Consider the following 55,598-nt stretch of genomic DNA (forward strand, 5'->3'; position numbering starts at 1 on the left):
GATAAACATTTTAACCAATTGTTGTGTGGACAGTATGTTGCTCAACATTTTAAGAGTGTAGAATATGACAGGAAATGGGGTTCTCACGCATATGGTACCAACCCCCTTTTAAAATGTTACGAGGGAATGTGTTGATCGGTCAGAAAATTTTCGAAGTAAAACCTCCATTAAATTCAAGTTTGGAGCATTTTGTTAGAACAAAATATATAATGTAATATGCAACATATTCAAATTCCAAAATGGGATACTCGACCCCTACTCGACATGCAGAAAGGCAACTAAAGAACATGACCTGGGAACATTACACAACTTACAACTTACACAACAAAGTATTGTAGAGATCAGAGTCAAGTCACTCTAAACATGACAAAAAGAAACTTGGATCCGGGGGAGGGGTGATTACCACCCATGAAATTATTCGTGGACAGACATATCGATTAATTTACTCCCCAAATAATTTTGACAACTTAAATTTTTTTAATTATTCAATGCAAAAATATGATTTAAAAAAATTGGAAGGCACTATAAGCCGCTCTCCTTAACGATAAAATAACACTATAAACGTGAAAATAAATTGTCAAGTTTTCGGCGTTCTTCATGTGCAAAGTTTTGTGTTAGAATTTGGCGCGCAATAAATTTCTGATATATTTTCACTTTTTGTCTTTTTGAAGCAGAGTGAGACTATAGGCGCCGCTTTTCCGACGGCGGCGGCGACGGCGGCGGCGTCAACATCAAATCTTAACCTGAGGTTAAGTTTTTGAAATGACATCATAACTTAGAAAGTATATGGACCTAGTTCATGAAACTTGGCCATAAGGTTAATCAAGTATTACTGAACATTCTATTAGAGTTTCATGTCACATGACCAAGGTCAAAGGTCATTTAGGGTCAATGAACTTAGACCATGTTGGAGGAATCAACATCGAAATCTTAACCTGAGGTTAAGTTTGTGAAATGTCATCATAACTTAGAAAATATATAGACCTAGTTCATGAAACTTGGACATAAGGTTAATCAAGTATCACTGAACATCCTGCATGAGTTTCACGTCACATGACCAAGGTCAAAGGTCATTTAGGGTCAATGAACTTTGGCCGAATTGGGGATATCTGTTGAATTCCCATCATAACTTTGAAAGTTTATGGATCTGATTCATGAAACTTGGACATAATAGTAATCAAGCATCACTGAATATTTTGTGCAAGTTTCAGGTCTCATGATTAAGGTCAAAGGTCATTTAGGGTCAATGAACTTTGGCCGAATCGGGGGTATCTGTTGAATTACCATCATAACTTTGAAAGTTTATTAGTCTAGTTCATTAAACTTGGACATATGAGTAATCAAACATCACTGAACATCCTGTGCGCGTTTCAGGTCACATGACCAAGGTCAAAGGTCAATGAACTTTGGCCGAATTGGGTGTATCTGTTGAATTACCATCATAAATTTGAAAGTTTATGGATCTGATTCATGAAACTTGTACATAAGAGTAATCAAGTATCACTTAACATCCTGTGCGAGTTTCAGGTCACATGATCAAGGTCAAAGGTCATGTAAGGTCAATGAACTTTGGCTATGTTGGGTTTTTTTGTTGAATAACCATCATATCTCTGTAAGTTTATTGGTCTCGTTCATAAAAAGTGGACATAAGAGTAACCATGTATCACTGAACATCTTGTGTGAGTTAGAGTAGTATTCAAAGTCAGCACTGCTGCTATATTGAACCGCGTGATGCAGGTGAGACGGCCAGAGGCATTCCACTTGTTTTCTATTTAAGCTCATGATGATCGTAGGATATTTACCGTTATTTTTATCATACCTTATTGATTTTCCATACCAATGTCTTGTTTAGAAAATAATGTAGGGAAATTGGCATTTTTTAACGGAAATTCATCGCTGATTTTGCCCTTTACGAAACAAAACAAAGGAAATAATCCTACAGTGAAAATGAATAGTAGATGATAAAAAATCGACATAAATTACAGTATTGTGTATTCCTAGTTTTCAAGACTGAGAGTAAGATTTATGCAATCTTTGACCAATAGCAGCGGTAACAAATGTTGAGCTTTCAAAGATGCTGTAAGTTTGTAAGAGGTTTTGAAAGGAAAAAATAATTCTTGCGAACGGACAGAGCTCTTGAGAATTATGGTATGTTAAATCCTGAGCTTCTATAACTTGTGCGCATTTTGGTGCCTTGTGCGAGACAAAGATTCCACCCCTCAAATTGCCTCCCTCAGAGCCAGGGCCTGGCTCAGAGCTTAAATTTATTTCAAATCAATGTTTAATCTTTCTAATTTAGGGGTAATCTGAAAGGAACCCATAGAGAAATATTTAACGAACATTTGCCCTTTAAAAATTCAAAAAGTTTAGTTTTGATCATTCTCTCCGAAATGGGTGGTGCAAAATTTTAAAATACAGTATTTTCTCTATTTCCTTATTTTTAGAGGACTTTTTCTCGGTGTTTGTTTGGGTTTTTTATTTTGGAACCCCCTCAACGCACCTCTCCGGGCAACCCCCTCCTTCCCCAGATACGCCATTGGTCGAATCTGCGGTTTGTGTACGATTTTTTCCTCTTTTTATTTATATTTTCATTGTCTGCTAATGTGTTCGTAAAAAAAACTCTTAAACGACAAAACGGAAATGACACAGCAGTCTGCCGCCCAACCGGGCACTCTCACAAATCCTTTTATTCATTGCACAGTATTGTTCACGGATCCAGATCGCCATGATCATGATGATGATACAACGAACGTGAAGATGGTGAATGAGAAACAAAGTTCATGTTGCTTTGCTTCAAATTTGAATATTTTTGACAGGTTTCAAAACATCACGTCAGTGGATGATGGCGTGCCAACTCAAGGAATCCAGGGGTGTGAGTACATTACAGGTTAAAAATGAGCAATGAGTAAGATCAAAGGAAATATAAATAATTTTTATGTACCTCACTTATCTTATCTTTAGTAAGGTAGTTAAATTCACATAAGAAATCAGCCGTATGGGAATTCGTTTATTGTCCTTGCAATAATGAAACCAGCATCTGCACTTCTATGAATACGGAAGCAATTTATTTCCCATTGGTAGTGTCCTAGCTGTCCCATTGGTTTAGAGTCAAGTATTTTTTTTTCTATTATTTTATGGAAGCTGAATGGGATATTATTTAATTGGAGCACGTTTCTTTACTTGAAAGGTTTAAGAAGCAAAACTATCAAAATGCCATTATGCCAAAAGGGAATACCTGTTTGAGGTGCGTATCCGAGGATTTTGCACGGGGGGGGGGCTAATTTGAGACCGCCTGTGAACATTTCGGAAAGTGGCGCCCTCCCCCGCCAGGCAAACATAGGTGTCTTAATATCCATTAATATGCTGTAATACCACTTTTTTAGAAGAATAAATAGGACTAGATGGGTGAATCATAAAGTTGTTCGTAAATTTAACAGCAACTTTAAGAATGACTGATGAACCTTTCTTACGGGCTAAGTAATCACCACTGAACATATCATTTACCATAAGAAAGAATCACCAGTCGATCTTAACTTACGAACAGCTTTATGAAACGGCCCCCAGGTGGGTGTTTCAAAAAGCTGTTCGTAAAGTTACGAACAACTTTACACACGACTGGAACATCATAACTCAATCATAGGGATGTCACATAGCACAAGGATCACCAGTCGTGCGTAAAGTCATTCGTATCATACGAACAGCTTTATGTTGTGGTTTTATGAAGCTGTTCGTAAGTTAAGAGCGACTTTAAGAACGACTGGTGAACCTTTCTTACGCTCTAAATAATTACAAATGAACATTTATTGGTCAATACCATTCACCGAAAGAAATGATCACCAGTCGTTCTTAAAGTCGCTCTTAAGTTCTTACGATTATTGTTATTTTTTTTATACTGTTCTGTTGGAAGAGAAAAAAATAAAACTGAAACATACGATCAGCTTTATGAAACGGTCCCTGAAAGCATAATGGTTCAAATTAATAGTTTAACTTCTCATAAGAGTAGGCCCAACTTAAATAGCGGGAGCTGACATTTCATTACAAGGGGCGGATCAAGCTTTCACTAGGGGGTGGAAGAATATTTTCATCTATAATTCAATGTTTCACGAATTGGATATTCTAAGCACCTTTTTTAAACCGTGAACACAATGAGGCACATAATCAGGCACAAAAAATAGTGGTTTTTCATGCAGGACAACTTATCTGATATAAAAACAGGCACCTATGAGAAGGCAAATGGACACTCGTTATCACATAAAACAGGTCCTTCTCATGTGAAAGGGGCACAGAACACGTTCGTTGGCGCACTTTTCTTAAGTAAAAGGGTACCTATAAGAAGGCAATGGGACACTTGCTTACGGCATAAAACGGATCCTTCTGCATGCAGGTGAAAGGTGCACAGGGCATGTTCGTGAGGGGCACTGTTCTTGGGGAAAAGGGGGAACTGGTTCTAGAAGAGGCAACTAGAATGCAAAGGAGCAATTGCTTAGACAGAAAACGGGCCCTTCTCATGTAAAGGGGTACAGAACACGTTTGTGAGGGGCACTTTTCTTGGATAATAAGGGGCACTGATACAAGAAAGGGCACTTGGTATCACCTACAACAGGTTCTCTCCCGATGAAAGGGGCACAGTGCACGTTCGCGAGGGTATTTTTTTTCTTTAAAAATTGGCACTGATACAAGATATGGCACTTGCTATACCATAAAACGGGTCCTTCTCAGGTGATAAGGCACATAACACGTCCGTGAGTGGGTTTTTTTTTGGGGGGGTGGCACTTATACAAGAAAGGGCACTTAGCTTGGTAACACCTAAAACGGGTCCTCTTCCGATGAAAGGTACAGTACGCATTTTTCTTGCGTAAAAAGTGCACTATGATTTATAGTGCTTCAAAAAGTGGGGGTGCACTGAGCCCCCCCCCCCGGGATCGCCGCCGCCCGTGGGAATGGTGCATGAAATGTTTATGGGATGGACACGTTTCATATCTAAACAGTGAATAACTTTGGTATACAGGGGGTTTAAGACTAAATTTGGTCTAATTTTAAAGCTTGAGGTAAGTAGTACATTTAATCCAACAGCATTCACAAATTCTTTCGATTACTTATGTAATTTACTATGATTAAGAAACCCCAAAATTCCTTACACACAATAACCAAATTTCTCGCACAAGAAAATTATGATGTAATTTTTAGGCCATTTTATAGGCCATGGAAACGGATTGTCATGAAAATGGTGTCATTTGAAACCGGAATACAAGCTGTATTGGTCCCACATTTCCTCCGGAGATATTCGCTCCACTCCAACGCGACTTGGCTGTGACTCGTTTCAAGTGTTATACCGTCACGAACGTTGGTGGCAGACTTGCATTCTTGAAGAAGACCTTCATCGAGTTGCCTTAACCTGTAACTAGGCAGTTATCGAAGTTATTGTAACAAGGGCTGTAGGAGACCCAACGTAAGTTAGTCAAAATGAGTCATGCAGCATGCGAGGCGCTTTCGTGAGACCATGCTCCCTCTGTAGTTCCCATTATAGGCTGCTGAAGAACACGCCCCTCATACCCCCCCCAGGGGCGGATCCAGGATTTTGAAATAGGGGGGCGCCAGCGGCGAGGGAGCGAAGCGACCGAGCGGGGGGAGGGTGTGGGAGGGGGGATACCCCCCTCCCACGGCAAGGACTTTTTCAAAAAATCATGTCCAAAAGTCGTATTTTGAGAGCACCTTTAGAAGAAAAATGCACATTTAAATCACTGTAACTTCATGAATAAAAGACACATACTGACTCATTTAGGAGCTGGTTTCCAGTCACAAACCGTATAAGTGGTCATTCAAAATATACATTTGGCAAAGGCTTTTCACTTGCTTGCATCGTGTGATTGAAACGTCAAATTTAAATGATACGAAACTGAGACTTGTAATCGATAAGTTCCGAATAATCCATTCTGTTTATTGTCATTTGTGTATTTACATTGTGTGTTTCAAACGAGAATTGTTTAGTCGTATGGCAACATGCATAAAATTTGGTTCTTTTTCCCCAAAATGCACAGTAAATTGTTACAAACTACAGAAAAAAACGACATCATCTTCTGGTAATCAACCTTTTCCCTCGTATTATTTTCAAATCATCTTCAATAATCCAGTCATTCTGCACAACCTCAAAGTAATATAATGCTTCTTAAGGGGATTCTCATCATTTTTATTGTTTACGTTCAAAGTCTCTCATCGCGTTGCCATCTTAACTTATGACCAGCCAGGATGAAATTGTATTTATATTTATTTTAACATAAGATAATCAATTTTTACGAAGCACTTGTTAAAACTATACCACAAATAATTAAATAAGGTCAATGATAAAATGCTAGAAAATACATGTAAGGAGCTTTGATATCCAGTCCATAATTGTATAAGTTATAACTATCAGTGGCAGAAAATGTAAAATAAACCGAGGCTCGTCTTCGGTATACAGAGTTCAGAAGGCATTTTGTAAGCTTTTCATTTATGAAATTACAACTTGTTTAGACCATGAATTCATATAGGCTTCCAATTTGATGTTTTTTCTACATGTTGAATCAATGTATACTAGCTTTCCAACCAACAAAGTAAATGTTGTAAACTGTATTGATTGCCTTCTGTTGGGCAAAGCTATTCCTGCCAAGTTTGAGCTCAATCATGACTTTTATTTTTTAAGATGAAAATATGGAAAGTTTATTTATGCAAGACAAACGAAGAACAGACGAAATAGTGGAATTTAATTACTCACACTATAATATATAAGGGATATACTTTTAAAGCTCTGCACTATATCCGTTTGCTGCCTGTGCAAGTCTCGAGGTTCTGTGGGCATAGCCACAAAATATTATATACGTTTTTCGTAAGTGAAATACTTCAGTAAATAATTTGATAACGAATATCACACCCAAATGTATTTCTATGACATGCATGATTAATTCAAGGAAGTTTTGCCGTACAATGCATTATCACCTAAGCGCGATTGGAGGAATGTTATGAGAATGTCCCGCTTTAGATTTAATACCTATAGATTATCAAACATTAAAAATGGGGTAGGGGGGGGGTTAATGTCACAATTTCTACTTTTTAACAATACACAATGTGTCCTCGGGACGTTTTTCCCCAGCACGAAAGTATTTTTATTCTACCCCCAACCCCCACACCCCCCCCCCCCCCGTCACATAAAATCTGCGCTCCTAATTACGCTGACATAATAGCTGCCTATACACAGCAAACGCGGAGTGGGGTCGACTGGTGATTGAGAATATACAATTTTGCTCCTTGATAATTCGTTGGAATGATTGCTTCGGCGAAACTTAGTTGGGGCGCCCTGGATAATATGCCTCTGAATCTACCAGAAAGTGTAAAAGTTAGTTTACATTAAATACAAATATGTCTGACCTATACATTTCAGTGAAAACGTACATGACCAAGGCAGAATGATAATACTGCGCACGTGGCGCCCGATATAAGGCTTCATCTTTGAGTGAAGAATAATCTCGGGGATAGACATTATCATTCGCATCGTTGACACTTTCTCTCGCGATCTGTTACTTACAATTTACATGTATTTGTCATAAAGACGGACAAACGCATGTTACAAAAAACACAAAATTTCGGGAAAAAATGATATCCAATCCAACATCTTCACACTGGTCACTGCACTGCAACTCCCGATTACAAGTGGTGCAACTTTCCAACCAATCGACTTGCGCGCCCTGGAATTCCGGAATTTACATATTGCAATACAGTATGACAGAGGTGCATTTGTGCGAACACAAAGGCCATGAGCGTAAGTTAAAATATAGTTTTGACTAGATCTAGCCCTTGAAATTGACTACATTGTACCAATCCAGTAAATATAACCATCAAAAAAAAAAAAAAAAAAAAAATCCGTCGAAAATAGGGGGGGCGCGCGCCCGGGGCGCCCCCCTCTGGATCCGCCACTGCCCCCCCCCCCTCCTCGATTCACCATCCACGTCTGTACGTATATGTGAGAATAAATGAAACACACAAAATAATCATTTTAACTCTAAAAATAGAGACTTTGTTTAATCAAGTGTAATGATAGTGTATTCATAACAAATTACTAGTTGATTACGAAGGGCGCTAACCATTTCTTTTGGCTTTCACCCAAATATTGAGAGGAAGAACAAGTACATCCTGTAATCAATGTAATACAATATAATCCATTCAGAAAAGGTGCACTCTCATACATCGATTGAGTAAGAAGTGAGAATTATAAAGCGCCCTGTGAATATGCATAATCTTACACTGCAAGAGTAAAAAATATCACGTGTTGGAAAACAAATCTAGTAGGGCCTAATAGCTCCATAATATAACGTTTAAAAGTATCTGTTCTGACTCCCGATAAAGTACCTTGTAAAGAAATCGGAGACGAGACTTGCATCATTCAGCAATGAATATTTGCGCCAAACTTATCATTCTCCTTTCAGCTTGAAACAACCCCCGCGCCGTCACAACATCACATTATATCGCCAAGTGCGCTAACATATGTCACAAATCGTAGAATTTGAAGCTTTTTATTTGAACTTTGAGAAAGTTGGTCATAAGTTTCATGACTACATGGCTGTGAATAAAGAAATCATAGCATTAAAAATTGTTTGCTTCTGATACTTGTCCAGGAGCCCGACCGTAATTGTCAACTTAAACGGATTAGTCGGAAAATCTGTTTAACCCACGATTTGCCGAGGGTTTGCAGCGAAACTTGGGGCACTTTCCCAGTGCAGGAACACTTGTCATCGAGTGTACTTCAAGTTTTGGTGAGCATTTCATAAAACAAATGGTCGGTAATTTTCACCAACGATGCCTTGATGAGAGCTACTGCAAATCTGTGCGTCTGGATTGGCTAAGAGGGCAAATTATTCTGTGCAAAATCACTGACAAAAGTTCCATGCTCCAAGGTCAAAGAAAGCTTGGATACCTAGAAGTATTCTCGCCCGCAAACTCTGTAAGGGTCAGCAGCTAAGCCTTTCTGCATGAAAGGATGCAGGTAGAACGTGGCTCCATTGTATGTAGCTATCATCACCATCAGACAGACAAAGAGTATATGAGCGACATGGAACTGAAACCATAACCACGTCCCAACTAACGTTAAGGCGGCGTAGGTACCGTTCAAACTGAGAAAGACTACCGGTCGAAATCTGGAAAAGAGAAAAAAGACACAAGAAGAAGCATGATAAAAAAAAACCTCTCGGAAGGTCTGCGATTCAAATGAAGTAAAATCATGACCAAAAGTCCTCTGGATAATGAATAAATGAACCGTAATTTCAATCAGACGAATAAGATGAACAACATTTGATTGTGTATAAACATTCTTTGGGAACATTTGGTGCATGGAGCGGTATGTAAATAAAGAGGTGCAATCAATAATCACAATGGACTCACTGTTGATAATAATAATACTATAAAGATATTGTAAAGCACTTTATAGCTATTAGCAAAGAAAATAAAAGAAGCAATAATTCATAATTATCTAGGGAAAATAACAAGATAGGATACGAAAGTGACAATATCATTACGACAATGAATTGGACATACAAACAAACACAATCGGAAAAACTGGTTTTGCCATAACTTACATTAACGATTTATTGAACCATTCATTAATTGGGAAATTCATAAAAACTTTTGGTGAATGATCCTAACTTAAACCATCAACATGAGAGTGAAGTATATAGGAAGAATGAAATGCTATGCCTCAAACTAAATTGCTCAAGTAAACTCTTCCAAAATATTTGCAAATGCCCTAGCTGAACAAGAGCCGACCTCGAATCCGGGTCCTGGTAGCATCGTTACGGGTCAAAATGATCCGGATTAAAGTTCGCTGTAACACAGAAGGGGTCAGTTGTGACATAGAAGTAGTCACACTTGGACTTGTTCCTAGCCATATTTTTTACCCAGGTGGCACCAGAAGTTTCCTGAACAAATTAAACCAGTTTTTAAAGAGTGAAACACGTGTTCCAACTGACCTTTCACCTGCACAACTGGTTACTTTTGCCAACGATCCCGGAGGCTCAGACATGTATCTGTATATGTTGCTGTATTCTTCTGCAGGCCTGCAAATACGTGTAAAAACAAAATGAAGCACTTTTTGAGATCACATTGTGGGCTTTTTAGACGCGATTTATGATGCATTGGAGGGGTGGACTCTGCAATGAGAATGTAATTCACGTGAAGATGTAATCAGCCGACAATTACCAAAGTATAACTATCAAAAAACCTTCTGAACCCATTCAAACCCCGGTTCAAACCACGGAAAATGTTTTTAAAAAATAATAAAACACAAATACATGTACGTCTAGTCACGATCGACTGATGGTTTGCTGGTAGGTCCATGGTTTGAGGTATAAGCGGGGACCTATATATGATAGGGTTCTCTCTCAGTATACGTTTCAGATCCATGGGCATGATGGGCTAGGGACAGAAGGATAAGCCCCCCCCCCCCCTTCCCTGGATCTGTGATTATTTGTAATCTAATTAAAATATTTATTAATTAGATTCTTTCTGAAAGGTAAATAAATACCTTTATGCTGATAACCCACTCTCCTTCATTTTCATTTTGCTTGCATTTGTTTTTCTACACAAATATTGGCACATAAAATAAACATTCCTCCCCCCGTCCCCCTATACACACGCCCTGCACAACGTCATACTTACTTTACAACTCCCGTGATCAGAACCACGTACAAAATCTGGAAATAGAAGATAAAAACTTATTTAAAATAAAACAACCATACTGTGATCCCCCTGTTAGCCCCTCGATGTGGCATGTTCTGTAATCACAGATAAATAAACAACTATCAATGCACATTTGTCACAAGAATGTCAACAAAGAATGGCAACATAGCAATTTCTACTGAAAGCAGTGAATGCCTGACATGAGCCTAGTCGACGTTAGCGTTGTTGGGTAAATTGATTGACAATTGAGATAAAGTGCCACATGATTTGCCGACAATTTATGCATTTGTATTTCCAAACATTTGAATCAAAATGTGCCAAAATAGAATTTGGATGAAGCAGGAACTTGGTTAAATAAAATCATAAATGATATCAAAATGTATTCAGAGTCATCTGTAATACAGTTATCACAAAATCACTTCTTATAATCATTAACTGGTTCCATGACATTTACTGCAGCGACAATTGCTCCGCTCTAACTTCTACAAAATAATCGAATGACCAACTTCAACCCTGGATTTAATATCCTACCCTAAACCTAACGCAACCCTAACCCTAAATCTTACACCTGCATGGAACAAAAATATTGTCGCAGGAGCAAATGACGTGTCACACATTAGCTTCTACGAATACTATCATGTTAAACTGACCGAATGGGTCATGTAAACTCCAAGGGGTAGCACCATTAACCATACAAGACTCTCTTCGGATCGTAGTTCCTCAGTGGTCAGTATCATCGGCGTCTGAGAGAAACTCCTAACCCATAAACTCCCCGTTTGGACCGGATACCATTTGATAGAGTATGTGACAAGCATGGGTAAGATATGGATGATGAGGTTGGTCATGCGTTCCACACTGTGCAGTACCAAGCAGTTACGGAAGGTCAGGATGGCCCAGGCTACAGGACCGTTGGACAACCCGAAGACGACGGTGAAGAAGGTACCGTTCTCTGGAAAACCTCTGTGTGTTGTCCAGTCGTTGAGGGTATGAAAGTGAAAGTGAAATAAAACATTAGCTTGCTTCACTATTAGGCTTAATTCTCTTTAACATTTACAAACGTAAGTAGATCTGCCCGGGTCAAATCTCCCGGGACAACTATTCGACCTAAAGAATCTCAAATAAGATATACTTAACGCTTTGCACATTATTTTGGGTCAGAATTTCTTTCCAACTTGGAAGGTTATCAACCTAGAAATGGTCAATGTACGAAGACTTAAATGAATCGGTAAAATGGTCAGACCTACATCCAGCACATTGCAAGAATTCTAATATTAAATGTATACAAATTTGAATATTGTCATTGGACGAACGTAGGCCTACTGTAAAGGGATTCATATTGTATTGTAACGTTAACTTATTCAAGAATAAAGCATTGAAAATACATGCCAGTGGTTCATGTTCTTTCTTAAAGAAACCTAAATTCTCCAATCGATAACTGTTCAAGGAATTGAAGAAGAAAAAAAAAAATTTTAATTACTTTCACATTCCCTGTACGCATGTAAGTTTTAGTTTTGTAAATGACCTGTTTGCAAATCACTTCTAAAAACCAACTGAATAACGTTAACGTACATGATATATATCAGGAGAAGAAAATTGGACACATAGCACCAATCCAGGAGAAAGAACTGCTGTTTCATTTGCCAATATCTATAGACTCTCATAGGCATTGTGACTGTGAGGAGGATCAGATAGATGTAGGGGATATTCCACTGGAAAGCAGTCAGCGAACAGGTTAATACGAGAACACTTGTCACTGAGAGAACATATACGAGTTTCTCACCGAAGAAAGAGCGCTCCATCTGGAAACAGACGAATCAGAAGCAAGAACTATGAATTATGGACATTTAAACAACAGGTAACATCTTATTTGTTCAATATATTTGATCGCGTGTGCCTGGAGAATTTGAATCTATTAGTCAAAATTAAAGGGTGAATGCATGGATCAACATTTTAAATTTTCTAGTATAAGGTTTCGATCTATACGAACGAACTTCATCATCGTGATCATAACTCATGATCCACAAGAATATATCATAAACATCGATGGTTATATTTTTGTATTCAGTGGGGATGCACCGCCCTGCAAAGTTTCCAAGGTGGGGATGCTGTATCATCCACCCCCCCCCAAACAAAAATAAATAAATAAATAAGATATGGTAGGCATATTGTGTATAATTTATCATTTGTAATATATTAATATTCGATCAAATTCATCATTAAAGGATCAGGAGTATAGATTTTTGTCCCTGCTCACTTCCCTCACAAATATTCTTTGATAAACAAAATATGTGGAAGGGTATAGATTGAGAATCGAACATAAACAAAATGCATACGCATATGAAAGAACACAGTGTCCCACAGTGTGAAACACGGTGTGAAATCATCTTCACACTGTTAAATTGGAGCGTTTTAACATTGTGAATCACATCTTCACATTGTGAACAAGTAAATTCGCACTGTGAAATCAAACATCACTAAGTGAACACTCTGTGGTAAACCACACAGTGGAGGTGTCCACAATGTGAAATCATCTTCACACTGTTAAATTGGAGCGTTTTAACATTGTGAATCACATCTTCACAGAGTCGACTATGTGAACACACTGTGGGACACTGTGTTCTTTCCAGCAGGGATAACTGTGTTTGATTGAATTCGGTTAGAAATTATAATCAACCAATAGACGCAATGACTGCCGTACCTTTTCATAGATGGAACATCTTTCATTTATCATCTTCTCCTCCATCTCACCAGAGGCAGAGAAGAGGACTGTCGTTGATACATCGTCTTCTTGTGCTGTTAATTTTATTTTATCTTCATCAAGACACACCGTATACTGTTCAGAATTTTCCATGATTCACTTCCAAAGAATACTGAAAAGGGAGAAAATGTCGACAATCACACATTTTGTTCTGTAATACAGATACTTTTATTGATAAACCAATATCAAAACACCAATTCAGTAATAAACTCTGAAACATATTCATGCCGGATCCGCAAATCACTGCAGCGTCAGCCAGCTTGGTCGGGGTTGATGATCTGATACAGGGAATTTCGGTTTTAGTTTTAGCGCCGTATGGGCTAAAATAACAACTAACGATTGGAGATTCTCCCCAAACTCAAAAAGGGAAGATTCTAAGAAGTTTGATGCTGAAAATTTCTTCAAAATGTGAAATAAGAAAGTTAATTTTCAAAGTTTCAATTATTTTCCACAAAACAGTTGAGTTTCATTTTATCAATTATACAATTTTTTATAGATTTAACAAGGAAAATTTAATTGAATCACAATATCCTACAAAATAGACAATCATAATTTATGATCAAATGCAAAATAAATGTAGGCCCAGGCGCGGATCCATGGGGGGGCCGAGGGGGCCTCGGCCCCCCCCCCTCTTCGGCTAAAAAAAGAGAGAAGGAAAGAAAGAGAAAAAGAGGGGAAGAGGGGAAAGAAAAGAAGAACGGAAGAAAAAAAAGAGAGGAAAAGGGGGGAAAGAAAAGAGGAAAGGAGAGAGAGGAGAGGGGAAAAGAGCGAGGAAGAGGGGAAGGAGGAAGAGGGAAAAAAAGAGAGAGGAAAGGGGGAAGAAAAGAAGAAAAAGGAAAGAGGGGGAAGGAAGGGAAGGAGAGAAAAAGGGAAAGAAAGAGAAGGAAAAAGAGAGGGAAAGGAAAAGGAGACAAAAAAGAGAGGAAAAAGAGGAAAGAAAAGGAGGAAGAGAAGAAAAGAAAGGGAGAGGGAGGAAAGAAGAGAAGAAAAAAGAGAGGGAAAAGAAGAAGGAAAAAAAAAGGAGAAGAAGAGGGGAAAGAAAGAGAAAAAAGAGGAAGAGGGGGAAGGAAGAGAAGAAAAAGGGAAGGGGAGGGAGAAGAAAAAAGAGGAAGAGGGGGAAAGAGAGAGGAAGAGGGGAAAAGGAAAAGGAGAAAAAAGGAAAGCGAGGAAGAGGGAAGAAAAAAGAGGAAAAAGAGAGAGAAGGGGAAAAAGGGGGAAAGGAAGAGAAGAAAAGGGGAAAGGAAGAGAAGAAAAGGGGAAAGAAAGAGAAGAAAAGGGAGGGGGAGAGGGGGAAGAAAAAAGAGGAAGAGGGGAAAAAAGGAGAAAGGGGAAGAGGGAGGAAAAAAAAAAAGAGAGAAAGAAAAAAGGGAAAAAAAGAAAGAAAGAGGAAGAGGGGAAGGAAGAGAAGAAAAGGGAGGGGAGGGGGAGAAAAAAAGAGGAAGAGAGAGAAGAGGAAAAAAAAAAAAGAAAGAGGGAAGAAGAGGGAAGAAAAGAGGGATGAAAAAAGAAAGAGAGAAAGGGGGAAAGAAGAGAAGAAAAGGGGAGAGGAAGACGGGGAAAGAAAATGATGTTCGAACCAAAAGGGCGCTGAAATAATGTTCGACGAAATGTCAAAATGCTGTTCGAACTGGGGGCAGAATTGATGTTTGAACGGGGGGGGGGGGCGTATTGATGTTCGACGTAGGGGCGCCAAATTGATGTTGGAACTAGGGGCGCCAGATTGATACTCGAGCTAGGGGGGGGGGGTGGCGAAATGGTATTCGAACTAGGGGCGCCAAATTGATGTTGGACCTACATGTAGGGGCGCCGAATCGATATTCGAACTAGAAGGGCGCCAAAGTGATGTTCGAAGGGATGCCAAAATGATGTTCGAACTGGGGGCCAAATTGATGTTCGAACGGGGGGGGGCCGAAGTGATGATCGACCTACATGTAGGGGCGCCGAATTGATATTCGAACTAGGGGCGCCAAATTGATATAGGACCTACATGTAGGGGCGCCGACTTGATATTCGAACTAGGATGGCGCCGAAATAAAGTTCGAAGGGATGTTAAAATAATGTTCGAACTGGGGGCGCAAAATTAATACTCGAACTGGGGAGGGGGGCCGAATCGATGTTCGAGCTAGGGGAGCGCCAATTGATACTCAAACTAGGGGGTCGCCGAATTGATGTTCGAACTAGGGGGGCGCAAAATTGATACTCGAGCTAGGGGGAATGATATTCGAACTAGGGAAGGCAAATTGAGTTCGAAGGGATGCCAAAATGATGTTCGAACTGAGGGCCTAATTTATGTTCGAACTGAGGGCCTAATTTATGTTCGAACGGGGGGGGGGGCGAATTGATGATCGTCCTAATTTAGGGGCGCCGAATTGATATTTGAACTAGAAGGGCGCCAAAATGATGTTCGAAGGGATGCCAAAATGATGTTCGAACTTGGGGCCAAATTGATGTTCGAACGGGGGGGGGGGGGCCGAAGTGATGATCGACCTACATGTAGGGGCGCCGAATTTATATTCGAACTAGGGGCGCCAAATTGATATTAGACCTACATGTAGGGGCGCCGACTTGATATTCAAACTAGGATGGCGCCGAAATAAAGTTCGAAGGGATGTTAAAATAATGTTCGAACTGGGGGCGCAGAATTAATACTCGAACTGGGGAGGGGGGCCGAATCGATGTTCGAGCTAGGGGAGCGCCAATTGATACTCAAACTAGGGGGTCGCCGAATTGATGTTCGAACTAGGGGGGCGCAAAATTGATACTCGAGCTAGGGGGGGGAATGATATTCGAACTAGGGAAGGCAAATTGAGTTCAAAGGGATGCCAAAATGATGTTCGAACTGGGGGCCTAATTTATGTTCGAACGGGGGGGGGGCCGAATTGATGATCGACCTATATTTAGGGGCGCCGAATTGATATTCGAACTAGGAGGGCGCCGAATTGATATTCGAACTAGGAGGGCGCCGAAATGATGTTCGAAGTGGGGACACCAAATTGATACTCGAACTAGGGAGGGGGCCGAATTGATGTTCGACGTAGGGGCGCCAAGTTGATGTAGGGGGCGCCAAATTGATACTCGAGCTGGGGGGGGGGTGGCGAAATGGTATTCGAACTTAGGGCGCCAAATTGATGTTGGACCTACATGTAGGGGCGCCGAATCGATATTCGAACTAGGAGAGCGCCAAAATGATGTTCGAATGGATGCGGCCAAATTGATGTTCGAACGGGGGGGGGGCGAAGTGATGATCGACCTACATGTAGGGGCGCCGAATTGATATTCGAACTAGGAGGGCGCCGAAATAAAGTTCGAAGGGATGTTAAAATAATGTTCGAACTGGGGGCGCAAAAATAATACTCGAACTGGGAAGGGGGGCCGAATCGATGTTCGAACTAGGGGGGCGCTGAAATGATGTTCGAAGTGGGGGCGCCAAATTGATACTCAAACTAGGGGGCGCCGAATTGATGTTCAAACTAGGGGGGGCGCAAAATTGATACTCGAGCTAAGGGGGCGAAATGATATTCGAACTAGGGAAGGTAAATTGAGTTCGAAGGGATGTCAAAATGATGTTCGAACTGGGTGCCGAATTAATGTTCGAACGGGGGGGGGCACATTGATGATCGACTTACATGTAGGGGCGCCGCGCCGTACTGATATTTGAACTGCCGCCTTGTTGTTGGCTCATTGTTCCATATATTGAAAGTTTTTAAATGCCTTGGCCTTGAGGTTTTTAGGCCTTGGGGTCATTGGCGGCGGAAGCCAAAAATTTTAGGAGGGGACAACCAAAAATTTTTTGACAAGGCAAAAAAAAAAAAGGTTCTTAACCCCAAAATTTTAGGGGTAACGTAGGAAAATAAATTGACAAGCAAAAAAAAAAAAAAAAAAGGTCATCAACAACAAAGGGGGGACCGTCCCCCCCTCCTCAAATTTAGGGGGGGGGACACGTCCCCCTGTCCCCCCGCTTCCGCCGCCTATGCTTGGGAATTGAAGCCTTGGTCTTGGGTATTAAAGCCTTGGCCTTGGAGGTTTTAGCCTTGTCTACAACACTGATGGATATATTGATAGATATTATTTACAGAAATTTTGAAGTTTACTTGCACACAATAAGAAATAAAGGTTTAGAATTGAACCCCAAAAGGCTGATGCAAAATCAGCACCCTATGGGTTCAAAAATTGAACCCCTGATTTGGGGTTCAAAAATTGAACCCTGCGGTTGGGGTTCATTTTTGCACCCTGCGGGTTCAAAACTGCACCCCTAGGGTTTCAATTTGAAATTTAGGGGTGCAGTTTTGAACCCGCAGGGTGCAACAATGAACCCCAACCGCAGGGTTCAATTTTGGAACCCCAAATCAGGGGTTCAAATTTTTAACCCATAGGGTGCTGATTTTGCATCAACCTTTCGGGGTTCAATTTTGAACCTTTATTTCTTGGTGTGCAATATGTAAAAGAATAAATGAAACATTCATTGTAAAGGTGAAAGTTTCGGATGCGTGTTTTATTTTTTGACGAATCGTCAAATACTCAAATAACTGAAATAACTGTATGGTTTTTATCGTTCCTATATTGTTGTTTCATGTAGTAATGCGTAAAAGACAGCTATATACAGTTCATGATACGACACCTTTTCGTTTCCAACCTACAGTGGGAAATCACGTTTTATTATTTTTTAACGAATTCCACTGAAACTATACACAACAAAAAAGTAAGTCCCCCTTAAACAAACATCAATAATTTCCGAACCAATGCGAGTTTTTAATATATTTTTACATGAGCGTGTAAGTAATTTTATAAGCTTTCCTCTGAGTAAATGCTATGGACGTATTTTACGTCATGCTTTAGTGAGCACCGTCAGAAGGCAAAAATGTCACTTTTCAAAAGTCACAAGCCAAATATCATTACTTTGATTCCATTTTATTGGAGCTAATTCCACATTCTCATCATGAAAAATGGTTAGAAGGCTTGTAAAAGGTACTTTCTAAAAGATGATACAACTTTTTTGACTAAATTTTATGGTTGAATAAACACAAGTCCAAAATTACTATAATTGAATTTTGTACACATTTCTATCAATAAAAATGATAGAATATGATGACAGTTATTTTGGGGGAGAGCATCTTCAACAATAACCATCGTTTCACGGTTCAATGAATATTTATTGAAAACAAAAATACGATTTTATAAATATCATAGGCATGTAGTTTCATTTTGGTAACTGAAAATTATCTTTTCTCAACTTTTTCGTTATGTTCATGACCAATTAACATGCTTCAATGATTCAAAGGCGTTTAATTACACATTCACGCTTGAATGAACATGTGGAATGTGATCAGCTCGTTTTTACGTTATTAGAAAAATGCAATTTGTAACTATGTATATCTTTCACAAACCTCCTTGCATAGTTCATTTGATTTGATTCTTATGAAAATCCCGATGTTTAATGCATCAGTGAGCACACACTATTCGAAAATTATGCAAATGAGAAGAAAGTTCTAGGCCTTAGCCCCACTCTGTGCCGTATCGAATGATTCTTTTGGTGTGCGCGGCTTTTAGATAGTGTTACCTTGAAGCCATGTGCGAAGTTTCATGAAATATTTGTTGGCAGAAGTAACAAAAACCGTCCATGACACAAACCCTCATTTCATATTTGTTAAAATTTTGACTTCCTCTCTCATAGACTTGTGTACATTAAAGGTGCATATATTTAAGAATAAGTAAGCCCTTATTCAATATGGTGGAACTTTTTTTCACGGCTGTCTTTAGCAATGTCACTTGGCAGTAATGTTTATCAACCTATGGGCAATCTTTCTGTGCAAAAATGAAATCGATTTGTATATTCATGGATGAGCGAGCACGCATCAAAGTGGGAAAATTTGTATTTTCAATGCCAAAGACTCATTTTAAAGGGTAATAAAGTGAATATTGGGGGCAAATTCGGTTTCAAATGTGACTTTAATTGCTGTTGTTTTTATCATCCATCATTTCTATCACTACACACGTTCCGAACTTTAAATATTTTCATGGTTGAGCGAGCACATTCGAAAACTTAGGTATGAATACTCTTTATACTGCATAAATGCATACTTCCCTAACAATTTCTCATGATCAGTTTAATTTATCATGTTTATGGACAAATCAGTCTGTCAGTGGTGGATCCAGAATTTCGAAATGGGGGAGGGGCCTATAATCGGGGAAGACATCAACATTTCCAAATTTTAACATGATCTAACAAGTTTTAGAGGATACTACCATAAACCCCTATGATGATACGTCACAATACAGGGGCCGCGGAACGGTTTTGAAAGTGGGAAGGGGGCTGACCATCCAGAAAATCACAATCGTATGATCATTTTTACATTTGTGTACAAGCTTTTGGAAAAAAAGTGAGGGGCTGAAGCCCCCAGCACCCCCCGCGGCCCCTGCAATACACTGTGCTCACTCAACCATGAACATACAATATCAAAATTGTGTGTGGAGTGGCTAAATGGATAGTAAAACAGCATAACACCATGAAATTCACGTAAAAACATTTTTTGCCCAACTTTGCATATGCACAATCTGAAAATCGATTCTTGTGACTTTCAAAAATAGTCATTTTCAATTCAATCTTTAATCACTCATGCATGACACAACCGATCAATCTCATTTTTCACCAGGAGTTGCTTAATGAGTGTAGAAAACCACCTACGAAATATCATATCTCAAAATAATTCTGTTCAAAAGTTACAGCAATTTGATTTAGGGGGACTTACTTTTTTTGTTGTGTATTTACTCAGGCCTAAACTGCATTGCTATCATTTACATTTATTGTTACATCTTGAACTAGTTGATGTATACAAGATACATGGGACCTTGGAATTCATGTTTCGCTAGTATCGTATGAAAGAGAGAGATTAGAACTTATCGTCCAAAATGATGCGAACTTAAGAGCATTGTTTTCATATTTATAAAGACACTGATAATAAAGAATATTTTTACAGTATATTTATCTTTAGTATCTTATTTTCTATTTATATACACCGTTTACACGCATTCTGTTTCTTTTGAAAATCTATTTGGAGTATATAAAATTTGAGCAAGATTATAAGATACATAACCTTTTGATACTTTATATGATTTTTGCAAGAGCGGAAGAGCCAATGTTTGTTGATTAGGATTGACAAGACAACTCACTGTTTTGAATGGATTTCAAGCGAATAATGTATAATAAATCCAAACACAGATCTAAGTAGGCAGTGCACTCCCAATTAGTAAATGCTGAGTGCTGACTACGGAGTCTACCTCAACTATATAATAAAAAGCATGTTAATTTATATCTTTTGAAGAATATCTTACCCAAAATAAAATATTAATTTTCTTTCATGCAGAATATGCAATTTAGTTATTGCACAACCAGTTTTCATACGTGGCGATACAGGGGTGTCATCCCCCTAAGATTTTTCAACCCTGAAACAAAAAGTAGAAAAAAATGGGAGTACCCACAGGAACGAAGAATGCCTACAATGCAAGAGAGGTTTCTGTGAGAATTAACTGAACTAGACATTACCCATTCGGCAATGGGAGTCAATATTTCGGCACGATTATTACTTGACTTGAAATTAGGGCCCCCTAAGAAATCCTGGATCCGCGCCTGGCTCCCGCTCACATAATTCTAGCAGGGCCTACTCTGATGAGAAATTTAACGAAATTGAAAGCATCAAATGGTTAAAATACAAATCGCTCGAGTTTCCCGCTCGCATTGATTATTTTTATAAGTGATATTACATTTATTCATGAACACATCATTATAAATCCATTATTCATTTGCCTCTTCTTAATGCATAGGCGGATCCAGGTGGGGGCCCGAGGCGCCCGCGCCCCCCTATTGGTAGAGCAAAAAAAAGGGAAGGAAAGAAAAAGGAAGGAAAAGAAAAGAGAGAGAAAAAAAGGAGGAAGACGAATGAATAAAATAAGATGAGAGGAAGGCTTGGAAAAAATATTTCATGTCACTATATAAAATTTTCGCTCGCGCTTCGCGCTCGCATTGCCTGTTAAATGATCCACATATCTTGTTCAACGTGGAGCTTAAATATCAAGTTTGGAAGTCAGTATACAAAACATATTTCTCCTTGGAAATCGAACTTTCATTAATTTTTGTGATTTACATATTGAATTTTAAAACGTGCTCTGTAAAAATGTCAGTTTTATGGTCTGAATATTAACATTTTCCAATTGCGCTGTGCGTTCGCGAATTTGATTTATCAGGTACCTATTATTTTCATGTATTCCATAAAGTTTTCAAAATATCCCTTTTCAGGTCTGATTATCAAAACGCATCAGCTAGCGCCGCTATGCTTGCATTTTTGATTGGCGGGTTATGTATGTCTCAATATTGATTGTATAACAAACTACCTAAAATCCCCTTTTCATGACAGTTTATCAAAAATTTCGGCTTGCGATTTGCGCTCGCATTAATGGTTAAAAATATATCAACTAATTAATGATGCATCCTATTCATAATAAAAAGGTGCTTGAATGTACAGTGTTCAGGCCATAATATCATCAGATTCCGCGCCCTCATTATGCATGTATAATAAGATATCAATTTAATAATTAAATTGTCCCTTTTTTAATCTCGCGCTTAGCAAGATGAATAGGAAGATATATAGTCATCATATTCATATGATAACATGTCCTATAAGGATGGCAAGGTCCTATGTCTCAAAATTAAAGTAATAACTTTATCAAGTGCAATTTATATCCACCTTACAAGTTTCCTATAAAGTGTTTGAAATATCAGATCGGAATATCAAATATTTTAAGCTCGCGCTTCGCGCTCGCTTTTATTTTCATGATAAAAGATTATGTAGAATGCCTAGATCATAGGTCTAAATCTGAAACACGCGCGTGCATTTTCATTCACTTATCCAGTTTCAGATCACAATATAAAAAAATTCCGCTCGCCCTTTGTGCTCGAATTATTAATGTAGGAAGATCCCCTTTCTCATCCCTTTCATGATTTAAACATGAATAGAGTATCCCGTACAAGGTCGAAATCACGATTTTTTTTTACGCTCGCAATTTGCGCTCGCATTATTAATATACATGTAGGAAGATTCCATTTTATTCATCTTTTTCATGGTTTAGGAAACAAATCTAGAATTTTTCCGCTCGCACTTCGCGCTCGCATCAATTGATTTGATTTGATTTATTGTTTTCTTCTGCATCCATAACATTCGTATAATACATTTTTCATAACATAATAAACATAATATTAGCATTTTTGGCATGAATCATAAATAAAGAGTACTAAAAAAATAATTCCAGACAAAATTATTAACTATATGATATTCACAATTTGCAGGAGAAGGTTTGTCATCATAAGCAGATTTCTTGAAAAAATGACAATCCCAAACTTATACTAATTGAATTAATACATTTATAAAGCAGAATGGGCATATATTTTCAAATACGAAACATGAATTCATGCAATATCATAGTGTGAAGATGAAGATGATAAAGCTGAGGGTGACGGTGATATGATGATGTTGTTGTTGTTGATGATGATGATGATGATGAAGGCCATGGAGATGATCGTGGTCATGATGAAGATATTGGTGATGACTAAATCGAAGGAGGAATAAATTCACGATAAAAAGGATACGACACAGAAATTTTACTTCAAAAATTCTGACATAGATTTAACGTTAGCCTTAAATGAGTGAAGAGACGAAGATTGTTTTACAGACTCTGCTGGTAGAGAGTTCCACAAATCTGGACCATGGTGTCTGATGGATCTCTGCGCAATAAGCAGTTTGGGGTTGATTAAATGGAAATTTGAAGAGTAACGGGTAGGGTATGAATGAATAGATGTATTAAGAGTATAAAAGTTGTGGAATGAAGGTGGGAGCATGTTATTTACGTACTTAAACATAAGTAGTAAACTTTGAAGTGTATTATGTCAAATACTGTTAGAGTCTTTAGTTTATGGGATAATGGATTTGTGTGTGATAAATATTGGGAATCAGTACAGATTCGAATTGCTTTTTTCTGTAATAAGTATATTGTATTAAAGTTTTCCATTCTTTATGTAGAAATGTCAAAAATTTTCAGCTCGCGCTTCGCGCTCGCATTATTTGATTGATGAAATATGTAATGTCTTCATGGCTAAATGCAAGCAGTCCTTAAAAGGCACCTTTCGATCAGTTCAAAACGTATACAAACATTTTCTGCTCGCGCTTTGCGCTCGCATTCTAGAATTCTCGCAAATCTAGAATTTTTCCGCCCGGACTTAGCTCTCGCATCAATTGTTAAGTAATACTGTATAGCTATCCTGTTCATGATTACAAAAAAAAATTAACATTTTTTATGTAGAAATGTCAAAAATTTTCAGCTCGCGTTTCGCCATCGCATTATTTGATTGTTGAAATATATCACGTTTTCGTGGCTAACTATATGCAGTCTTTAACAGGACTGGTAGGCCTACCTTTCCGATCAGTTCAAAACGTTTATCACAAATTTCTACTCGCGCTTCGCGTTCGCAGTAATTATTGCAGGCACATCTTTTTTTCAGAAAGTTCAAATTTTAGGAAAAAAATTCATGCAATTTAAAAAAAATTGCTCGCGCTTCGCACAGGCATTATAAAATAAGGATTATGATATTATACATTTATGTTGATTTAAAGAATAAAGCTAAGATGTGACTTGTAAGACTACCCCCTTCAAAGAAACAAACCCAAAAAAAATCTTCGAGCGGCCGATCGGGGAAAATATGGCTGAAAAAAAAAAATTGGGGCCCCTTTATTGGCGAAAGCTGGATCCGCCCCTGATTCATGTGCCTATGAAATAATATAATTTAACATGCATTTAAGGCACTTATGATTGCCTGGGGAGGGAGGGCCGCCATTTTTCCGAAAAGTACACAGGGGCGCCAAAATCAGGTCGAATTTGGGCCCCCCCTCCCTACGAAATCCTGGATCCGCGCCTGAAAATGGTGACATGTGTAAAAATTAACAGAATGTTCAAATATCACTTTGGTTATTTGTATTTTCGTCTGAAATTGTTACTTTTGTATGTTTCATTTTTGAAGTTTTGTTTGAACAGGAGCAGAAGAAATAATATAAAACAACCAAAAATCCAATAAAGATGACGCTATCGAAATTCAAAAATGACATTTGGCGCCATAAGTATTTACTTCTAAAAAAAGTGCCTATATATAAACAGCGTTTTTACATTGCAAACTTTATGGTATTTTTAATTAACTTATAAGACAAAAAGAAAAGAGAGGAATATTGACTATAGACCAATTTCACAACGTGAGAGGGCAGCAGACTGGTCGCCATGCTGCGGTGGGCGAATCAACTTTTATACTACACAAGTCAATAGGGTATTTGGTACATTCGTTCGATTTTTTTTTTATTTTGAACCAATTGAGCAGATTTCTTGTAAGATTCACAATGAGCATTAATCGGAGAAGTTCAGGTCGCAGCTGTGCTGTGTTCAATTGCCACAACAAGTGGAGAAAGCTTCAGGATTGGAAGCAAAGTGAATGTGAAATTCGCCTTGGACTCATGAAGCCTGTTTGTGTGTGAAGCCGTACTCCCTGCATAGGTTTCCAGGCCGTGATGAAGGAATGCGTCGCCAGTGGATCTCTCTTCCCCTTCCTCCTTTATCCTTCCTCTCAGTTTTATTCTCTTGCCTTGCCCCTCCTTTTGGATACTTTTGGCCTGCATAAAATGTGGTGGTGGTGGTTTTTGTGGGGGGGGGGAGGGAGGGGGGATTTGTTTGATCATGCTTAGGCGGAAATATCAGTCCCTCTCTCTCTCTCTCTCTCTCCTCTACACACACACACACACTATCCCTCTCTCCCTCTCACTATCCCCTAGCTTCTCTTTATTTCACTATCCCTCTCTCTCCCTCTTTCACACACTCTCTCGCTAGCCCCCCCCCCCCCTCTCTCTCTCACTATACCCCCCCCCCCTTTCTCACTATTCCCCTCTTCCCTCTCACTATCCCCCTCCTCTCACACATACTCTCTCCCCCTTCTCCCCTCTCTCATCCCCTCTCTTATCCTCTCTCTCTCTCACTCTGTCTCGTTCATCTCCCGCTACTCTAACACAATACTAGCAACAAAAAGTGAGCTCCCTGATGAAAACCAACAGCGATTCTTGGTCATCATCAACTCACTTTTACTGACAAAACTAAGGGGAAAAGGTAGCCAAAGTGCAAAAATTCATCATACCTTCATCGGTCAGATATGGCCATTGTCTTACATCGTCTACCCAGGTGTCCATGCTTCATTTTATTGATTTATGATGAAGTTAATGACACAATATCACAGTTTATCTGTAATCTTTCATTGAATTTGTACACAGAGCCAATCGCGAGCAGCGCACTTGCACACCGCAGCAATGGCGTCGCCGATAGAGGGCCAAATACATAAACCGGCCGTGAAATTGGTCTATAGGCAAATATGATAAAAAGCAAGACAGTGACAGACCGACAAAGTCAAACAAATTGACGCTTTGCGGTGCGTGAAACCTCGACTGAGCATGCTGAGATGCATGAAGTATATCATCAACACGTCATAATTTTACTACCAGGAAATTTATTATGTTTCAACTATCCATGGTATACCGCAGATTATACGAGCAATATAGTCATTTCTAGATAATTATACTTCCAGTATCATCTTATTTCATCATTAAAATATTCATGTTTTATATACCGTAACCTTTCTTGCATTAACAAAGCACATGTAACTTTGCCATGCGGTCTAGGCCTGTAAGCTATCTACTGCGCGGTGCTCAAAAAATAGTTTCACTATACACGCGTATCAAAAAAAAGTTTACACTTTGAAAAAGTCCTGGGAATTAAAAAATGTACAACATAATTGTTCACATCTTGGGTTTGGGTCTCATCTATCTGATGAAAGCAAAAGTTTTGACATAATCTTACACTTGAGTGAGCACTGTCCATTTTTGTAAAGCTCGCAGAAATCTGTTCGCGCAGAAATGCTCATTTTCACGCTGTGTCAAAGGGAAAAGGCGAAATCAATCTTACACTGCGAAACATTTTTCATACATTTCCCCTGCACTTTTAGTCAATTGAAATAAAGGGATACATTCAAGCATTTTTTAACAATTTTGTCACCCAAATTTAAGGTTCAACACTTAGTAAGCACAACCTTAACCCTTTTTGTGCCAGCTGGATCTGAGGACATAACTGATCTGACCAAAAGTTTTTATCAGACATCGCCAGCATTTTCACTAAGTTTTTATCATTAAAAGTGGGTTTACAGTCGATTTTTCATTTAATACTTGTTTCTCCACCATTGTTCCAAACTTGACAATGATTAACAAACTGAAAATCAAGCACAAGCCATTTCATGTAGATCACAGCTCAGTGCAAAGCAATATCGTCACGATGGCCTCGGTGTTTGGGGGAGTGGGGTGGGACGCAATTCACTCTTCGAAGTGTTTTGGGCAAGGAAACAATTTTTAAAAGGTAAAAGATATCTTCAAATCAATTTTACTAGCTGAATTGCACGTGTTCTTCATGATTATGATTTCAAAGTTCTGCGCAAATCATTTTTCACTAATTTTTTAAAAATGGGTGGTCGATCACTCAAGCGGAAATATTTTTCGACAGTACCGTACCGTATATCGTCATTTGCTTAATCTGCATGTACCATTAAATGTGGAAAAATCTTCAGGATTTTACAAATGTATAATTTTACAGAAGTTTTTCTAAGTGTAAACTTTTATACGCACTGTATATATCATAAGTACCGCGGCGACATTGAATAGACTCCAGTCCCTCACAGACCAGTGATAAATTTAGGGGTCGAAATGAGTGAGATCATTAAGAAATATAAACAAATGAAACAAAATTTTAGAGTAGAGTGAGAAAGGATCAAAATGAGCAAGTTTCAATAGTGAGTTGGCAGTCCTGATAATAATGTAGATTCAATACACTTTGTCTATTCCATACCGTATAGGACTTAACATTAATTTTAAAGTTTTATCATATTATGTTCACAGTAATATGAATTATTATGAATAACAGATGTCTAACGTTACAGATTGGAGTCGTGGTACGGTATATGTTCTACAGAAGAAAAACAAACGAATGAAATAAATGAAGAAAAAAAACACATTATAATTAAGAAATCAAAAACTGCTAATTAGATTAACGAGCTGTGGTTAGAATTGCTACTATAACACAAATTTTAAAATGTGTTCCTACCTTTTTGCATACCAGCAGCGCTTCGATTGGTTTGTTTTCCTGCTGTATTTTGAAACACGAATTATGGTCTCTTCATCCGAGTCTTGAGATGAGCGGTGTGCCATCATGCTAGGCGTACGGTTGTTAGTTCACGATTACAGACCCCTTATTGAAAGTGTGGGTCGCCTCTTAAAGGACAAGCCCATCCCAACAAAAACTTGATTTGAATAAAATGAGAAAAATTCAACAAGCATAACACTGAAAATTTCATCAAAGTCTGATGTAAAATAAGAAAGTTATGGCATTTTAAAGCTTCGCTTCATTTTACAAATCAGTTATATGCACATCTCGGTCAGTATGCAAATGAGGAACTGATGACATCACTCACTATTTCTTTTGTATTTTATTATAAGAAATATGAATTTTTTTATTTTCTCGTCGTCATGAGAAATGAAGATTCATTCCTCCCTGAACACGTGGAATTCCATTATTGTAACATTTTGCACTTCAGGCAAGGAGGTCCTAATCGTCAAATTCGTAAAAATTGAAATATTGTATAATTCCAACAACAAAAAACAAAAGAAATAGTGAGTGAGTGACATCATCGACTCTCTCATTTGGATGTAACTGGCTCGTTCATATAACTATTTTGTTGAAAATAAGCGAAACTTTGAAATGTCATAACTTTCTTATTTTACATCCAATTTTGATGAAATTTTCAGCATTGTGCTTGTCTGATTTTTCTCTATTGATTCAAATCAACATTTTTCTGAGGTGGACTTGACCTTAAAAGGGATAGTCCAGGCTTGAGGTATTTATATATCTCAATAAATAGAGTAAAATTCACAGAGCAAAATGCTGAAAATTTGATCAAAATCGAATAACAAATAATGAAGTTATCACAATTTAAAGATTTGCATTATTCCGGTGAAACAGTTCAAAGCACGTCTCATTAGGTGGGTTTATGATGTCATATCCACACTTGTTCTTTTGTATTTAATCATATGAACTTAGGTTTATTCAAAAAAAATTATGACAAGGTACTTATTTATACAAGATTATGAATCATGTAAGTTCTAACATGAAAAAAAAGGGGGGAATGGCTTACCCCCGCCTTCCCGGTAAGGCTAACCCGATTACAATATTGAAAACCAAGTAACTAACCTTAATTTCCAAAGGTATGATTCAATTTCAATTAATCTATTCATTATAACTCTCAGTTTAATCTTAAATGACAAAACTTCAATATAAAGAGGCCGCTTGTATTAATACCCAATAGAGCGAAGTATAATACTAGATAATAGAGTAAGAAAAATTAAATAACAAACAAAAGGGTTCTGTTTACTGAGACTAGTCTATATTGTTAACTCCTCGTGGTATTCACGTGCAGGCTTCATCCCAACACATGGTCCAAAGAGCTTCATGTGTGGATCGGGTTGTGCTATTGTTGTGACGGGACTGGCTTTACGTAACATAACCCCATCTTGGCCCCTGGGCTGTCATCCACTGTCATTTATATGGCCGAATGATCGTAAAAAATGTCCCCCGCGAAAATGAGATCCAAATAACTTGCTGTACACATGCGTGCACCCCCTCCCTAAAAAAAAACACGTTTAAAGGGGTACTTTTCAGTTTACTTGTGAAGGTTAAGATTTTCTAGAAACGGCGGTTTTGAATTCAGGTTTTTTTCCAAAGCTTTTTCCCGGGGTCATATTCTGGCGACAACTTGTTTAGGTGCAAAAAATGTGTAAAGAGAGCCTGCGAAAAACTTGTACAGGGGGTGTTTGGAAATAACTTGGTCACAGCAAAACATTCGACCCCGCCCCCCCCCCCCCCCCCGAATAATTCGGAAACAAATTGCAATGAATCCATGAGTCCAGGGTAACGTCTATTTTACACAGAGTTGCGTTGATCTGGTCAACCTCAATTACAATCTATATGGAAATACATCAATGTCACAATTTTTCCCACCTGAAGTTTGCACGATGTCATGTGTAGACAAACACTGAATCAACCGTGATGATTAATGTGGCATTTTTATCCAAATTATCAGAAAATATTTTGAAAAAACAAGTATTTTAAATGTTGACGTTGCTGGCATTCCATAGTTGACCTCTATGATTGCAGTAAATTCATTGCACAATTGTAATGATATAATCCCCCGGCCCGGTGCTGTCCTATGTTTATGTCGTTTTTTCTTTCCTTTTTATACTAATTTGCGATTTCGAGGTTGAAAGATTTTCTCTAGCTGACTTACTCGGTATGAAGAACCCCAGTGTAGGACAAGACAATGTGAATCACACAATACAGATGAAAGAAAATACAGGTATACTGTTGAGATATAATTTCTTCTAAAACTGGAAATTTTACAGGATTCATCATGCGTCACTCACTAGAATTTAACTGGAGCTGGAAATTGAAATCCAAACATTCACACAAATACCACACAGCCATGTACGTACATGTGCGATTGAGTTTTTAAAGGGATGCTCCGGGCTGAAAATATTTATATCTAAATACGTAGAGTAGAATTCACTGAGCAAAATGCTGAAAATTTCCTTAAAAATCGGATAACAAATAATAAAATTATATTTTGTGAAAACAGTCGTCATGAATATTCATTAAGTGGGCCGATGTCATATCTCCACTTTCTGTTTTCTTACGTTATTACATAAAATCATATTTTTGACATTATTTCATACTTGTGTGAATATTATGTCTCCCTTATAATGAAATAAGTTGCAGCAATAAAAATCTAATGCACTAAATCAGTTGCCAATCCAATATAGTTCTCGGAGAAAAAAAATGAATAAACCTAATTTCATATACTGTAATAAAATACGAAAGAACGAGTGGAGATGTGACATCATCAGCCCACCTAATGAATATTCATGACGACTGTTTAAACAAAATATTGCCAAACTTTAAAATTCAATAACTTTGTCATTTGTTATCCGAATTTGATGAAATTTTCGGCATTTTACTCAGTGAATACTACTCTATTTGTTAAGCTTTAAATACTTTCAGCCCGGATCATCCCTTCAATGTTATTGACATGACTTTATGTTTGTGGCAAGAGGTTTTTCTTGTCACGAGCATAATTTCGTGAACTACCATGGAAGGGGAGGGGGTGAGCCCCTCCCCCCGGCCTAGTTAGGGGTAATCTGTGCCCTGTAGTGTAATTTTAATCCAAATATTTACCTATTGTGTTAGACCCCCTACCCATTCCCCTTGTTCATATCATCCTTGCCGTCCTATTTGGACTATTTCAGAAATAATGTAGAAAAGGCGGCATTTATTGTAAACTGTACCATCAGTTTGATGACGTCCTTGACCATAGCTTGCATACACGAGGAAAACATTTTAGTCTCAACTGAAAATCATTATGATGGATTACACAATTTACATAAACATGTTTCAATAAATTCAATTTATTCCTCCCATTTATTGCCTCATACGAGAAAATACAATAGATTTTAACTACAAAGAAAATCTTCGCCTAGTACTTTCAAACATAGATCAATTTGAAAGATTAAGTTTTCCTCCAAATAATCTCTGCATAAACGATTCTTACATTAATCTAAGTGGTGTTACATTTTACAATTGCACATCGCTTCTAAAATATACATGTATCACAACCTTAAAAAATATATAATCTTTCTGCCAAGGGGCAAATACACCCTAATGTGTCAGTACAAATAAAAAAAATAGAGTTGAATTTTAATGAATATAGAAATAACAGAATGCCTCTACAGACTTCAAGCATTCAAATTTCATTTTAATAAATAAAATGAATGCTCTTTTTCCTGCTTTTTTTTAACCCTTCCCATTGTGCATGTCCTCTTCCATTATCTGCATATGAGAAACTTACAATTACATTCACATTTAATGTCCCAACAACAAAATATAAAAAGTACATTTTATTTGTCTTCCATTCCCCCCTCAAAAAGTGGAAGAAATGCACAAATCTTCCTATTTTTTTCAAAAGAATTTTGATAATTACATGTATCTTAAATTTTCAAACCATCATCTATTTAGTGCTGCAAACTTCCAAAGCACAATACTGCATCATCATACATTATGTTGGTAAAAAGAAGTTTTTAAATTGTTTTTCATTATGTGAATTTGTGAAACTCCTCCCAAATGTTGAACAGGTAAACAGGACTCTTCATCATTCATGGCTTAAAATTTCATTTACATGTACATATGATGGCATTTAAATGCACATACATGTATCACATGGTTCTATTACTATAAAAATGATTTAAATGTAAAAAACATTTCAGTGCAAAAGTAACATACAATATTTTGAGGAAAATTATATTAAGTAGCATTGTTTTTTTTTTAAATAAAAATCTGATGTCTAGTAATGATAGAAGTCTGATAAAACGGCATGTGTAAAATAGGAATGAAAACATTTAAGAGTAGATTTCTTGGAATCATGTGATCTAAAATCCTTCATTTAGTTTGTAATCCTTTCATGACATCAAGGATATTTCATTACAAATGAAATTTTGAATGGAGGTAGTACATTACACTCTCTAAAAGGATTATAAGTAATATATTCTTTACATGTTCTAACACTGATCACATTTGCTGTCCATGTAAATCCTTAATCCAAGTGGACATGTACAGGTAAGGAATAAAAACTTCAAAACCTGCATTGTTCTTAATAAGTCATTCCAAACTTTAATTGAATATCCTGATCAGAACCATGTCTAGACTCGTATACCAAATCCAAATTACTGTACTTTTTATTGAATTGTTAACTATACTTTGCATCCTACAGATTTTATTCGTACACGTGTTGCTGCTAAACACTGAGTATATCTGTGAGTGCACCTCTGTCTGCCTGCACAGACTCAAATTCAACACTTGAATAACAGGTCTATGTCTGTGTCAAATACCTTGGTAGAACCAGCCAGTCCATAGTGAATCTAGTCTCACTACTTCAGACCCTTCATTATGCAATATGTGAATTGCAAAAACCAAAGGGTCTGTGCCCGCAGGCTAAGAAAGGGGAGCTTGGGGCGATTTCAACCCCCCCCCCCCCCCCGAATGTTCAAAAGAGACCAGGGGCCCATTGCAGAAGGAGTTGCAATCAAACGCAACTCTAAAAGTCATGCGCAACTTGATTTTCGACCAATCAACAGCGCGCATTTGGGACTTGCGATTTATTTTTTAACTTGCGTTTAAACGCAACTCTTTCTGCAACGGACCCCAGGACATTAAAAAAGGAGCCCTGGAAAATCACCATTAATTGCAATGTTAAAACTTATCCCATGTAGCAGATTTACGTAGCAAGTTGTAGCTCCCAAAATATTTTTTTTTTCCTGGCACCTAGGTATTCAATAATATTGTGATACAAATGTAATACATTATTCCCATTAGATACTGAGCCCACATATATGGAAAACATACGTGTTATAGCGAATTATGCAATCTCAAATGGGTTTTAGCATGACACATGATCAAGGACAGAAACTGGTTATCTCTTTGGTAAAACACTGCTCCTAATAAGCAGCTTTAGTGTCACCAGCTTCATACAAGCTTTGCCACATGCCTGATCTCCAAGCAGCATTTCAAATCCCCATTTATTACTTGTCTATAGATGCAGAAATGAGAGGATTACAAGGTTAACAGGGATGCCACATAGGCTTGTTAAAGGACAAGTCCATCCCAACAAAAACTTGATTTGAATTAAAAAGAGAAAAATTCAACAAGCATAATAATGAAATTTCATCAAAATCGGATGTAAAATAAGAAAGTTATGGCATTTTAAAGTTTCGCTTCATTTTACAAAACAGTTTTATGCACATCTCGGTCAGTGTGCAAATGAGGAACTGATGACATCACTGACTCACTATTTCTTTTGTATTTCATTATATGAAATATTTTTATTTTCTCGCCGTCATGTGAAATGAAGTTTCATTCCTCCCTGAACACGTGGAATTCCATTATTGTATCATTTTGTGCTTCAGGCAAAGAGGTACGAATCGTCAAAATCGTAAAAATTGAAATATTGTATAATTCCAACAATAAAAAACAAAAGAAATAGTGAGTGACATCATCCACTCTCTCATTTGGATGTAACTGGCTCGTTCATATAACTATTTTGTAAAATATAAGCAAAACTTTGAAATGTCATTACTTTCTTGTTTTACATCCAATTTTGATGAAATTTTCAGCATTGTTGTTGTCTGATTTTTCTCTATTGATTATAATCAACATTTTTCTGAGGTGGACTTGACCTTTAAACTTAAAAAAGTCTAAAAATCATCTCGAATGACCCCTTACCTGCATGAAAAATGCGTTTTCGGAGGCCAAAAATATGTTGGAAAGTTCTGAAATTAGACTTTGGTCTCAGACGTGGCATCCCCGGGTAAAGGACGCTGAGTAGACTTCCTGCTGGAAGACACCAATGAGAGGGGCCACTTAAAGATGCTTGGACTTTCACTAAGGTGCCTCATATCTGTTGACACAGCAAATTGTTGCTTCAGGCAGCTTCCATCTGAGATGGAGCATGGTGTTCAATCAAGAATAGCTTTGAACATCAATCCATCCCCCTCTCAAGTATTCACCATATGGTCCATACAAAGTTTTCATTGGATGTCTAGTGTGATGCCAGCATATCTGTGAAGTCCTTCATGAGTCTCTCATTTGTCATTCACAGACCATTCAAGTTGATGTGATGTTCTTGACTTACAGGTTTGCCTTGGTCCCATTTTCGAGCTGTGTTAAAGATGATATTAGTATAACACTAACAAGATTTCCGTCTCAGAGCTTTCTTCTTAAAAACTTTATCTTGTTATCTAAATATTATCTGCCTTTTTTATTCTTCTTTGGAGGTCGAATGTTTTAACTGTGTAAATCCATTGCAAATATTCTGATTTTGCATGAAAAATTGTTATAAAAACATGAATAATAAAATAACGAAAAAAGGTAACACAGAATGAAAATGGTAGCAGCAGTAACACATGCATGTAGAGAGGATATATTTATAAGATAAAGATTAGATTCTTCATTATACAATCATGAAACTTAGGTAGAGTACCCTTAACATTCACCTACTATGTACAAGTTGCTGTAGTCTTTTTCAGATGGCCCAACAGATTGGACGGAGATGTTGTTGACTTTGTGGCACCGGCACATTGACAGTCCTTAGACAGCACATTTGGTAAAAGTCTTATGAGGTACTTGTACATGTAATTAACCTGTGTTCTTAATGAAGTACAGGCAAAGTTTTTCTCTACACCCTCTACTAACCAGCAACCAGATGAACCTCTTCCGACACCGGGGCCTATCACGTTATAAAGTTACTATTACCGTAACTTTGCTATCCAACTTCCCTGAAATCCATGATTTTGATTGGCTTATGAGCGATGTTACCGTGGTAGTTACCATTGGATAGCAAAATTACCATAATGACAAAAATGCGATGGTCCCTTAAAATTTAACAAATCAATTTTTCATGAAAAGAAAAGAAAATTTAATCTTCCTCATTTCATGCTCTTCCCTTGAACCAGATTCACCAGTGAATGTGTAGAAAATAATGAAGTCTCTGTATTACCTGTAGGGCTGTTTTTAAACATTGCAAGGGCTATAAATATCTGATCCAATTCCAAGGCCACCCTTTTGTGCCTTTTAAACTTTTTTTTTTAATTTGTGCTGAAATATAAGAATACATCCTTTTTAACAGTGGCCTTGACATAAAAATATTGAAATCTAATACTTGCACAGCATAGGAGGAAAAAAAGGAACTTACAGATGTAGTATGATTCTAGTTGTTGTCTTAATCTGACTTGCTGTAGCTCTTCTTTATACCTGCTGTTAATAAGATCTGTCTGATCTCTTGTCTTCTTCATAGTCAACATTCTAACAATCTTTCCTTTGTTCCTGAAAAACATAAACACATATTGGAAAAATGTTTAAGGACAAGTCCACTCAAAAAAAAGTTGATTTGAATGAAAATAGAAAAATCCAACAAGCATTACGCTGAAATTTCATAAAAATCGGATGTAAAATAAGTTATGACATTTCAAAGTTAAGCTTAATTTCACAAAACAGTTATATATGCACATCCTGGTTGGCATGCAAATGGCAGACTGATGTCATCCACTCAATATTTCTTTTGTATTTTATTATATGAAATATGACATGTTCTAATTTTCTCATCGTCAAGTGAAACAATAATTAATTCCTCCCTAAACATATGGAAGTGGTATTGTTTAATACTTCATGGTTCAGTCCAAAAATTATATATTGTATAATTCAAACAATAAAAAATCAAAAGAAACAGTGAGTGAGGGACATCATTGTCTCATTTGCGTGTCACTGAGCTGAGTTGTGTGTATCACTGTTTTGTGAAAAATAAGTGAAACTTTAAAATATCATAACTTTCTTATTTTACATCCAATTTCTTTTGACATTTTCAGTTTTATTCTAGTTAGATTTTTCTATATTTATTCAAATTTACATTTTCTGGAGAGGAATTGACCTTTATTCCAGTTTAATGAATGAAAATCATGAATAAAACCCTGTTCACATTGGCAGAAAGAGCATTAAAAACTAAAAAAAGAAAGAGAAGAATGAATGACATCATTTTCTGAATATTGTCGAAATTACGAAATCTTTCACAAAATTCGAGTTTTGTTATGAAAATGTTGAAATTTTTGCTCCTTCACTCGCAACTTTTCTTTTAAAAATATAATTTTTGCCCGGTCCATAGTAGTAGGCCTACTACCGGTATCTAGTGACTCTAGTCCCATGCAGCCACCCCAAGTTAAGTTTTTCCGGCTGAGAAATTGTTGGCCCTTGCCCTCCCCCCCCCCCATTCTATTCCATTTGCCAGAATAGGCTCTAGCCAAGTCCCACATTAACTTGTAAAATTAGCTTGTTTTGACGGAAAGACTTCCATATGTCCCCTCCACTAATTTTAAAAAATACTTCCCCAAAACCCCCTTCTGTCTTTCTCTTTTTTCTTCTTTTTTTTCTTCTTACTTCCGGTGGGAATTGGATTCGAACCTCTCGCTGCAGAACGAAGCATCTCCAGTCTGTCGCCTTACTCACTGAGCTAGCAGGAATTGTTGAAACATGGGTTTCATAACAATTATCGTGTGTGTGTGTGTAGAGTTTTGTCAGACGTGTATCAATCAGATATGATTATTTACGTCTGGGACCGACCTTTAACGTCACCATCCGAAAGACGCACAGCGACAAATTGTGTACAACGGATAGCAGAGCGTGAACGTAGCGGTCGTGTACATTTTTGCTTATTATATATGACGTCATCCAGCCACTGCCACTGCCGAGAACCAATTTATGAATGAAAATATAGTAAGCATGCGCAGTGCAAGCCTTTTATTTCCCCACATGCACAGAATTCCACCAAAACAAGTGTGCAATTCTCTATCACCTCGTACCAAAATCGACCTAGAATTTCACTTTCGCGTATTTTATATGAATTATGAAAGGCATTCTCGGAGGATCTATTTTCTCACCGATACTGCACAGGTAAGAGAATTTCTATTACTTTTTGCTTTTCCGTCAAAATCTTACAAATTAGCGTCTATATGTCATCGTGTTCGTTGGAATTTGTAGAGTCTATCGCAACGTGCACAAAGTCAATTGACTTCCGGGTTTCGGAGCGTCGCGTGAATATGCATGAAATTGCAGAGTTTCGATACCGGAGCGATCCGATCACGAACCAAGACCATTTACCGCATACACATCATGACCGGATATCGTTATCGCTATCGATACTTCCGCACGCAGTCCGAAGGAATTATTTTTCGAACCACGTGATCATGACGTGATCTGCGCGATTGACCAATCAGCGGTCTTCGAATCGCTGTGCGGAGATGATCTATCCGTTGTACACAGTCTATGGACAATTTGCCGTTGTGAGACGTGACCAGGGCTCACCTCTCATGCCTCTGCATCAATTTGTAACTTCCCCACAGCTTGGATTACAGGCGCACGCCACAACGCCCGATATTGCGACTAGTCTACTCTCCAAGAGTATTGGGTATTTATTTTTCTGACTAAATAAACCGATGCCATTGGGAATTACACACACTGCACTCGAATTTTTGACAGAATAAAGCCATATTTTGGTAGGCAGTGTATACAGCCACACGCGTGTGTCTTTACCATCCAGCCACACGCGTGTGGTTATATCCAGAACACATATCTGTGGATACCGCCACACGCCGCCAGTAATAACAGTAAAACACGTATGTCTGACCGTCTATATCACGATCAAAATAACCTCATTTCTTCATTAAATTCTTACATTCTAAACCCCTTTGATATCCTTAGATCGTTTCAATTTCATTCTCACCGTCTTCTCTCCTTGCTTTTCTTGTCTTGTTACAAACGGTCGTCTGTTTAACAGCAAATTCTCTTTTTCTACTTGTGTCGATTCTGGCTTCCTTCGCGGTGGCAGACCCATACAGCGTTAGCGCAGTGCAGTAGTAGACATACACAGTTTGGGTTTCGTACGTACGCGCACATAGCCTAGATTCAGTAGAGAATCGACACAAGTAGAAAAAGTGTGGAAATTTGCTATTTAACAGGCGGCCTTTTGTAACAAGACAAGAAAAGCAAGGAAAGAAGACGGTGAGAATGAAATTGAAACGATTTAAAGAAATCAAAGGGGTTTAGATTTAGAATGTAAGAATTTAATGAAGAAATTAGCAGGGCTCCACACTAACCCATTTTTTCTACTGGTCCAACCTATTCATGTCGGACCAGTAGATACCCAGTTTTTCAAATTTTTACTGGTCAGAACCTAAAATCTACTGGTCCCAAAAAGTAAAGAAAACATTAAAAAAAAGGCGCAAGTTTATTTTTCTAGCCTTTCGTGACCCCCCCCCCCCCCCCCCCGTAAAACGAAGGAATGAAGGACAAAAAGAAAGCAAGACAGAAACGAAGAGAGTAAGAAAGAAAGAAAGAAGGAAAGAAGGAAAGTCAGAAAGAAAGGATGGAAGGAAAGAAGTAAGGAAAGAAGGAAGGAAGGAAAGAAGGAAGGAAAGTAAGAAAGAAAGGATGGAAGGAAGGAAAGTAAGAAAGAAAGGATGGAAGGAAGGAAGGAGGGAGGAAAGAAGGGAGGAAAGAAGGAAGGAAGGAAAGTAAGAAAGGATGGAAGGAAAGAAGGAAGGAAAGGAGGAAGGAAGGAAAGAAGGAAGGAAAGAAAGAAAGGAAGGAAGGAAAGTCAGAAAGAAAGGATGGAAGGAAGAAAAGAAGGAAGAAAGGATGGAAGGAAGGAAAGAAGGAAGGAAAGAAGGAAGGAAGGAAAGTAAGAAAGAAAGGATGGAAGGAAGGAAGGAGGAAGGAAGGAGGGAGGAAGGGAGGAAAGAAGGAAAGTAAGAAAGAAAGAAAGGATGGAAGGAAGGAAGGAGGAAGGAAGGAAAGAAGGGAGGAAAGAAGGAAGGAAAGAAGGAAGGAAAGAAAGAAAGGATGGAAGGAAAGAAGGAATGAAAGAAGGAAGGAAAGAAGGGAGGAAGGAAGGAAAGAAGGAAGGAAAGAAGGAAGGAAAGAAGGAAGGAAAGAAGGAAGGAAAGAAGGAAGGAAAGAAGGAAGGAAGGAAAGAAAGAAGGAAAGAAGGAAGGAAGGAAAGAAATAGAGAAAAAAAATTAAAAGATTGAAAAGAAAGGAAAGAAAACAGGAAGAAAACAGAGGAAGAAAGCTAAAACTATTATAAATAATTTGTTTCTTTTTTGGCTCAATTAAAATAGCTACGAAAGAAAGTCAGAAACCAAGTGTATCAACACACATAAATGCATATGTGGGGCTAATATGTATTCAGACGATATCACCCGAGACCCGATCTGTTTGAACCAAACAGAAGTGAAAATTTACCCTTTTACTGCTTACAGATGACAGAGTTACTCCAATTTTTAGGAAATATGGACATCATAAGAGCCTTTCATGAGTATGAACCGTGAATTTTGACAGTTCTGTGAGAGATTTCTGCCAGAGTTTAGCCAGGCTTCGTTCGTGCGGCCAGTGGAGAATTCACCATGTGGATTGTGTGGCTAGCTACATGTACACTGTATGCATGCTGTATAGTACTCTAGTAACACGTGCGATTCATTCTGTGTGTATTCTGTGTGTGAATTGCAGAATTTAACGGGGGGGGGGGGGGGGGATGGTTTGCTGTGAATTTGACCATTTCTGGAAAAGTTATTGGCCCAACAATGGTTTTAATTACTGGTCATGTCGGACCCTTAAATCTTGCTATTTTTCGAAAAATTACTGGCCCGACAATGATATTTTTTACTGGTCATGTCGGACCAGTAAATCTTCCAATTTCTGAAAATCTACTGGCCCAACAGCGATTTTTACCGGTCTGGGACCGTCGGACCGCCGCTAGTGTCGAGCCCTGAAATTAGGTTATTTTGATCGTGATATGATATAGTCGGTCAGACCTACATACCGCGGTACGTGTTTTACTGTTATTACTGGAGGCGTGTGGCGGTATCCACAGATAGGTGTTCTGGATATAACCACACGCGTGTGGCTGGATGGTAAAGACACACGCGTGTGGCTGTATACACTGCCATTTTGGTATGTATCCGACTTTTCCTTCTTAAATCTCTTAGATATATGTTAGATAATTCTTGATAAACCTTCTCCATATTTTTTTTTCAATTTTAGTGGAGGGGACATATGGAAGTCTTGCCGTTTTGACTTATGACTTCACTTATTATGACGGGATACTCGGAGCCCAACACATAAATATGTTTGGCTCTATTAATTTGCATGCACTAGAATCACACGCGCTAAGACCGTACCGTATCAACCGGGTAGAACGCTACACGACTCTAGTAAAATTAGTCAAAGAAAATCGAAACTTACTTTCGGACGTAGAAAAAGAACCAAAGCGAAACGACGATGACAACCATGTAAATGTTAGTTGCTTCATTCCAGTGATCGATGTGTTCCTCTGGAGGAAGACCATGATTTTCATGCGCCATTTTTCGGATCAGAGCGCGGGATGCGCGGCGTCTGACAGTCAGTCATACAGTAGAAAAACAACAATATAAATATAACATCTACGGCACGCCATAAGGGAACCAATTATTTAGTGTTCATGTTCGGCATTCAGACTGGGGAGCGTTTCATCAATATTTTCATCCGCGACAAGTTGTCAGATCTGACATCTTTCCATGATTTTGATTGGCTGAGAGGCACTGTTCCTATGGTAACTGTCGGATAAAATGGGACTTGTCGGATAAAACGTCCGACAAGTCCTTTCATGAAACGCCCCCTGAGCTATGATAGAGAAAAGTGTAAAATTCCTGACCAGTTAGTTACGATTTTTTTTAAGAGGTATTGAAGCAAACCTGTGAAAAATTTCCTTTGAAACTTGCATCTTATTAACCAATACACCATAGTTCACCATTTTCTTTTCTTTTTTACAACTCATCTTAATCACATTATATATAATTTAAATACTTTATTGACCCAATTTGTACACGTAGGCGTATGATCCTTGACTGCCCCACCTAAGTCAGGGAGCTTAAAGACGGGGCTGTTTTTTTTTAATACAAGAAAAAAAATATTACTGACTCATGATAAAATGTTGTCATCAATCTTAAAAAAAACTAAAAGATTACGCATTTCTGATGTAATTCTTTCCACTCTCAGATGAACACATAACTTGAAACGAACACTAAGTATTATATTGATGGTTAAGAATTAATCACAGGATGTTTTGGCACCAAAAACTTTTTTAAAGAAGACGGCAGAGTCTAGCATTTTTGTAAATTCTGGCTTGTATATATCGAACATGTCGATTTAGCAAAATCAGCCGTCATCATTTGGTTAATGGCTGGAAGATTGTTATATTCTATACTAGAGTAGTGACTCAAATGAGCAACTTTATTCCCTTAAATCAGACTTAATCAAGTAATTATTTCAAGGGGTCGGGGCAACTGGGACCGCGGGCCGAGTTGTCCCACCCATTACGAGATTTTTTTTCACAATGTGTTATCCTGGGGATTATATTCATCAAAGTTTTCCCGATCGAGATATCATGGACTGATAATTTCGTAGAGTAAGTGCTGAAAGTGCCGTTTTGAATAATAAAACATTACTGATACTTATAGGCGCCGCTATACTGAGGCAAAATTCACTGAGGCAGTACAAATATTCTAACAGTGCAGCAAATACTGCATACAAATATGACATTTTATGCCGTGTGCCACGTACGTGTTTAGATTTTAAAAAAAACTGCTGAAATTGTTAAATTTAATTCTAAAATATAGAACATTATGAAAGATTTCTGCCTAAATGAGACAGAAAATCGTGTACAACTCTTGAACGCACACACAGGTCACGGAGTGACCCTGAGTGCACATAGCTGACTGTGTTACAACGTAGGGGTGATACATTTTCGCAATAGGTGTGATCAAACTCACTGCATATCAATTTGTTGTGTACAAAAAACGCTCCTTTTATAAGGCATAGAAATGGGACGTTTAACGCACAGTCACTAATACGCGCCGCTGTCTTCGCATCGTGCAGGCAGTCTACGTGTATAGTGGCGGGCTGCTACATTGCGGTGCAGGGGTGTTCAACTTATATATCTGAGCGCACTCAGCTGCGTGTTTTCACTTCTCCTTTCTCTCCTTTTCTTGTAATTTTTCCTCGCATTACTTGTTTTCATAAATTTCCCTTTCACTTTCCTTGTTTTCTCACTCCCTTCAGTTTCGTAACTCTTCTTGATCACTTGCATTCATTGGCACACCCCCAGCCCAGGACCAAAATCCAATTGAAACCATGCAGTTGGATTTCCAACTGGTTTCAATTGGTTTCAATTGGTTTCAATTGGTTTTAACTGGAATTTAACAATTTCCAGTTGAAACCAGTTGGGCAACTGGAAATCCTTACTGGAACCAGTTGGGTAACTGGAAATCCTAACTGGAACCAGTTGGGCAACTGGAAATCCTAACTGGAACCAGTTGGGCAACTGGAAATCCTAACTGGAACCAGTTGGGCAACTGGAAATCCTAACTGGAACCAGTTGGGCAACTGGAAATCCTAACTGGAACCAGTTGGGTAACTGGAAATCCTAACTGGAACCAGTTGGGCAACTGGAAATCCTAACTGGAACCAGTTGGGCAACTGGAAATCCTAACTGGAACCAGTTTGGTAACTGGAAATCCTAACTGGAACCAGTTGGGCAACTGGAAATCCTAACTGGAACCAGTTGGGCAACTGGAATTTCTAACTGGAACCAGTTGGGTAACTGGAAATGACTTCCAACTGGAAATGATTTCTAACTGGAACCAGTTGGGTAGCTGGAAATCCTAAATGGAACCAATCGGGTAACTGGAGATGACTTCTAACTGGAAAGATGGGTAACTGGAAATGAATTCTAATTGGAACCAGTTGGGTAACTGTAAATAAAACTGGAACCAGTTTGGTAACTGGAAATCCTAACTGGATCCAGTTGGGTAACTGGAAATGATTTCCAATTGGTTTCCAATTGGAAATTTTCCAGTTACCCAACTGGATCCAATTGAAACCAGTTAATTTGCATATTTTCTGCCAGTGTGCACAAATTGATGTTTTTATGAGATTCATCATAATTTACAATATATCTGTTGATTTTTGTTAATTTGAAGTACCACACTTTTTTAAGATAAGTGTTTGGAATACTTAGCAGTGAAAACCATGTTCATAAATGTTATAGATTATAATTAGAATAGATTAAAAGATAATTAGTACACCACTAACTATTACCAAATTGCATCAAATAAAAATACATATATTTGAAGATCTTCCATATAAATATGTACATATGAAAGTCTGCATTTTATCAATGCCCTTTACATTGGTATATACAGGCATAACACTGCTTCTGTGTTGACATGAGCAATAGTTAGTGCAAGTGTTAATTAATTTGTAACTAATTAAGTTCATTCCAACTGGAAGTTCCAATTGGATCCAGTTGGAAATCAATTGGTTTCAACTGGTTCCAGTTGAAACCAGTTGCCTCCAATTGGTTTCAACTGGAACCAATTGAAACCAGTTACCTCCAATTGGATTCAACTGGTTTCAATAGGGAAATTGGAACAACTGGAACCAATTGGAAACCAATTGAAACCAATTGCCAACTGGTTCCAGTTGCGCAATTGGTTTTAACTGGAACCAATTGGCAACTGGTTTTCAATTGGAACCAGTTGTTCCAATTTCCCTATTGAAACCAGTTGGCCAACTGGTTTCAATTGGTTTTGCTCTAATTGGTTTTAACTGGATTTTGGTCCTGGGAGGTCAAAAATGGTACGGTTCTATCCAACATAGTGTAGCGCCTGAAGGTTCTAACGTAGAGGGCGCAGGAGAGAAGAGAAGAACGAACGGAAAACAGATAGAAGATCGGGGGAGATACAAGAATAGTAATCCTTATTAATCGGTAAATTGACCTATATAATCAGTTATTATTGTTCATGATTGGATTATGGAATACTTACTAAATAAATTGTGTTAATGTGAATGAAAACTGATGACAGAAGGATTCTTATTTTAGCGTGAATCAATGGTGTGTGATTGACGTATACGTGAGTTCAGTGAGAGCTACATTGGAGCACACGGAGAAGATTGATTTGGCGAGATTTGAGAGTGGGGAGCGTTACATTGGTGGCAGCGGTGGGATAATTCTAGACGAATTATGGAACCCACAGAACCCACATCAATCTCAGAATCGAGAATACACCCTGTAGTGACTTGACTATATCTTTTTATATATCTATATATTCTTTTCTTGTATATATTTTCATTTATATTTCAATATTCTGTTCATGTTGTATATAAATTCTTTCTTTTATTTCCAATTTCATATCTATATTCTAACTTGTTTCTGCCATGTGCAATGTACTATACTTTACTTGCACAGAACAAGGCACCTCATTTCCTGCCCAAATCTACTTGGCAAACATATTCTTATAATAAGAAACAATCTTTCTTTTGTTCTTAGACTTGGAGCAAACATCCTTTCATTGTTCCTTGTTTATTGCAATGAACTTGCAGGTATACAACATCACTACAGAGATGCTTGCATGTTTACTTTTCTCACAGTCTGCTTCTCTCTTCTTTGTTCTTTTCAACTGTGTTTTGCCCCCCTTTTTGGCGCTTATTTCTTTGTTTCACCTTTTCTGATGTTGGTAAAAAACAACTTGTTTTCTCTACCACATCATCACTCTACTCTCTGCCTTCGTCCTAACCACTCATGCTGACCATCTCATCCAGCTGCTAGTGAGGATCGAACCAAATCTTGTGGAGGATCATTTTATACTCATTTCTCTATCTTTTTCAATTCTTCATACCGTCACCTCCACTCCTTCGAAGTTTATATTCTCTGCATACTTAATGAGCTCATTTCTTCGCGAGATATTTTGTGACGTCTGTCCCTTTTTTCTAATCTATTTGAAATTGTGAAGTGTATATATTTCTTGTCACTGGATTTGTGAAATTTACCTGAGCGGCTGGATCCTCTGGCGAGCAAGAATTTAAGGTAGGACCTAACTTTTATATAAATATTAGGAAATCAGAACCCAATTTCCTAAACTGGTGACCCCGACGTGATCCTGAATCCTTAATTTTCTTTTATCGCCTTCTATTTATTTCGCCATTTTTGCTTCCTCTCCAGCTCTCACTTAATTCGCTATTCTCGCTTCTCACTTTGCTATTTCTGTTTCCTTTCTACTTCTCAATTTTTTTTTTCTTACTCCTACAACATGACTATCCCTAATGTTTCCTCTACTCCTGAATCTAATCTTTCTCCAGTATCACCCTCTATTGCTCCGGTGAGCATTAAGCTCCCACCATTCTGGGCAAACGACCCAGAAATTTGGTTCGTTCAGGTGGAGGCCCAATTTCACACGAAGGGTATTACCGCCGAAATCACTAAATTCAATTATGTAGTTGCCTCACTACAACAAGAGGTAGCTATGGAGGTAAGGGATATCATTACTGCTATCCCGGCCGATAATCCATATCAGAAATTGAAAGCTGCATTGGTCAAGCGAACGACTGTCTCCGAGCAGACGCGCCTCAATCGGCTGCTGTCAGGAGAGGAGCTTGGAGACAAGTCGCCATCGCAACTCCTTCGGCGGATGCAGCAATTGATGGGAACGAGCACAATGGAGGATTCAATATTTCGGCAATTATTTTTGCAACGCTTGCCCACCAACGTGCAGGTCATCCTAGCCGCATCAAGCGATGGGGTGAGTTTGGTGGACCTAGCAGCGCTTGCGGACAAAATTGTTGAAGTTGCCGGCCCAACTAGCATATCAAACATTCAATCTAAGTTGGCGCCATCACAAACCCCTCCACTCCCCACGCATGAAACTACAGTCGACCAACTATCTGCGCAGGTTGCCCAGCTCACAATGCAGGTTCAAGCATTAACCTGCTCCATGCTGGAAAACCAGAGAGGTCGCAGTCGACAGCGCAAGTCGAAAGACTCAAGCAAGCGCCCACAGTCAGTTTCGCGCAGCCCGCATCGCAGTGAGCAGCATGCAGGTGCCCAGTGCTGGTATCACTGGAAGCATGGGAGTAGTGCTCAAAAGTGCATTAGTCCTTGCTCTTTCTCAGCAAGACAAGCCCAGGGAAACGGTCCCGCCAAGGAATAGCGGCGACTAACCCCCTTGGCAGCACCCAACCCAGTCGCCTTTTCTTTGTCAACGACAAGTACACTGGTACACGATTTCTCGTCGACACAGGTGCTGAGGTGAGCATTTTCCCTCATTCAAAATTGGGGAAACCGGCTAGGGTTGACGCAACAAATATCCAACTGCAGGCTGTAAATCGATCGCCGATCAAGACTTTCGGACAAAAGTCTTTCACACTTGATCTTGGTTTACGGCGTGTTTTCCGCTGGATATTTGTTGTGACAGACATACCCACGCCGATTTTGGGTGCCGATTTTCTTGACCAATTTGGACTGTTGGTGGATATCAAACACCGCCGATTGATAGACACCACAACCACTCTTACAGTCCAGGGATGTGGCTCATATACTGGTACTATTAGCCCGATGTATGTTCAACATGACTCATCGGAGCGGTTTCACTCCATTCTCCGTCAGTATCCGGATATCACACGACCGGTTTACAAGCACTCAGAAGTGAAACATACTACCACGCATCACATCCCAACTCGAGGCCCGCCCGCGGCAGCGCGCCCTCGCCGTCTTGCTCCAGATCGTCAGAGAATTGCCCAGGCAGAGTTCGAGCACATGCTTGAACTTGGCATTATCCGACAATCTGAGAGCAACTGGTCAAGTCCATTGCACATGGTTCCCAAGAAATCGCCAGGGGACTGGCGGCCTTGTGGTGATTATCGCTTGCTCAACGCTCGCACGGTCCCGGATCGATACCCTATCCCACACTTACAAGATTTCTCTTCAACTCTTGCAGGTAAGACAATTTTTTCGAAAATTGATCTCGTTAGGGCATATCATCAGATCCCAGTCGAGCCTAGCGACATTCACAAGACTGCCGTGACCACTCCATTCGGCTTATTCGAATTCGTTCGAATGCCATTCGGCCTTCGGAATGCAGCCCAAACATTCCAGCGATTGATGGACACCGTCATTCGCGGCCTCCCATTTGTCTATGTTTATCTTGATGATATACTGGTAGCCAGTTCCTCTAAGGATGAACATGAGACACATCTCCGTCTGCTATTCGATCGCCTGCAGGAGTATGGCATCATTGTCAATCCCTCGAAATGTCAGTTTGGTGCTTCATCACTATCTTTCCTCGGACATATGGTGGACAACACCGGAATCCGACCTCTTAGCGACAAAGTGAAAATCATCCGTGATTTTCCCGCCCCTACTTCACTCACCAAACTTCGAGAATTCCTGGGATTGGTCAACTTCTACAGGCGATTCATTCCTCATTGTGCAGAAGTGCTGCAACCTCTGACTGATCTGTTGAAAAACAGAACAAAAAAGAACATGCCAATTGATCTGGGAGAGAAAGAGCTTCTTGCTTTCAATCATGCTAAAGATCAATTGGCCAACTCTACTGTTCTTGTGCACCCTCGCACTGATGTTCCCTTATGCCTACTAGTCGACGCATCTGACGTAGGAGTTGGGGGAGCCATCCAACAACAAGTGGATGGAGTTTGGCAACCTCTGGCTTTCTTCTCTAAGAGGTTACAACCAGCTGAGACCAAATACAGCACTTTTGGTAGGGAGTTGCTTGCAGCATATCTTGGTATCAAGCACTTCCGTCATCTCCTTGAAGGTAGGTCATTTACTATCTACACTGACCACAAACCTCTCACCCATGCACTCAAGTCGAAACCGGATAGGCATTCGCCACGGGAAATCCGACAACTTGATTTCATTTCGCAGTTTACCTCTGATATTCAGCACATATCAGGCAAGGCGAACACAGCAGCAGACGCCCTCTCTCGTCTGTATATTGACAGAGTTGATTCGTCCTCCATAATAGACTTTGCGGCCATCGCAAGAGATCAGGAAGATGAAACTGAGGTGAAAGACTCCTCACTTCAACTCAAGTCAATTGCTCTCCCAGGTTCTACCACTACTGTTCTGTGCGATATATCAACTGGTACTGCCAGGCCTCTAGTTCCAGTCAAACACAGAAGAGCTATCTTTGATTCCCTTCATGGACTCTCTCATCCAGGAATCAAAGCTATTCAAAAGCTCATTACAGAGCGCTTTGTTTGGCCTAGCATCAACGCTGATGTCAGGAAATGGGCCAAAACATGTCTCGAGTGTCAAAAGTGTAAAGTACATCGACACACCAAAGCACCACTTGGTACTTTCACTTCACCTGATGCACGCTTCTCTCATGTGCACATTGACCTCGTTGGCCCGCTTCCTTCATCAGAGGGCAACAATTACCTTCTTACTTGTGTTGATCGCTACACTAGATGGCCAGAAGCTATCCCTATCCCAGACATCACTGCGGAGACGGTAGCACGTGCATTTGTGGCCAGGTGGGTAGCAGTGTTTGGCGCACCTACTACCGTCACAACAGACAGAGGTAGGCAATTTGAGTCAGCACTTTTTCTCGCACTCACCAACCTCCTTGGCACTAAACGCATCCGCACAACAGCATACCATCCTGCCGCAAATGGTTTAGTGGAGCGTTTTCATCGCCAACTAAAAGCTTCTCTCAAAGCTCATAACAAGGTTCGTTGGACTGAGTCACTCCCTTTAGTCTTGCTGGGTATACGCACAGCAATCAAGGCTGACATTGGATGCTCTGCAGCAGAACTTGTGTTTGGGACTACAGTCACTCTACCTGCACAATTTGTAGCTCCTTCACAATTCGACGCTGCTGATGATCCATCTAACTATGCCCACAGACTAAAGAGAATGATGCGAGAATTACATCCCACTCCTACTCGAAAACAGCACACTCGCACACAGGTACATCCTGAACTCCATTCTTCATCTCACATCTTTCTACGAGATGATGCTGTTACAAAGCCATTGCAGCCTCCATACAGAGGACCCTTCCGAGTCATCCGTCGTACTGACAAGTTTTTCACCATTGATTATAATGGTAAACGTGAAAATGTCAGTGTCGACAGACTGAAACCGGCTTTCATCGAGCAGGATGCTATCACTCCTTCATCTTCTCATCAAAATCCACCTGACCAAGTTCATCAACAATCCAACTCCACGGACTTGGCAGGGGATTCTGATGACAAGCATACGCCTCCCGAACTTCGTAAGACCCGTTCTGGTCGCCATGTCAGGTTTCCTGCCAAGTACGTTCAATTTTTCGGAGACGGTTGAAACATGTCTCAAAATTCACTGTTTCCAGTCCTTTTATTTTCTTGTTTTATATAGCCAAGTTCCCTTTTACTTTCCCTTGTCGATTTGTTACTACATTTCTATTCGGTACAAATCTAGGGGGGAGCTACTGTAGTGACTTGACTATATCTTTTTATATATCTATATATTCTTTTCTTGTATATATTTTCATTTATATTTCAATATTCTGTTCATGTTGTATATAAATTCTTTCTTTTATTTCCAATTTCATATCTATATTCTAACTTGTTTCTGCCATGTGCAATGTACTATACTTTACTTGCACAGAACAAGGCACCTCATTTCCTGCCCAAATCTACTTGGCAAACATATTCTTATAATAAGAAACAATCTTTCTTTTGTTCTTAGACTTGGAGCAAACATCCTTTCATTGTTCCTTGTTTATTGCAATGAACTTGCAGGTATACAACATCACTACAGAGATGCTTGCATGTTTACTTTTCTCACAGTCTGCTTCTCTCTTCTTTGTTCTTTTCAACTGTGTTTTGCCCCCCTTTTTGGCGCTTATTTCTTTGTTTCACCTTTTCTGATGTTGGTAAAAAACAACTTGTTTTCTCTACCACATCATCACTCTACTCTCTGCCTTCGTCCTAACCACTCATGCTGACCATCTCATCCAGCTGCTAGTGAGGATCGAACCAAATCTTGTGGAGGATCATTTTATACTCATTTCTCTATCTTTTTCAATTCTTCATACCGTCACCTCCACTCCTTCGAAGTTTATATTCTCTGCATACTTAATGAGCTCATTTCTTCGCGAGATATTTTGTGACGTCTGTCCCTTTTTTCTAATCTATTTGAAATTGTGAAGTGTATATATTTCTTGTCACTGGATTTGTGAAATTTACCTGAGCGGCTGGATCCTCTGGCGAGCAAGAATTTAAGGTAGGACCTAACTTTTATATAAATATTAGGAAATCAGAACCCAATTTCCTAAAACCCTATTCATGCTAATGAAACTATCCCTTATGGTTTTGGAACAATTCAACCGGAGGAAGGAGCGTCATTTGTCACGGTAGATGAGTACCACGTGTCAGACCACGTGCGAAGCTTTCCACAGCACGCAGCCTATGGGAACGCACGACGCGTCGGTAGCAGATTGTATGATGCGTTAATGGTGGAGGACGCTCGCCATGTGCGTTCGTTGGGCAATGAATATAACGCACGAGGTGATATGAGCGGACACAGGGAGGAGCAGATTTCAAATAACGTGCAAGCACTGCGTTCGGCGTTGGGCAACAGGAGCTACGACGCACAGGGCGTTATGGACGAACCAAACGAAGAGATGTTTCCTGACACTACGCACGAAGTGTGCGTGTTAAGCAACGAAGGCCACGACGCAGGTTGCAGTGTGATTGGGCATGGTGAGGAGCTGATCCCGGACAAAACGCACGCGGTGCGTTCGTTGAGCGACGAAGGCCACAACGCACAATACGTTTCAACAGAACGCAATAGGGCGACGACCTTTGATGACGCACACATGGTGCGTTCGTTGAGCGACGAATGCCGCAACGCAAAAAGCGTTTTGAGAGGACGCAGTGAGGAGCTGATCTCGGACAAAACGCACGCGGTGCGTTCGTTGAGCGACGAAGGCCGCAACGCACAATACGTTTCAACTGAACGCAATAGGGCGACGACCTCTGATGACGCACACATGGTGCGTTCGTTTAGCGACGAAAGCCGCAACGCAGGAAGCGTTTTGAGAGGACGCAGAGAGGAGCTGATCCCGGACAAGACGCACGCGGTGCGTTCATTGAGCGACGAAGGCCACAACGCACAATGCGTTTCGAGAGAACGCAATAGGGCGACGACCCCTGATAACGCACACACAGTGCGTTCATTGAGCGACGAAGGCCGCAACGCAGAAGGCGTACTGAGAGCACGCAGTAGGGCCATGACCCCTGATAACACACATACAGTGCGTTCGTTGGGCAACGAAGGCCGCAACGCGCGAAGCGTTTTGACAGAACGCAATGACGCGTCAATCCCAGGCCCCATGCACAGGGCACATACATTCAACAACGACTACCGCAACGCAAGAAGCATTAATAGTGGTCACAATGGTTTGATAGCAGACATTGCACAATCATTGAGATCTCAAGACAGCGAACGCCCAGACGCACAAGGCGATTGGAACTATCGGGAAGGAGAGGCCCTAGATTCGCATCGCGCACGCATTCTGCGTTCATTTGATCACCTAAACTACGACGCACAGTGTCCAAGAAAAGAAAGGAGGCAACCTGAATACTCGGCCATGGATCATGAATACTTGCCTCAGAGGATAGGCAGGCCTATTGTATCTGTGCGCCCACCTGACAGGACAATCAGAAAGCCAGTGTATGAGCCAGGCACATTCACAGGAAAGGAGGTTTTTGAGAGCTATTTAAGTCATTTTGAAATAGCAGCAGATATTAACGCATGGAACAATCGAGAGAAGGCTGTATTTCTCGCAGCAAGTCTGCGTGATGGTGCTCAGGAGATTCTAATGGAACTGTCACCATCGCAGAGAGTGAATTATGAGTTTCTAGTAGCCGCCTTGACTACCCGTTATGCATCAAGAGGTCAAGCAGAGTTAAACCGTTTGAAGCTCAAGAACAGGAGGCAGGGAGCGGAAGAAACCCTGACAGAATTGGCTCATAGTGTAAAGTGTCTGATCAGGAAGGTATATCCTGGTGCATCTGAGGATACAAGAAGAACACTAGCTAAGGACAGTTTCGTTGACGCTCTGAAGGATGCTGAAGTTCGCTTCGAGGTTATGAAAGCCCAGTGTGAAACGATCGACGATGCACTCGTTGTTGCGGCGAGGATCTCTGAGCTCAAGACTACAGAAGCAATGCGAGTAAACTACAGAAAAGTTCGGACTCTGAATGCAGAGACCAAGGAAGGAAAAAAGCCAACTGAACATCAACTGGAGACATTAGTGAAAGAACTGCAGCTGACTGTCACCCAGTTGAGAAAAGACATGGCAGATATGTCCAAGGATAGGTCGAAAGGTTACAGATCTCAATCAAGAACCAAATCCTTTGCAGAAAAAAACAAAGGAGCTACATGCTGGAATTGCGGGAGCGAAGGACACTTCAAGGCTGATTGTCCTGCAATGACAGAAGGAAACAGCAAGCAACAGGAAAACTAGAATCTACCGACTTTAAGGGTCGAGAGCCGGTAGAAGTTCCCAAAAGGCCCAATGGAACAAGAATCGAGGAAGCTCGATATATGCCTGTTAGATCAGCTAGGTCAGGAGATATTGGTCTTTTCGTTGATGTCATGATTGGTGACCACACAGTCCGGATGCTGGTAGATTGCGGTGCTTCAGTTTCTGTCATTAAGACAAGTGTTGCCTCACTCATCGGATATGATGAGCTACTTGAGAGAGACATAGGTGTTAAAATGACTACTGCGAGTGATGTGCACAGTATTCCCTTCAAGGGTAAAGGAGAACTGAACATGTGTCTAGGAGGGAAGTTACGCAGGAAACTAGTTTGGTTTGCAGACGTAAAAGAAGATGGAATCCTTGGTCTTGATTGTCTTGAGGACTGGAAATGCAAAGTTGATTTTGGTCGTCGGGAAATGTGGGTAGGTGGTGTGAAGGTCCCTTGCCATAGCTTTGAAGGGCCGCCTGCTTGTTGCAGAGTCACCGTGAGTGATACCGTCACCCTACCACCCCTCACTGGACAAGTTATCAAGGGTCAAATGGAAGACAATTTGGCATTCACTGACGTAATCCTGGAACCTTCGTCTAAGTGGACTGGCTCAGGAAATGTTCTAGTTGATGCGGCAGTGATGAGGCCGGGCGCCAAGACAATACCAGTGAGAGTCATCAATGTATCCAACCAACCTGTCAAGTTTTACAAAGGGACCACCGTTGGTCAATGTCAGAAAGCTGAGGTAGTTACACAGGAAACTGTCTCCGGAGACAGGCCTTCTAAGACCGACAAGACTCCGTACATAACTGTTGATGGAATGAAGATACCAGAACATTTGCAAGACACATGGAAACACAGCGCACAACTTATTAACAAGGACGAGAGGGTGAAGTTGAGTAAGCTCCTTTGCAAGCACTCGGAGGTTTTCTCCAAGGGTAAAGAGGACCTGGGGAGAACAGATGTAGTGAAGCACCAGATCGAAACGGGGACATTTCCTCCTATTCGACAGAGAGCAAGGAGATTACCTGTCCATCAAAGACATGAAGAATCGGCACAGATTGAGGATATGACAAGACGTGGTGTGATTGAACCGTCTGAAAGCCCGTGGGCTTCACCAATCGTGTTAGTCAAGAAGAAGGACGGTTCTACCCGGTTCTGCGTTGACTTCAGGAAGCTGAATGATGTGACCACCAAAGATGCATTTCCACTCCCACGTATTGATGATTCATTGGACAGATTGTCTGGATCACAATGGTTCTCAACTCTCGATCTGCAAAGTGGTTACTGGCAAGTAGAGATGTCAGAACAAGATCGGGAGAAGACTGCATTCATCACAGCGTATGGCCTTTATCAGTTTCGTGTGATGCCGTTTGGGCTCTGCAATGCCCCTGCAACATTCGAGCGGCTGATGACAAAAGTCCTGGATGAATTGATTAACAGCATCTGCCTGGTATATCTCGATGACGTCATTGTATACAGTTCGTCTGTACTGGAGCAGCTCGACCGACTGGACACCATATTCGACAGGCTGAAGAGCTTTGGATTAAAACTTAATCCAAATAAATGTGTCCTGTTACAGAAAGAAGTGGCATTCTTGGGTCACGTGGTATCAGCAGCAGGAGTTTCAGCTGATCCCCAAAAGATCAGTAGTGTCAAAGAATGGCCCACCCCGCAGACTGTTCACCATGTCAGATGTTTCCTTGGACTATGCTCCTACTACAGGAAATTTGTGAAGGGTTTTGGAGACATTGCAAGACCGCTCCACCAGCTTACAGAGAAGGGACGAGTATTCCACTGGACAGACGAGTGTGAGGAGGCTTTCAGGAGACTAAAACATGAGCTGACTAACTCCCCAGTCCTTGCATACCCTACTGCTGACGATCCATTTATCCTTGACACTGATGCAAGTGCAAACGGACTCGGAGCAGTCCTCACCCAGGTGCAACATGGTACAGAGAAGGTCATAGCATACTACAGCAAGTCGATGTCAAAGGCAGAGAGGCGTTATTGTGTCACAAGGAAGGAATTACTTGCTGTTGTGGAAGGAGTGAAACAATTTCATCACTACCTCTATGGAAGGAAATTCACAGTGCGGTCAGATCATGGAGCGTTGAAGTGGCTGTTAAACTTCCGCAATCCTGTTGGTCAGGTAGCTCGGTGGTTGGAGCTTCTTGGTACCTATGACATGGACATTCAACACAGGGCAGGTCGCATTCATGGAAATGCAGATGCGCTTTCGAGGAGACCCTGTCAGGACTGTCCACATTGTCAAAGACTGGAAGAAAACGACACCATAAAAACATCTATCTTGAAGGAAGTCTTATCTGTCGGCACTAATACCGAAGATGATTGTCCTGAAGCTGGAATGATCCACGTCGCTACCTTAGGAACCCAGGAGGCAGTACAGCTGACAAAAGGTAACATTGACGCCCCATCAAATGACCAGGAAGATCCCTTGTGGACAAAGTCCTATTTGAGAGATGTACAGGGCCAGGACCCCGAGTTAGATCAAATCATCCAATGGAAGAAAAAGGGGACACGTCCCTCATGGCGACAGGTAGCACCCCTTAGCCCCAAAGTAAAGTCTCTTTGGAGTCAGTGGGAAAGGCTACAGTTGGAAGAGGACGTCCTGTATCGTCGATGGGAATCCCTCAACGGAAAGGAAATCTCTCTTCAATTGGTTCTACCTGTTGCATTGCGCAAGAAAGTCTTTGCAGAGTGCCATGAATCCAAGGTTGCAGGTCATATGGGTAGCAAGCGGACAATTGAAAGAATTCGACGGCGTTGCTATTGGCCTCAACTTAGTATGGATGTTGAACTATGGTGCAAACTTTGCCGCACATGTGAGTCTAGGAAGAACCCATCTCGGCGCCCTCGAGCCCCACTCCAGGTATACAACGTTGGTGCTCCAATGGAGCGTGTATCAATGGACATCATGGGACCCCTTCCACAGTCAGATCGAGGC

At 39.7% G+C, this 55,598-nt stretch overlaps 2 protein-coding genes across 2 annotated transcripts; both read right to left on the reverse strand.

Moving 5' to 3' along the window:
* Window positions 1-8,030: 8,030 nt before the first annotated feature.
* On the reverse strand, window positions 8,031-27,782 carry LOC121425628 (glycerophosphocholine acyltransferase 1-like). The gene is made up of 7 exons (XM_041621750.1): window positions 27,680-27,782; window positions 13,400-13,571; window positions 12,271-12,500; window positions 11,352-11,661; window positions 10,681-10,715; window positions 9,993-10,079; window positions 8,031-9,164 (listed from the first exon to the last, which is right to left on the reverse strand). Exons 2-7 carry the CDS (start codon window positions 13,550-13,552, stop codon window positions 8,945-8,947), a joined length of 1,035 nt encoding a protein of 344 aa, XP_041477684.1. The 5' UTR covers window positions 13,553-13,571; window positions 27,680-27,782; the 3' UTR covers window positions 8,031-8,944.
* Window positions 27,783-33,865: 6,083 nt separating this feature from the next.
* On the reverse strand, window positions 33,866-40,764 carry LOC121425222 (small integral membrane protein 19-like). The gene is made up of 3 exons (XM_041621232.1): window positions 40,520-40,764; window positions 35,424-35,554; window positions 33,866-34,390 (listed from the first exon to the last, which is right to left on the reverse strand). Exons 1-3 carry the CDS (start codon window positions 40,636-40,638, stop codon window positions 34,326-34,328), a joined length of 315 nt encoding a protein of 104 aa, XP_041477166.1. The 5' UTR covers window positions 40,639-40,764; the 3' UTR covers window positions 33,866-34,325.
* Window positions 40,765-55,598: the final 14,834 nt, after the last annotated feature.

Source organism: Lytechinus variegatus, chromosome 12 (genome assembly GCF_018143015.1).
Source record: "Lytechinus variegatus isolate NC3 chromosome 12, Lvar_3.0, whole genome shotgun sequence".
Lineage (NCBI taxonomy): Eukaryota > Metazoa > Echinodermata > Echinoidea > Temnopleuroida > Toxopneustidae > Lytechinus > Lytechinus variegatus.

Bases quoted from the DNA above. Each gene is read 5' to 3' on its own strand.
- LOC121425628 (XM_041621750.1), bottom strand. From the start codon at position 13,552: ATGGAAAATTCTGAACAGTATACGGTGTGTCTTGATGAAGATAAAATA. The intron at 10,716-11,351 runs GTCAGTTTAACA...TTCTATTTCCAG, and splicing joins GAGTTTACATGACCCATTCG to ATTTTGTACGTGGTTCTGAT. The intron at 9,165-9,992 runs GTCAGTTGGAAC...TCTCTTTTCCAG, and splicing joins ACCAGTTGTGCAGGTGAAAG to ATTTCGACCGGTAGTCTTTC.
- LOC121425222 (XM_041621232.1), bottom strand. From the start codon at position 40,638: ATGGCGCATGAAAATCATGGTCTTCCTCCAGAGGAACACATCGATCAC. The intron at 35,555-40,519 runs GTAAGTTTCGAT...TATGTTTTTCAG, and splicing joins TTCTTTTTCTACGTCCGAAA to GAACAAAGGAAAGATTGTTA. The intron at 34,391-35,423 runs GTAAGTTCCTTT...TCTTTAACACAG, and splicing joins ACTAGAATCATACTACATCT to CTCGAAAATGGGACCAAGGC.